Source organism: Oryza glaberrima, chromosome 6 (assembly GCF_000147395.1).
Source record: "Oryza glaberrima chromosome 6, OglaRS2, whole genome shotgun sequence".
NCBI classification, from domain to species: domain Eukaryota; kingdom Viridiplantae; phylum Streptophyta; class Magnoliopsida; order Poales; family Poaceae; genus Oryza; species Oryza glaberrima.
Window position 1 is genome coordinate 9,917,029 of NC_068331.1, and position 72,089 is coordinate 9,989,117.

General features: G+C 41.1%; 6 protein-coding genes and 4 pseudogenes across 6 annotated transcripts; 7 read left to right on the forward strand and 3 right to left on the reverse strand.

The window, feature by feature from the left end:
* Positions 1 to 14,116: 14,116 nt before the first annotated feature.
* LOC127776884 (uncharacterized) lies at positions 14,117 to 16,333 on the reverse strand. The gene has a single exon (XM_052303456.1). It carries the CDS (start codon positions 16,331 to 16,333, stop codon positions 14,117 to 14,119), a length of 2,217 nt encoding a protein of 738 aa, XP_052159416.1.
* A 10,279-nt stretch (positions 16,334 to 26,612) lies between these two features.
* LOC127775440 (disease resistance protein PIK6-NP-like) lies at positions 26,613 to 30,794 on the forward strand (annotated as a pseudogene).
* Positions 30,681 to 31,689, forward strand: LOC127776885 (disease resistance protein RPM1-like). The gene is made up of 2 exons (XM_052303457.1): positions 30,681 to 31,548; positions 31,643 to 31,689. The coding sequence occupies exons 1-2, from the start codon at positions 30,681 to 30,683 to the stop codon at positions 31,687 to 31,689; spliced, it is 915 nt and encodes a 304-aa protein (XP_052159417.1).
* Positions 31,690 to 32,094: 405 nt separating this feature from the next.
* On the forward strand, positions 32,095 to 38,673 carry LOC127775439 (uncharacterized). The gene is made up of 4 exons (XM_052301683.1): positions 32,095 to 33,653; positions 33,864 to 34,062; positions 34,147 to 34,247; positions 38,232 to 38,673. Exon 1 carries the CDS (start codon positions 32,212 to 32,214, stop codon positions 33,079 to 33,081), a length of 870 nt encoding a protein of 289 aa, XP_052157643.1. The 5' UTR covers positions 32,095 to 32,211; the 3' UTR covers positions 33,082 to 33,653; positions 33,864 to 34,062; positions 34,147 to 34,247; positions 38,232 to 38,673.
* A 2,771-nt stretch (positions 38,674 to 41,444) lies between these two features.
* Positions 41,445 to 44,296, forward strand: LOC127775438 (putative disease resistance RPP13-like protein 3; annotated as a pseudogene).
* A 350-nt stretch (positions 44,297 to 44,646) lies between these two features.
* On the forward strand, positions 44,647 to 46,137 carry LOC127776886 (disease resistance protein PIK6-NP-like). Its single transcript, XM_052303458.1, has one exon. It carries the CDS (start codon positions 44,647 to 44,649, stop codon positions 46,135 to 46,137), a length of 1,491 nt encoding a protein of 496 aa, XP_052159418.1.
* Positions 46,138 to 52,728: 6,591 nt separating this feature from the next.
* On the forward strand, positions 52,729 to 55,326 carry LOC127776887 (disease resistance protein RPM1-like; annotated as a pseudogene).
* Positions 55,327 to 55,463: 137 nt separating this feature from the next.
* Positions 55,464 to 58,310, forward strand: LOC127777979 (disease resistance protein PIK6-NP-like). Its single transcript, XM_052304600.1, has 2 exons — positions 55,464 to 56,933; positions 57,064 to 58,310. Exon 1 carries the CDS (start codon positions 55,464 to 55,466, stop codon positions 56,883 to 56,885), a length of 1,422 nt encoding a protein of 473 aa, XP_052160560.1. The 3' UTR covers positions 56,886 to 56,933; positions 57,064 to 58,310.
* Positions 58,311 to 61,589: 3,279 nt separating this feature from the next.
* LOC127776888 (uncharacterized) lies at positions 61,590 to 63,949 on the reverse strand (annotated as a pseudogene).
* Positions 63,950 to 70,149: 6,200 nt separating this feature from the next.
* Positions 70,150 to 72,068, reverse strand: LOC127775697 (leucine-rich repeat receptor-like serine/threonine/tyrosine-protein kinase SOBIR1). The gene has a single exon (XM_052301982.1). It carries the CDS (start codon positions 72,021 to 72,023, stop codon positions 70,494 to 70,496), a length of 1,530 nt encoding a protein of 509 aa, XP_052157942.1. The 5' UTR covers positions 72,024 to 72,068; the 3' UTR covers positions 70,150 to 70,493.
* Positions 72,069 to 72,089: the final 21 nt, after the last annotated feature.

The following is a 72,089-nucleotide window of genomic DNA, read 5'->3' on the forward strand; positions in this document are numbered from 1 at the left end:
ATGCTTACCATGGGGAGAAGCTAGTATTCAAAACGGGAGCATTCCCAAATCTTAGAACATTTTCGATTTACAATTTGGAGCAGCTAAGAGAGATTAGATTTGAGGACGGCAGCTCAATCTTGTTGGAAAAGATAGAAATATTCAGGTGCAGGTTGGAATCAGGGATTATTGGTATCATTCACCTTCCAAGGCTCAAGGAGATTTCACTTGGATACGGAAGTAAAGTGGCTAGGCTTGGTCAGCTGGAGGGAGGAGTGCGCACACACCCAAATCACCCCGTGCTGCGAATGAGGGAGGACCGAAGTGATCACGACCTTGCTTGTGACGCCGAAGGATCCCCTGTTGAAGTGGAAGCAACAGATCCTGTGAGAGCTCGCAGTTGCAGGTGATCACGCTGACAACGAACGACAGGTCAGTCACTCCCTACACGGCATCTTAATGAATTTGTTTTATCCTCTTGTGAGATCGATGATTTTAACTCACCCTTTCATCTCTCTCGTTTTCTTAACCTAACAGGGAAGAGATAAGCACAGTTTAAGCTGGTTTGATCAAGTGATGATCTCCTCCTCCATTGGCATCTCCGGTCGTCCCTGCTTCTGCGGCTGCTCACCTCGCTGCTCCGAGGAGGGGTGCTGATCTAAGGAGGCTTCCACTTTCTTCAATTGCGTCTCACGCTCTCGATTCTTCCCTCTCGGGTATGAATTGTTCAATCTGATATTTTCTCGCGATCTGCTACTGGTTCCAGCATGAGCATTTGAACCAGCAGCTTAGAATTATCGTTTGATCAGGTGTTTTTTTATCCCTTCTTACCTGGGAACTCTACTTTTCCAATTCATTCAGAACAGAAACCATGTTTATTACACTATAGAGGGGAACAACAGATCAGGCACCAGTTGTGGTTTTGTTATTTCCTTTTTGGTGTGCACACCAGGTGTTTGCTAGAATGTCTGAAAGAGCTTGTGTATACATGGTTGGCTCAACATTATGTGTTAGGTCATATTTTATATTGTTGCTGACCTATCACATATTGCAGGAGTAAAATTTTTGCTATGTTTATTGTTCCTTGCTGTTTATTTTCCTTTTCGTAAAGAATATTAGCTTTTTAGATAACGAAAGGAATATTATGTATCCTGCAAAAAGGTTTGATTTGGTGATCACTGGCTAGTACAAAAGTAACGAGAGATCAGAAAAAACAAAGTTTTGGTTACACTAGCTCATTACAATTTATTTGCTGAACATGTGAAAAATTAATAATTGTCGTACGTCATGTTGCTTTGGCATTCTGGCTGCAGGTGGTTATTATTTTCATATCCATTGTCTTGGTCTACCTTTTCCTACTAAACTAGGACTATGAGAAGAAAAAAGTAATTGTTGGTTCCAAGTTCAAAAGATAGGCAGATGTGAGCTATGGAACTTCAAGTTCTTGATCTCCTTCAGAGCTTCCGTCAGAGCTTCTCACCTCACATATATGGATCTCTGTTTATCCCAAAGCAACATTTTTTAACCTGCTAGTATATTGTTGAAATTATTTGTGCTAATTGTTAACGCTATTTACATGAGAACGGCATAATTACAAAAAGGATATAATGTGGTTCCGTATGACATTTCCGATTGTACGTATGTATATATATTTGTCCTAGTGAATAGTAATCTCTCATACACACTTACTTTTTCCTTTTTTGAACAAATATTCCTCTCATATGGGGTAGGGTGTGCATATATGTATTCATGGAGTGGGTATGTATACATTTATATGAGCGCCTATGATTGCCGTTACATTATTTAAAAAAATTACTTTCAAGAAAATTGGTGGGATGGCGTGAAGCGACGCCATAGTAGCATTGCTTCTTTGACAACATCGCTAGGAGCGGTTGCTACATACACGCACAATTTTAAGAAAACCTTAGGGCTATAAAAAAAGAAACAGAAAACTACTAAGATGGGATGTATCGTACGCACTCTTCTTTTTGATATCTCTTGTGTTCATACGTATATAAAGATAGATTAGCTGTTTTTAGGAGCGAGGGATTAGAATAGATCTAATCTAATGGTTGAAAATCATGGATTGATTGGTTTAAGTGTAAATTGATGACCAAATGTTTTGCCTTTTCTTATAGATTTCTCTTATTTATTAGTGTCACATAGCATCTTAGGAGTGTTTGTAGGAGTGTAGGAATGCTATTACTCATACTCACAATCTATTTGTAGTCAACTATTATTTGATGTGGCTTGGTGGCACACTCTATTTACATATCATTTGTTCATACTTGCCCTTAGGCTGAGTTCAGCACCGAGAGTTCCCAACTCTCCTCCCTCATTTACCACGCGCGTGTTTTTCAAACGGCTAAACGGTGTGTTATTTGTAAAAAGTTTCTATAGGAAAGCTGCTTTTAAAAAATCATGTTGATCCATTTTTCAAGTTTTTTTTGGCTAATACTTAATCACGCGCTAATGAACTGCTCCTTTTTCTGTGCCAGCAAGGAATGTTCCAAACTCTAGCGAATGAAAAGCAGCCTTAGTATCGCCCTTTATCCTCCGTGCTTCATGACAAACATGTTCATTGGATGTTAGTTAATTATTAGACGCGCTGTGCATGGATACCATGTAAGCAATATGACTTGGCAATTGGTGGATAGTGGTTTGTATATAGAACTTATATACATAGAGATAAATTAGTGGGGACATTTGGTTGATATATTAGGATATTCTTGATTGAGAAATTATATATTGTATACTACATATTAAGTGTTTTGGTACATAAGTAATAAATTTATGGTTAAGCTCTAAAATGCTTATCCAATTGGCTACTCACTTAGTTATCATGACTATGTTTACCGAATTGCTAAATGGTGTGTATTTGCAAAATATTTTCTATACAACTTTTTTTCAAAATAAAAAAAATCACTTTTGACTTTATAATATTCAATAATTAATTAATATTGTGCTAATGACCTACGTCGATTCATGTGCCCTGGACATGCTCAACCAATGAGCTAGATGGAACGAAGGCTAAGTAGGAGATAAAGAACATCAATATGGTTTCAAAAGAATATATTTGTTCTTTAACTTTCCAATAATATATGAATAGAGAAAACACAAAATACATGAAAAATACATTTATGATAAATTTAGAAGTGTCATTTTGATATATGTGTATTTTTTATTATTGGAGTTATTTTTATTTTCGAAAATATAAGTCTAGTTTAACTATTATATAATATACAATTTTCAATTCATTTATGTTTTTCGTGGATTTTTCGATGAAAATGCATCTAATTAGAATTCAACTTGAAATAACATATCCCCTCTATCCCAAAATATAATATTTTTTTTAGCTATGAAGCAAACTAATGCTTGTTCAGAATCATAGTTAAAATTTACTATATTTTGGAACGAATGTAGTACATGTTTACACTTAAAGCATAATACCCAACTTATATGTGTATTGTTATTTATTATGGTTTTAGTATATTTTTATTATCACACAAATAGCAAAAGACAGTAGTACATATACGTTTAAAGTTAGAAGAGTGTTTTCTTATATGTAGATTTAATGGTTTCACTGGTTCAATATTTTCTACTGATTTAAATGAAAATTAATGGGTAAATATTTCTTTAAAATATTAGCTAGAAAAAACAAAAAAAATATTAGCTAGAAAATAGGAAGGTGAGAGACAAGATATTGGAGGATGGAGGAGGTGTACGTACGTGCCTATGTGTGTGCACGGGGGTGTTCGGAGGGATTAGTCTGCTTTTCATCTAATCTAAATAAGAAAGAAACAAAAGATGTGCAACTGGGAGTACATAAGTACGTACATACGTTTTTTTTTCTTTTTTTTTTAGCAGGAATACTATGCACATACTTAATCGGTAGTTTTTGATAGATATTTCTGGAATACTTTACGTGTACATGTATAGATCTAATTTGTTGGTATAAAATAATGGGTCCACCAATTTAAGTGAAAATCAACGGAAGGTATAGATCTAATCTAACGGTGTATGAAATAATGGGTCCACCAATTTGAATGAAAATCGACGGTGAAATTAGATTGTGCCACGTGGCGGCTTAGGAGCGTTTGTAGGAGTGCCACATGGCTGCTTGGGAGCGTTTGTAGGAAGTTTAATGGACTTTTAGTATATAATAGAAGATAGATTTCTCTCCCTAAGGGAGTTTTCTAGGGTGGAGATGTGGATAATCGAATGCAGCTATGCTGTTCAAACCACTGTCAAAAGATGCAGGACAGGATGGGCAGATGCTTGTTCAGTGTTCTTGTTCAAATGAAACATATACTATTCTGGAAGAGGTTGGTTAATTTACTTTGTATATAACCCTTACCCTGTTACTATCCTCTTGCAAAATGCATGGATTGGTGAAATCATGGTTTTTGTCATGCAGAATTGTTTTCTGAAGCTCATAGTTGAAGCTGCAATCTTCACTGTTTCTGGCAGAACCCAAATTGGTGGCTTGGTGCTGCATACCTGCCGAGAACGCAACGGTCACTGCTTGTAGCCTTGAGGATGCTACATTATTGATCATCTCACTAATGCCCCCGATCAAACTTCTGTTCGAGTTCGCCACCGTTGTCGGCTTTGCATATGTTGATGGAGTGGTGCATATGAATCCAGGGGGCAGAGCCACTGCCTGGCGACCTTGGGGCTTGTCATTTGTCAACGAGCATACAATATAATATTTTGCTGTTATTTCAGTGAATAAAAATGAAAATTTTAAAGCAAACTTTGAATGTAATTAGATCTGCCCAGGTTCTCAAAATTTCTTTGGCTCCGCCACTGCTTGAATCGATATGTCATATGCTGCAAATTAAGTGGATTGGAGATGTACATGCGCTCGAATGTTCTCGGCTATATATTGTAATTGTGGGGTAGCAATTTTATCTTGGGTACAACCATGGAACAAGGGTGATGAATCAAACTATTTGCAGTCATTTGAAGAGCTCCCGCATACATATTTAACGAATTTTTTTGAGAATTAATATTATTTTAATGGAAAATCGCAAAAGTAGTGGCCAGCCGGGAAAAATCGCGAATATAGGTGCCTGTCAAGCGGGTGTAGTTCGATAGGCGCCCTATCGAACAGCCAGCGCGTGACTGAAAAAGAGATCGAACCGCTGCAGTTCGACGGGGCCTGTCGAACAGGGCAGTTCGACAGGCCCCTGTCGAATACCACCAGTTCGACTGGCTCAGTAGTCGACCAATCAAATGGCCATTGTTCGACTGGTCATCTCGCCCATTTTTTTTAATAATAAGTTATTTTTTTAATAATATGTAATTTATTGTAATATTTTAGTGTGTAAGAAAGGAAAATATTATTGTAATGTTTTATGTATATTGTTTAGGGTTTTGATAATGTTTGGTGGGAAATTGTAGTATTTATTTGTTGGTTAAAATATTTGGATTATTTAGTTTCATTATTTGTATATATTTTTGGTTTCATGGCTTTGTTGCAATTTATTTAGTAAGGATGGATAAGGAAGAGGAGGGGATCGAAGACATTGCAGCGGATGTAGAAATGAGCTTAATAGATGAAAAAGAGAATGAAACATTAGCTAACACATAGATAAACCTAATCTATTCATGACGCATACAACAAAAGGCCGAACTAGAGCGATTCGGGGTTAAGCTTCTCTATTGACCCCTTCTACGTCGTTGTGTACGTAATGCAACTTCGTGATCCTTCAATCTCTTATACTCTGTTTGCGTTTCAGCTTCAGTTACTCTTCTGCTTTCATACATCGGGCTGACCATGTCGATCCATGAAGTAAAAGCACACATCCTTGGATTCCCCTGAACAATCAATCAAATTAGATAATGGGAAATAAATGTTATGGGAGCACAAAGCAAAATTTAAATTAATAATTAAGCATGTGACATACAACGAAGTTGTCGTCTATGTTGGGACAGACGAAGTACCGCCTGCCATATGCATCTTGTGAGAAGGACGTTGCAACCTGGCAGCGATCTCTACAACCGCATTTGGGACGATCAGACCATTCAGGTATACCTAATGGATTTGATCTCCAGTGTAAGCTAGCGGACTGAACCTGGCGCTCGTACTCCATCCATGCTTGAATGAATTGTGTGGTCGTCTCAGGTTGAGTTATCGTCGAACCGACGGAAGTTCTTCGCACCGTATCGATCCACTTTACGTAGCTACATTTGCGGTCTTCTTCCTGTGTGCAAAAATTAATTACCGTAGACGGATGTAGGTATATGACAGAAGCAATAGGAGTGAATGAAAAATTAGTGGTACTTACGACGAAATCATCGTCGACAATGTTAGGACAGATGAAGCATCTCTGTCCTAGAGTTCGTTGTCGAACAGACCTTATCACCTGGCAACGGTCTCCACACCTACAATCTGGACACTCCCGCCAAGTGGGCAGTCCCAGTGGATTTACTTGCCATTGTAAGAATTCAGCAGTTTTTTGTTGTCCGTACTCATCCTTCCTCCTTAGGTAGTTTGATACTGGTTCACTACATGGATATGGGCGTGCCCTGTCACGTTATGGATTCGTCGTATCAACCCACTCAATGAAGTCGCACAAACTACGGTAAGTTTGAAAAATTCGAGATATTGTAGACATGTGGTTAGCGATATATGTATTAGACATGTGCAAATGCAGAGATTACAATGCATTGAACATATACCTGGTAAATGTTTGGGCATTGGAAAAATCTCCTACCGCGGATTTCAGTAGTAAGTGATGTCATGAGTATACATCGATCACCGCATGCGCAGATTGGACGGTCGCACCATGGTGGAAATAGACCTGCGAGTGGATCTCTCCACCAGTCTAAATGCTCGCGGAATGGAGCTTCCATTGTGTTGAACTGGAGGCTGAAGACAATGGGAAATGTAAAGAGGAAAGGACTTGATGAGCTCTTGTTTGGTCAAGGTATGTATTTATGGTATGTATTTATAGTGCTGTAACGACTGCAGAAAGCATAGTGCTGATGTGTGGATAGACTTGACGGGCACGAGCGAGCAGTCTGTACTGAAAGGTGGTCACGACTAGTCGAGCTCTCGCATGGTCGCTTTTATAACTCTGCAGTCGATAAAGTTGAAAATGGGGTGGACCACAAAGTGACATGTGCGCCGAAAGTAGATAGCACACCACGTGCATGCATTTATGCGCCTGTCTTATAGTGCGCTGCAAAGTTCGAAGCGAATCATTTGTCCTGATTCATTGGAAGGGTATGCGAAAAAAGAATTCATCCGAAAAAGATTATGAAATAGTACTGATAGTTACTAAGTTAATAATAAAGTGTTTCACAATAGTAGGGAGAAAACATAAATGCCTCAAATTTTAATACAAATAGATAAGTCAAGGACGATCAGTGCCCTTCGCACGCTTGCTAGGTCCCCCCTTCTTCCTATGCCTAATCTGCTCAGTGGGATATGTCAAATTATCAGGGGGTGCCTATCTCTTGCTGCCTGCTGTGGTGTCACCTCGGGTGCCTGAACGACCTCCATCTCCTGCGTCGGCTGTGTGACCGGAGGTGCTGCGTGCCAGTAATCCATCCCTGCTTCCCCTTGAGGAGGCTCAGTGGAAAAGAAGTCCTCAATGAATGCTGAGCGAGGGGAGTAAGCAGGCATTCCATGATGCGTCGACGCCGAACTGTACTCATCTTCTGTTTGCATAAGAGGGAGAAACCAAAAAATGGCGTACTTAGTAATGATACATATAATTAGACCCAAAAGTGTGTATTGTTTAAAATGACTTACATGTTTGCTGTGTGTGGCCTTGCTCTGGCGCACTAGGAGTGATATGAAGTCCCCATGCTGGTGTGTTCAACACGTTGTCCCCTATTGGCACATAAGGGAAGTGTGCTAACCCAAATGCTCCCTGGGTGGGGTGAATATAAGGCGGAGTTTGTAATACCTGTGGACGTGGTTGTGCCATGCTCGACGTGGGTACCCCTGATCCAGCTGAACCCCTGGTGTACTCTGGTGCTGGGGTGTGCTAAAAGGAAGGACGACTGTGAGATGTGCGTGCCGCTTTGTACCCGCGACGTGACGTGGATGGACCACAGGGATCCACGCTGGAACGTCGGGGTAGTGGTGGTGATGCCCTATGGGCCGACGGCTGCACCACATCTACCACGCTCCGACAGGAGACACGACGTAGTAGTGCGACAGCACGGGCACGGAAGTTGCGAAGGATGCTCGCCACGTCGTCAGGCCTGACGACTGGAGGTCTCGTCTCTAGTCTTTGCAGCAGGGTGTCGGACTCCACCTGAACGTGCTCAACAAATTCTGCCTGTTTGTCACGCCCTGATGTTTCCCCTTCTTTCTTGCTTTAAAAATTGTTAAATAAATCACCCGAAGAAATTGTTTAAATTAACCTAGAGCTAAATCCTAAATTAATAAATGCAATTAATAATTGGAAATGGCACTGTAGGACACATGTCACAATGCATTAACATGTTTTTTAGTGGAATTTTCAGAGCCTTAAAAGTAATTTTAACCAATTAAAATTCAGTAACCACAATATTTAAATCCCAGGAAATCTCCCACAATATTTAACCAAAGTAATTTTCAGAGCATAGTGTGGATGGTTAGGGGAGGGTTATGCGAAGGGTCTTGTCACGATTTCCCCCTCTGCAGTATCATGGTGATACTTGGGGCATGGCGACATGTGTGGAATCGTGTTTTGTGGGTACAGTTGTACACCTCTGGCCAGAGTAAAACTATTCGAATAGCCGTGCCCGCGGTTATGGGCGATCAACCAGATTCACCGTGATTAGTCTCACCCCTAGTTTAGCTTAATGAACTGGTGTAGTTCAGGTAGTTGGTTGAGCCAGTTGCAACGTGGTGTAGCGTTGGACAGTGATCGGTTAATACTGATTAATTACTAAAACTGTTTTACTGCTTTCAACTATTGTTTTTAAATGCCTGCTTTATTGTAAATGAACCCTTAGCCTCCTTTGGATATATCCTGCATCATACCTCCTCTTCCGGTATGACTTGCTGAGTACAGTGGGTAGTACTCAGTCTTGCTCTCTCTTCCCCACACCAGAGCTGAAGATCTTCCTAGTTGGAGCTGTCTCGTTGAAGTTGGTTTCGTCGATGCCGTCAAGGATGCCTGTGGAGTGGAGTCGCCCTGCTGCAGAAGTCAAGCTTCCAAGTTTAGCTCGCTTTTATATTTTCCGCTGCATTTGTAATCTTTCCTATTTTTGTAAGACGTGGATTTGTATGTCGACAATTGTCGTTTGTGTACCCTGGCTGGTCCTGGACAGGGGTTTAATGCACATTCAGCTTGGAAATTCTGGTTCGTGAATTTCTGGGCGCGACACTGTTCCACAAATAAGCAAGGCAATTAAAATTATTGAAGTAGTTGCACATTTATTAAGAGTATTGAACAAGTTGCACATTTATTAGAACTATTGAACCAGTTGCACATTTATTAGAAATACTGAAGTAGTTGCACAATTATTAGAAATACTGAACTAGTTGGACATTTATTAGAAATACTAAGAGCATCTCCAACAGTCTACTCTCCAAGTTAAAATTTGGCTATTTTGACAAAAAATCGTGCTCCAACAGACTAGAGAGTAGTGAGGATGGACTGTGCATTTCTAAGTGATATATTGGGTGAGGGTAACAATGTGAATGAACCTGAACAACCCATCATAATTCCGGATCAACAAGTTGCAACTGAAGTACCCCCAATGTCTATGAGAACAGCCACCAAAAGATCCAAAAATTTCTCAAAAGATGAAGACAAGGTGTTAGTTTCAGCTTGGCTTAATACTAGCATGGATCCAATCCAAGGCAATGAACAAGCACATGGCACCTATTGGGAGAGAATCCACACTTACTTCCATAAGCACGAAACGTTTGTTTCAGATCGCAAGCGTAGCTCTCTTATGCATCGTTGGAGTGATATATAGATGTATGTGAACAAGTTTGCAGCTTGTATGGATGATGTGGAGCGTAGGAGGCCAAGTGGGATGACAGAGAGAGATAAGGTTTGTTTCTTTCCGTACTTGTGCATTTTGACTAATGCTAGTAATGTACTGTTGTGAATTGATGGTGGTACTTTTTTTTGTTGCAGATTGTTCAAGCTTGTGAAATTTACGAGTGAATAGAGAAGAAAAAAAATCGCTTTATTGCACTGCTGGCCTCTTTTGCAGCATGCACCAAAATGGAATGATTGGTTGACTTCCAAAAAGACAAAGAACACACAGAAGGTAACAAATGGAAGGGAAGCTTCACCTGTTCCTATTAGTGTTGAGTCATGCTGCCCAGAAGATGATGATGATGAGGGCAATCCATCATATAGTATTTTGAAGAGGCCATGTGGTAGGAAGGAGGCGAAGAGAGCTAAAAGTAATCTTGGACAAGAAAATAGTGTTGAGTTGACTGATGTTGTTCAAATCATGTGGACAAAGAAGAATGAAAGTGATTCTTTGAAAGAGAAGAGGAAAGAAGAGTGGTATGAACGAGCAAGCCAACGTGAGCAAGAGATGATACAAATTGCAAGGGAGAAGGCTGCAGCTGTGAAGACCAAGGCTGAGGCAAAATGCAAAGAGCTAGAGTTGAAGAGAATAGTGGAAGAGGAGAGAATTATGGCCATTGACACAAGCTGCTTGACTGGACCAAGAAAAATGTACTATGACTCATTGCAAGCTGAAATCCTTGGTAAGCGGTTCAAGGATTCCGAGTGAGGGATCTTTATTTGCATCAAAATTAATCACCTCTAAACTTTTGTGTACTGCTATGAACTAAATGCAGTGCAATATGATGGACCTTTAAATTAGTGGACTAATTGCAATGCAATGTATGCAATGCAATGCATGGACCTTTTAATTAGTGGACTTCTGTAATGGAATGTATGGACCTTTAAATTAGTGGACTGATTGCAATGCAATGTATGCAGTGCTGCGTATGGATCTTTAAATTAGTGGACTTTTGTAATGCATTGTATGAACCTTTAATTTAGTGAACTGAATGCAATGCAACGTATGAACCTTTAATTTAGTTGATTGAATGCAATGCAATATTTGGATATGGTCTATGTGGACTGAATGCAATGGTCTGTGTGAACTAAATGAAATATATGGACATGGTCTATGTGGACTGAATGCTATATATGGACCTGATCTGTGTGAACTGCTATTGCTTTACTGTTAAGGGTTTTTATATGCTCTGATTTTTTTACTGTTATTGATTGCTATTTTCAAAATGTATTATGGACTGTAATTGATATAGAAGAACATGATAAGATAAATTTCTTGATAGTTGGTTACAGTGAACATAGAAGCACAGGAAAACATAAATAGATGACAAATCTAGCTATAATAGTTGGTTACATAGAAACACAAGAAAACATAAATAGATTATACTAGTGACCTCCATGACGATGCCAGATGTGCTCCATGAGATCTTCTCGTAGTTGATGGTGGACTTGTGGATTTCTAATAGCTGAAATATTTTGAATGTAGTCATGTAGTTCAGCTGGATGATCATGTGATGGTGTGACACGAGTCCCCATAAATTCATAATTATAGTCTACTTGGATATCTCTCTCATCTTCAATAATCATGTTGTGCATAATAATACATGCTAGCGTTATGTTACCAAGTGTTTTTTGATCCCATATACGAGCTGGCCCTCGAATAATAGCGAAACAAGATTGTAGAACTCCAAAGTCTCGCTCAACACACTTCCTATTTGCTTCCTAAAGTTGAGTAAATAACTTTCTCTTGTTTCCCTTGTGGAGATTTAATTGACTTAACAAGTGTGGCCCAATTAGGATAAATACCATCTGCAAGGTAATATCCCATTGTGTAATTGCGACCATTGATAGTATAATTTGCTTCTGGAGCTTGTCCCTCAGCTAACCTCGTGAATAGAGGGAAACGGTCAAGAACATTAATGTCATTGTGAGAACCAGGTAATCCAAAAAAAGCATGCCAAATCCAAAGATCTTCCGAAGCAACAGCTTCCAGTATTATAGTAGGCTCATGAACATGTCCTTGGTACATACCAGACCAAGCTATTGGATAGTTTTTCCACTTCCAATGCATGCAATCTATGCTCCCAAGCATACCTGGAAAGCCTTTTTGTTCTTCAATTGCAAGCAATCTGTTAGTATCATCTTGATTGGGAGACCTTAAATATTCATCCCCAAATATTTCAACAATAGCTCTCACAAACCTTCTAAGACTTGATAAAATGGTGCTCTCAGCCATACCAAGATAATCATCCAAAAAATCAGCGGGCACACCAAAAGCAAGTATTCGTAAAGCAGCAGTAATCTTTTGCAATGGATGTAATCCAAGTACTCCAGCAGCATTTCTCCTTTGAACAAAATAATAATCATGATTTTGTACTACATGCACAATGCGCATATACAAAGATTGAACCATTCTAAACCTACAAGTTAACAAATATAAAAAGTATCATTATAATAGGAACAACCGACAATGAAAACAAAATATTTAAAATGGTGTAAAATGATTATTGCGTACCTTCGACGAAACAAAACCGGACCATACATAGGATTATCGCAAAAATAGTCCCTCATTAATCTTGCGAGTCTTTCCGCTCTATCGCGATTAATCACTATATGCCCTAGAATAGAACCTCTTCTACCTCCTACATTGTGTTGGGCTCGTTGGTGATGATCTATCACGACTGTTGTTGCCATAATAAACACATCGTCATCATCCGACGATGATGACTCCGAAGCAATTTGCATAGCTACACTATGGCGCCTCATTGTGAAGTGGTGGTGGAGAAGCAAGCAAAGAAAATGAAGTGTAGAGTGGTAGAGAGGTAGTATGAGGGGTGACATATATATATATATATATATAGAGGTTTGAAAAACTAGCCATTGGAATATGGAGAGTCCAAAATTGAGAGTCTGTTCGAGTGGATGGAGAGTGCAGATTTTTTGGAGAGGGAACTAGCTATTAGGATTTGGAGAGTCTGAAATGGAGAGTCTGTTGGAGTGTGCAGCAGATTTGGAGAGGAATCTTTTTGGCTAGTTGGCTAAATAGACAAATGTAGTGCCAAAAATAGCCATGCTGTTGGAGATGCTCTAAGCTTTGCACATTTATTAGAAGTACTGAGCTAGTTGCACATTTATTAGAAATACTGAGCTAGTTGCACATTTATTAGAAATACTTAACTAGTTGCACATTTATCTAGATATAATGAACTAGTTGCACAGTTATTAATAATATTGAACTAGTTGCTCAAATTCCGCATGTTTCACAAATAAACACGTACCATTGAGTTGTAAGCTGATCGAGGCTGAGCGGCAAACGTGTCAGTAAATGCCTCCCGGTGGGGGACAGCGCTATCTCCTTGTGGCGGAAAGCGCCGCATCAGCATGGATTCGTTCGGGCCTTGCACGTGAAGGCTCGACCAACCGTGCAAAAGTTAACAACCCAACTGCTCTCAACCTACAACATGAGAGAGTGCAAGTTATTAATACATGAAAATGTCAAAATATGATATTTGTAAAAACAATATATTTTCACGCACCTTGGAACCCAACGAGGATCAATACGCCAATATTGATCCGGTCCTCACATTTTCAGCACATTGCAGAAAATTCCTCTACTAAGTCGTCGTGATAGATGATTCCTATCGATCTCCTGGTCGATCAGCTGCACATCATATTGATCAGCCATACCTGCAGATAGAAAACCATAATAGTACAATGCACATATGTTATAGTAAAGTAAATGCATGCAACATAATTCAGATAATAAAATTGCAGTACATTTCAATTTAAAATTACAATACCACCAGACATAGACTCAGATAATACAAGTGCAGTACTTTTCAATTTAAATTTACAAGCCAACTACACATACATTCGGATATTAAAAGTGCAGTGCAGTTCAAAATTTAAATTACAATCCCATTACAAATAGATTCGGATATTAAGATTACAAGCCCACAACACAGAGATTCGGATATGAAAAGTGCAGTGCAGTTCGTAATTAAAATTACAAGGCCATTACAAATAGATTCGAATATTAAAAGTGCAGGATAGTTGAAATTAAAATTACAGACGCACTAAACATAAATTCAAAGATAACTACTTCAAAGTACAAGCCCACCATGGCTAATAGCGAACTAAGGATTATTTTTCTTCTTCGACTTCCCCTTTGGAACACGACGAACATCAGCACCTGCAGTGTCTTTCCCTACATTGTACATGCTACAATCATTATGGGCATGGTTCTCCCTGCAAAGAATGCAAGCTTTCTTACGACGAGAACGATCTTTCGCTTCCGCTTCATCCATAAAGTACTTGATCCTGCGCGACTGGCGACGACCCTTAGTATCAACTAAGAAATTTGAGTCAGGAACCCAATTGGCTTGCCCTGGAGAAGGACGAGTGAAATCGCACACGACACGCCAACCACGCAATTCACCACGCCAAGTTGCCTCCCACGCTTCCTTTGTAAAGTACGGAGAAACAAAAAGGTTTGCATCAACACCTCCTTTTGCGGAAGCGGCAAGAACATGAGAACATGGCCGGTGTAACAGATAAGGCTTGTTGCAATTGCATTTGCAAGCACGATACTCTGGCCACAACATGCATTCCAATGTGATATTAGTAGTCCCAGTGCCGACACCACTCTTGTCACGAAGTCGTATCTCAAATAGCAACTCTCTATTCCCAGCAGGCCACACTCTGTGCATTCCTCCCTTCTTGCTTTTCTCATCCATGTACTGTGTAATAGCTGGGCTATACTTAACACTGGGTTTGCTGAGGTTAAGACTGGCCATGGAATACCTTATACAGAGATACTTCTGTGTACCCCTCGTGATTCCCTCCAGAATAGCAACAAGTGGTAGTGGTCGTGTATTTTTCATAACCCAGTTATACACTTTAGGAAGATTTGTTGTCATCACACCATACCTTGATCCATCTGTATCGTGCAACAACGACCATTTATCCCTTGGCTCAAATTCTACCCACTCCGTGAGGCACTTCGTGGCCCTTCCGCGCTTCCTACGCCGAGTAATACTTGGTGCTTCATTAGGAATGGGTTCAAGTCCCTCCGGCTCCTCCTGTCTGGCAACTACGGGCTTTTTCCTAACCTCTTCCATATGTGTAGTGGTCAAACGATCCAGTTGTTCCCATATAGCATCAAACTTTCTTTGTTGATTATGCTTGCATAACTTCTTGAACAGGTCCATCAATCTCTTACTCCTGAATTGTCTATAAAAATTAGCCCCAAGATGTCGCATGCACCATCTGCTATGCAAATCTGGCCATGGCACATCCTCCGTGACATCTTCTTGAAGCTTCTGTATCGCCAATAGCAAACCGGCGTGTCGATCATGTAGAACACAAACTTTTGGTCTGTTTAGAACAACACACATTTTAATGTGCCGCAAAAACCAAAGCCAGCTTGATGTGTTCTCGCTTTCAACAAATGCAAAAGCAACATGAATGACATGGCTATCCGCATCGACTCCGATCGCGGTTAGAATTGTTCCTCTGTACTTGCCTGTCATGAAAGTGCCATCAACACAGAGCAAAGGAATGCAATTTCTAAAGGCCTCTATCATGCACCCAAATGACCAGAAAGCCCGACGAAGAACATTCTCCCTATTTTCATTCACCTCGTCGAGAATAGCCATGTGTGTGCCCGGGTTTCTTGCATGCATCACCTCCAATAGTGGGGGAAGATTGTGATAAGAATCCTCATAAGTTCCAAACCTCATCTCCAGTGCTTTTTGTTTTGCCCTCCAAGTCTTGTCGTACGATATCTCATATCCGTACTCTTTCTCTACGTCATGCATTATTGTGAAAGGGGACAAAGATGTTTTTCTAACCACCTTTGAATATACCATTTGTGCCACAAATGCCGCTGTCATGTTCCTGTGTACCAGACGGGTATTCTCCAACAAACACGTATGTTGCTCAACCCTCGAAGCTATCCATAAAGTGTCATGTTGTGGCTTGTAACCATGCACTCTCCAAGGACATCCAGCCTGTGTGCACTTCACGTCGTACGTCGTCCTGTTTGAAACCTTCATCCTGAACTCACACTTCTGGTCAAATACCCACCTCTTCACCGCATCTTGTAAGTAACCTTTGTCATGAAACATATGTCTAACTTGCACCTGCTTACTATCATAACGCCAGTGGGCATCTAAACCATCGTTAACCATCATATGACTCATCGATATGGTCGTCCAATCTTCGGGTATGTTGGTTTCGTTGTCCCCCAGTGTTGTATCTTCTCCTTCCACTACAAGCGCTATGTATTTCTCGTTTTCCACTTCCATCTGATCCACTACCGCCTCATTCTCCTCCGCTGCGTCAACACGCATAGGAGAATCCGGTTCTTCGTTGTCCGAGTCGTTGGCCTCACGATTATTGTCACGAACAGTGACCTCTGCTTGTGTATTACCCTCTACTACTTCTTCCCCTCGACCTTGCTCAGTCTGCCAAACATTTTCTGCTTGTGCGCCTCCAACGGAGTTTCTTCCACCACGGCATGACTTGACTCCCCTGATCGATCAACACATGTTGTCTTCTGCACCAATATTGTCAGGCTATACCTTTTCTCCCTTACTTGACTAACAAACTTCCTCCAACTCCCAGTTGACATCTCCACTGCCATCCATGATGACCCCTCACTGGCCACACGACGTTTATCACAAATTTATCGAGCACTAGATCTACCCCAAACATATTATACAACCACCCTAACAGGTCGCTCAAACCCATATGCTCTGGTGCATTCAGACTAGTATTATGGAAGGCATATACAGTCAAATCCACCCCGCTATCACATATTTGTATAGGAGCATCGCCATAATACAGACGAATGGGCATATCACCTGACATCCTGATAAAACATGACAAATTGTCTAATGTTTAATCATTTAATCCTTCGATAATTACCCTATTACAACTTATAGTATTTTTTTTGACTGGAAACAACTTATAGTACATTGCCATGTACTAACTTACAACTATTATTAACAAACAACTAGTTTCATAATCCAAATAAAATATAGTACCTTCTACCTAATTTAACACACAACTAATTAATAACATATACTAACTAACAACTAATTTAACCATACGATTACTTAAATTCCTCTACTAACATTTAGCAATGACAAATGCTAACAAACCATACGTACTAACATTGAACAATGCGAAACAATTAACAAATCACAAACCATTTTTTATTAAACTTTCATATGCCTCATACTTAGGGATTAGTAATGTATACCTTAACTTCACTGGTGGAGGCCGTCGCCAACCCTTTCCTCCCGGCCGGCGCCTCCTCGCCCTCCTCTCCAGCCTGCTAGCCCCTCCCCTCACTCCCTCCGGCGCCTACGGCGACGCAATGGCGACTCTCGGCGGCGGCTGGCGATGTGGTCCAGAGCAAAGGAAGAAGAAGCACGCGGCCTGGGCGCATGGGGCTTTAAAAGGGCCTATCGAACGCCCATTGTTCGACAGGGGCGGTAGAGGGACCTGTCGAACGGCCCCGGTTCGACAGGCCACGCGGCGCCGGGTGGTGGGCCTGTTGAACTCCCTCCGTTTGATAGGTTCACCTGCCGAACAGCAGCCGTTCGACAGGCCCCAGTCGAATGCCCACCATTCGATAGCGGCCCTATCGAACTACACCAGTTCAACAGGCCCCTAAATTCGTGATTTCCCCCGGATGGCCTCTACTTTTGCGATTTTCCATTAAAATAATATTAATTCTCAAAAAAAAAATCCATATTTAACTAGATCAGTTTTTTTTCGGTAACTGAAGACTCGATCGGGATGAAATTGTACTAATTGTTATTTGTGTACAATTGATATATCTCGTTACATCTTGTATTCTGTTAGACATGTATTTCCATACATCGTTTACACCTGCTATGGTTGTTTGAGGATATGGCAAAACCTAAAAGATGATGTTAACATGGTCACATGGAGATGCAGAAACATGCAAATGCAGGGCACTCCATTTTCAGTTTTTCTCTCAATCTTATGTAGAGTTAATATATGGACAGTAGCAGTAGTTACATCTTTCTGTCAACTAGGCATACTACCCACGTGTTGCTCCGGGTCTTTTCGGCATGGTCTCTATTAAGATGTAAACTTATTTATTAAATCAATTCAATCGTGTTGCATTGGTTCATTTATTTACACTTGGTTATGATATGCTCCCTGTTGTAAAATTTAAGAACTTTTACTATTCTAGAACTATTTATAATATTTATAATAGTACTTGTCTCACCAATCATTTTCTATTCAGTTCTTTTCTATCTTACCCCTACATACCTTTCAACACTCATCCATTCCTCTGCTGAATAACTAAAAATGTTTATATTTATATTTCAGAGCAGAGGGAGCAAGTAAAGGCTGTTGAGTAGTCCCACATTGGTTGTGAAAGGGCAAAGGATCTAATATATAGGTGTGTGAGCCCTGCACCTTATTAGCTAGCTTTTTGGGTGAGAAAGACCCTTTTACGATCCTACAATTGGTATCAGAGCCAGGCTAGTTTAACATTTTTTACTCGAGGGCACTACTAAAAAAAGGGTTTTCGTTGTCGGCCAGAGGTGCAGCCAGCGATAAGAGGCCAACAAAAATAATGCACTTTCACTAGTGGTCGACCGACCATCAGCGAAAATCACTTTTCACTGGCGGCGACTCATTTTCACTAGTGGTGGGGCAGTCGCCAGCAAGACGGACCGCGAGAGGGAGGCGAGCATGAACGCGAGGATCCGCGAGGTGGACCGCGAGAGGGCAGGGACGTCATGGCCAGCTGGATCCATTGCCACCGCCCCTCATCTTCGCCGCCATCGAAATGGACCTGGTGATCCCGAGCGCCACTGCCGCCGCCGGATCTACCTCCTCCACCGCCAACGTGCCTCTCCTTCGTTGCCTCCGGATCCATGCCCTGCACTGTCGCTGCCTGTCTCCTTCGACGCTGTGAAGGAGGATCTGCCGAGGGGAAGTCACTGTTGTCGTCGCTGTCGCCGACGTCGTCGCCTTCTGCTTGCATTGCTTGCGGCCGACATTGAGTTGCAACCCTAGCCACCGGATCCATCCCCTACACTGTCGTCGCCTGTCTCCTTTGCCACCATGACCCACCGCCGCTAGATTGCATTCCCACTACCCGCAGCCGTCGGATCTGCACCCCCGCGACCCACCGCCGCAGGATCTGCGCCCCCTCCCCTCTAGCCAGATCTGGGAGAGGGAGGGGAGGGCCAGGTCGCCGTCGTCGCTCCCTGGAGCGCGGCCGTCCAGTCATCGAGGCAGCGCACGTGCTGCACTGGATCGTAACGCCGCCTCTCCTTCGCGCTTCCACCGAGCTCCGCCACTAAGATATGGGGAGCCGAGAAATAGAGAGAGAGAGAGAGAGAGAGAGAGAGAGAGAGAGAGAGGTCGTGCCACCGCAGAGATATCGAGAAAGAGAGGGAGAAGATATCGCTGAGAGGGAACCGAGAAAAAAAAAAGAGGAAGTGAAATTTTGCCTTCCACGTGCAGTCCCACGATTTTTGCTGGCGGTGGCTTAGGTGGGCCGCCAGTGAAAATTGATTTTCGCTGGTGGTGGCTTAGGAGGGCCGCCAACAAAAAGGGTGCATCTTCGCTGGCGACCCTCTTAATCCGGCTGTCAGCAAAGATCCATTTTCGCTGGCGGTCCTTAGACAATCACACCTTGTTATATTTTCTCTGGCAGTGATCGTGTATGGCCGCCACACCTTGTTATATTTTCTCTGGCAGTGATCGTGTATGGCCGCCAGAGAAAAAAATAGGTTGATGCCTTGAAAGTGTGTGAAAAGCCTACGGGGCCTGTATATTTGAGGGACTGTGGGGTACGGTAAAGGGGCAATGAACGGCTGAGGAATAGCAATGTGTGAAGGGGGAGTTGTTGAATACTCCAACATTGGTTATGGAAGGGCAAAAGACCTAATATGTAAGTAGGGGAGTCTCTCACCTCATTGGTAGCTTTTGGGGTGGGAAAGCCCTTTACGATCCTACAAAGGTGTGCAATATTTATGTGGCATAATTTTTTTTTCTTTTTATTATTTTTATTATAGTCCTTGGCTGATTTGACACACGATATGAAAGTTTGGCCATTAATTGTTCTAGAAAGTTAGTGCTAGTACCTACTCCCTCAGTTGCAGAGTATAAACATTTTTTGGTTGGACATGGGTATTAAGAAATTATGTAGAATTAAATCAGGAATGTTATGATTAGTTGAGAAGAGAAAATAAGTGAGAAAATTGAATGGCAGAGGGTTGTGATTGGTTGGAAAGATAACGATGGTGGAGAAGTTGTTATATTTTGAGACAAATCTTAAATGTTAGAAATTGTTATATTTTAGGACGAAGGGAGTAAAATATACCAACCTACCACTACGAATTTGAATGGAGGGTTACTAGAGTTTGTTCAGATTGATTGTACTAGGTTGTGTCTACTCTATTACTAGGTTTCTATATTTTAGGATGGAGAGAGTATCAAACAACTTGTTTAACTAATAGTGGTGTTAAGAGCCTCTTTGGGTAGCTTCTAGGAGATATAGTTTCTCCCGTAATATGTAGCTTCTCAAATAGATATAGATTCTGACCTACTCCCTCCGTTTCATATTATAAGATGCTCTAGCATTGTCCACATTCATATAGATGTTAATGAATCTAGACATCTATATGAGTGTAGACAATGCTAAAAGTCTTATAATATAAAACGGAAGAAGTACATTCGGAAACCTAGGTTGCCATACACTCAGAAGCTGGCTGATTTGTTAAGCTTTTGTTAGGCTTGTTAACACATTTGTATTTCCTTTATAATTTTAAATTTACCATTTTATCATATTAACATAATAATAACACTAAATATAAATAGCTTGGATATAACTAAAGACTAAATAATACAAAGTATATGTAGTTATGATGATCTCTTGTACTGCTAACAAGCTAATAGAGCAATTTGCAAGCTGCCTCGTTAAGCTCACAAGCTAAAAGCCTATCTCCGCCTGACTCATAATGATTACAAGTTCGAACAAAACTCACTACAAACCAAACAGAGCCACAATCAGCAGCGTGGTGTCAGGTAGGGCTGTCAACGAGCCGAGCTAGAGCGAGCTCGTCTGCCCAAGCTCAAGCTCGACACAAGCTCGAGCCTAGCTCGAGCCGAGCCTATTCCACCTTCGAGCTTTTAGGCAAGCTCGGTTCGAGCTCGAGCTCGGCTGCCGAGCTCGGCCATAAGTAGTATAATATATATTTTAATGATAATCTTTTGATAAGTATAATTATTTTCTAGTTAATCACGCTAATAAAAGAGTAGAAAATGATTAAAATAAATATATTGTGCTAACACATGCTAATTTATTGTGTAAATAGATACTAATATATATATTTATCTATTAGCTTATTATATTAATAAGGTGAACATGCAATGTAAACTATACACAGTCAAGCTCGGGCAGGCTCGGTAGAAGCTCGAGCTCGGCTCGGTAAAGCTCGCGAGCTTTTGCTCAGGCTTGGGTTCAGCATGTTTGAAGCTCGAGCCAAGCTCGAATCGAGCCTAGGACGAGCCAAGCTCGAGCTGTTCGCGAGCCTCGAGCTTTTTTTACAGCCCTAGTGTCAGGGGGTATCGCCCCTGATGTAAACTAAATAATTAGATAAAATATAGTATATACTACTATCATAAGATGATGGATGTGTGGAGGATACCGCCGAGGAATGAGTGGTCCGAGAATAATGACAAATCGTTTACATTTATATGTAATTGATAGCATAATCTGTCAGTTTTACAAAGACTTTTTTATTATGAATAATGATGAACACACCGATTAGAAGGAGAATATGTGCTTATTTGAATTTAAAATAAACAAATTAGACAAACCAAAATTTAAGCAGTCTTGGATGGTTTATAATTTTTTATTAATTCTGTGATGTAAATAATATTGAACTTATTGAACAAAACTATATTCATGATATAACCAGACTACATGATAGAAAACTTTACTACAAAGCACTTCAAAATTTATAAGTAAACTACCCATACTAATTAAATTTATATAATTATAGTTCTTCATAACTATGGAGAAAAAATGAATTTGTTGAACTTATATAGAGGGGGGAAATCCAAATTAAATTTACCCTTAATTTATTTGTCATATGCCTTCATAAGGTGATTCATTTTGAGTTCCTTGGTATTTGTTCAAGTGATATGCTTGATAATTAAGCTAGCAGTAGTTTAATATTTGCTCGATGCAAAAGTCGTATTACCTTAATTTCAAGAGTCTATGAATGTTTTCTGAGATACTTTAAAAAAATAGAACCTTTAAATCATTTTCAAAGGATATTGTTTGATCTATGAGACAATTTCTAAATAAACTATAATCTTATCTTCCCACAATATAAATGCCAACGCATACGCGTGGGCCACCTTCCTAGTTATATAGAAAATGTGCACATCAACAGTTGAGTTAAATTTAGGTGTACATATTATTTTTTCTATAATTTTTATTCACATACATATATCTATGGCTATAATAAGTTATACACATATATACTAATTTGGTACGGGCAGCAGATATTCTAATTATATTAACATTAGAAAATGACAAACTATTCTTGCTACTGTTGTTGTTATAACTATTGGTTTCCACGAAGGACAATACACAATAAAATAATCAAACCAAATAAGATCAATATTTAAGAAAAAATAACAGGAGAAATATGTGAGAAAGAAAATAGAAATTTACAATCACTAGAAAAAATGCCCGTGCGTTGCAATGGGAAAAAACATGAGAAATTTAAGAAAAGGTCAAGAAATATTTACATTATGTAATTAATTAAATTATAAAATCGCAACTATATATATATATATACGATGTTGAAGGAAAGAAAGGCTCATAAAAATCAAGATAAATGTGGAAAATAAAATTTTCCAATAAACTATGGCTGGATTTAATTTTTATTAAATTCTCCATGATTAATTACACTATGTGAAATTTTTTTGGTATTTTCAGAGCTCCATTACTAATTCTAATAATACAAACATCATTTTATCATTTATTTAAATAAAAATCTAAATGAAAACCCTCCTTTCTCCCTGGACCATTTGAGCCCATTCTTTCTTTAGCCTGTAGCCGAGCCGGCCTGTAAACCTCACTTCTCCTCCCTTCCACCTTAGCCTGCAAGCGCGCATCCGGCCCATCAAGCGAATGAGCAACCACAAAGTCTAATCAGTATCCCTTTCCTTCTCTCACTGTCACGTGGGTCCCAGTTTTACAGTGTCGTCTCCTACCTCCGTCCGACTCCGCAGGTTCCCAACGCCGCCAGAAACCACCGCCTCCGTGAAATCCGTCCGCATCACAGAGATAATCTGAAATTGATTGAGGGAATCGGAATCAAGCCAAATAGCAAACCTTAGAGTTGTCCGTTTCGCGGGAGGGAATTGGACTGCGCGACGTACGAAAATACTTTGGCAAAATCATTTTGAACTTTTATAATAGGTAAAGATATGTAGAAAAACGACATCAATGAAGGTTCTATAAACCCTTTGTAGCTATAGGCTCCACAATAGCAGAGCTAACGAGCTTACTTTTGGAGTAAATTACACCCACGATGCATCAACTTGGCAGGTGGGTGTAATTTGGTACAGGAAGTTGAGATATGAGCGTTCTAGTGTAAAAACCTAGCAAGTAGGTGCATTTTAGTACAATAACTTTATAAGTGATCGTATAAATGCAACAACTTGTAAGAATGTACGCTTTTGATACAATAAGATAAGAAGTTATGCGGCAACTTAATTATTTGGAGCACTTTTTTTTTTGTACATATTTAATTTTTAAGTACTTACTTTGACAATATACTAACGTGGATTTGTATATAATCATATTTATATTTTTATCCTAATAACTAATAATTGAAATTCAATTAAACTGGATGTAGAAATTATTATATTTCGGTTGAGATTTTGGAAGGTGAAGAAAACAAAATTTCTCAAAGGTAATTGGATATGCAGTATAATTCTGAAAGATTAAATTTAATATTATAAGGTAATATCCATATAATTGCTATGTAATGGCATATTGACATCATGAGAAAAATTCACCTAGCATATGCTTAGCTAACTTCTTATACTAAAACGCACCTACTTGTCAAGTTATTGCTTCAATTCTTGAGTTCTTGCACTGTATTGCACCCACCCGTCAAGTTATTGTACCGTGGGTGCAATTTACTGTTTCTTTTTTCCGTCCCTAGCAGTGATGCCTGTGTTGAGACGAATCAACATGACATTATGTCACACCCCTCCCTGGCACCACCTAATAGTGACACAAGAGGGAGTACGCCGTAGGAGATCAGTGTGAACCGACTCCAGGACCGGCCCTGACTTTTTGGTGGCCCGGTGCGAAAAAAATGTAGGCCCCTATTCACCATAAAAATATAAAATAATATTTTAAAACTCATTGTCATTAACGAATTTCACACTAATAAGTTTAAAATACAATCAAGCAGTCACGATATGCTCGATTGTCTATTGGTTTTCTGTCTTTCCTCTAAGTCTATCAGACCTGATACCATAATACATATATTTTGGAGGCCCCTAATTTTTGGAGAGCCAGTACGGTCGCACCGTCTGCACTACCCAGGGCCGGCCCTGACCGACTCCCACGGAACCGTTATGCTGGTACCAGCCCAGGACACAAGTGCTTCAAGTCGCCAAGGACGGACGCAGGCAGGGCCGGGGCAACAGAAAGCTAGGCGGCAGCCGGCGGGCATGGCGGTTCTGCGGAAAACGCGGAGGCAATCGAATAGCGATGACGTCGCCCCCCGGCCGTGCGATGCGCGCTCGTGTCACGCAGTTACCGCGTCAAGCAGCTGCGCGTAGAATCTCGTTAGCGGAAAGAATCGGATTGCTCCCTACGGGTGCACATAATTTACGTGTGTGAAATAGGAAAAGTCCGTGCAATTTAAGGATTGACGGATGAAAAAAAAATAGTTATGTTTTAAGTAGGTAAAGATAAATGTAAACAGATGCTCGGGGTCATTAATGCCGGTTAACCCAAGCCAAAATTAGAAATATTTCTACCAAAAGATCTAATATATTAGTGTTGGTTCTAACAACGAACCTGCACTGATATCAGTGCCGGTTTTTTCTACAAACCAACACTTATAAGACCCGTCATATTAAAACCATTTTATTTGTTGAGTTGGCATTGATACTGCAATTCTTTCTCCTAGGAGCGCGCATGGGTTCAAGTGAACGAGTGACCTCTACCAGTACAAGTTTTTGTCTAACTTGCACTTAAGGATCATGTTCTATCCCGAGATCTTTTGATTGTTTACACCTAGAGGCATCCGTCGCCACCTTTTGGTCGTCGCCGCCACCTCCATTGTCCTTATTATAAAATTGGACCCGGTAGCACATCGAGAAATAAACACAGAAAAAACGTCATAGGAGATCCAAAGCACGATATCACCGTTGAACCAAGATATTAGTAGAGGTCCTGAACCGGCTTTCTTCCGGCTGAATCGGCACTCGTAGCCACTGAACCAGCTTTCTGTTCCTGAAAACCATCAACAAAGGAGGGCCAGATCGATCCCCTTTCTCCCATCCTCGCTCCTCACGCTCACACGGCACTCCTCAGCACCAGCCACTGCTGCCGCCAACACAGGAGCCACCGCGCATCACTGCTCCTCTGTGCCCCTGAGGACGTCACCGCCGGTGGCCACTTCCGCCGCCGCCTCCTTGCCTCCTGAACGCTGCCGGTGAGAGTGCCGCCGCTGTGGGCTTCCCGCCGGTCGAGGACGCCGATGCCCACGAGTCGCTCCAACGCAGAGGAAGTCGCCGCCCTGCTGTCGGAACCCGCCGCTCCACCACCTGGAGCCGGCGCCGCCAAGTCGTCCGCCGCCTGCACCGCTGTTTGATCCGCTCGACGCCAAAACCATAGTCGCCAGCCGTTAATAATTCGGCAAATTTAGGAGGAAGTTTGAGGCTCTCGTGTCGCTCTCACGCGGGTGGCTCGGGGGCAGAACCGCCGCTGGAAACCGCGCGGCCGGCCCGGAAGGTAGCGGCGGGGAAAATGTGCCGGCGGTGGAGTTTTCTTCTCGGCGTGGGAGGAGAAACAGCGCGCGTACGGCGGGAGGCGGCGGCTGGCGGGGCGGATCCGCCTCCGGCAACATTCGCCATGCATCTTCATTTGTCTCCGCTTGATGCTGACCGAAGGGGTCCCTGACCTACCACCAACACAAATGATTGTTTTGTATTCGTGCCATGCATGACCCGGTCCAGTACTGCCTGCACGCGGAGAGTGCAACGAACCTCAGTACCCACCTAATAGGACTAGTAAACGAGAAGTCAAGGTATTTTATTGTTGCTCATGGCTTTGTGGACCGAATTGGGATATTGGATTGGTCAGGTACCTGAGTGAGTACTACGCTGTTAATATAGATTGACATGAAATGGAAAACAGAGTCCTCGGCGTCTAAACCCACCTAACCCATGATAGACTGCTGATAATTTAATTTCAAATGTCAGGGGAATATGATTGTCTGCATGATGCGCGAGTGATATAAACTCCATGGTAAGCATCCTCTCTGCTCAGACCTCAGAGAGCTCACTGCAAAAGCTACCATTTCTGATTCGATCGACAGACAGAAGAGCTGGTCGCCAAGTTCTCTCCCCTGTGCAGTCTTTGGCGAAGGTGAAGAATCCATTCAATCGATGGCGGAGACGGTGCTGAGCATGGCGAGGTCGCTGGTGGGCAGTGCCATCAGCAAGGCCACCTCTGCGGCGGCCCATGAGGCGAGCCTCCTACTCGGCGTCCAGAAGGACATCTGGTGCGTACTGCACGGAAACCTCACCCGTAGTTTCCATCTTCGCTTCCGTTTTATTGATTGCCAGTTTCAACCAAAATATGTCAGGCAAAACTATTGCTGAAATGCGCAAATATATTAGGGACTTAATATATATTTTTACTTTGCCTATGGGTGCGTTCCTTTTTCTTGAAACGGTTGCACCCCAGCTTTTAGTGGAAGCATATCTCTATCTCTACTAATATAAAAATTGAAGATATTTTTACCGGTACTTTGATACGTCCTCCGTGTACGAGTCTGTTTTAAGTTCGTTCGATTTTGGAAATACATATCCATATTTGAATCGGTTTTTAAGTTCGTTCCCTTTTGAAAATATAGAAGGAGTCGAATAAGAAATCTCTTTGAAAAACCCGCATGCTAACCTGAGATGATCGGACTCCTAATTGCAACTCATGATTTTCTAAAAATATATATATCCAAGCAAATTACCACAACGAATTTCACCTTAATTAAACTGTATAACAATAATAAGAAATAACCTTCATATGTTAACGCATGGGCATTTTTTCTAGTAAATTATAAAGTTATCTTAGTAGTGAATGGGACACCAATAATCTTTCTAAAACATCTCTTTAAGTGGAGGACGCAAATCTTTGCCTTTAATTTAGAAAAATATTTCTTCTTGTCAGTTAAGCAAAGAAAGTCCCTCGGTGGTCGAAATTAACCGTTCCATAAATCATGTGTGCTAAATCCACTGAACTGAAGTAGAACTGTTTAAAATACGAGAAATTTTTTATGCCTTGAGAGATACCAAGACGTACCTGTTGTCAAAAGACAAAACGTAGTTCACTCAGTGAATTAATGGAATAGTAAAAGTAATATATTAATTGGTAAGAAATTTTTTGGGATCTCCCATTATATGGTCTTAGAGGGCTATTTATAGCCTTAACACAAACTCATGCCTCCTAGGGTTTAATTTGTATAGGGGAATTTACATGGGTATCTTTATGATAGGGACTTTAGTGAGGGCACACAATATCATTTGTGTTTATGGGCTCTTACATGAACTCCTTGGGCCGGCCCATTACTGTTGAAAGGCCTCTATGGTGTCTCCCAAGCCCTCTGCCGAAGCCACTTCTAACAAGGGCGAAACCCTCCTACTTCGCTCTACGGCCTTTGCCCGAAGTGATGGCTCGTTAGGGTGATGGGCTTGGTGGCGAACCCCTCGGTCTTCATCATCTAACTTCGTCAGCTGCTTCGCCTCATGGACTCAGCTAACCTCAAGGTCCTCGTGGTTTCAGCAGGCCCGGCCGAAGGCCCTCGTGACATGCCTCCAACAGTACCATAAATTTTCATACCTCCTAGTACCGTAGATACCAAATTTTATATAGAAAATATGTTCGATACCTCCTCAAAGATTGTAAAATCACTCTTAAACTACACACATGTCCATAAACTTGGACCAATCAATCATGTCAGTGCGTGAACAAGTAAGATGTGTACCGATATCCTAACACTACTGGGAACCCATCTTTAGTCCCAGTTTGCAACCCTCTTTAGTCCCGGTTGCAAACCGAGACACCCAAAGCACATCTTTAGTCCCGATTGGTATTTGATTTCGAGCGGTGCCATGCCCCACATCGAGTTGCTCTCGACATCCCCAAATCCCCACATCAAATTGACATCATATATCCAATGAACATATTCAACAACAAAATCATCGATAAATTCACAAAAACATCTTAAAAAATCTACAACAAAATCATTCATCCACAAATTCTTTTCTTTATTCACTTCTCTCCTTGCTTCTCCTCGGGCAAGGCGGCTGGCAAGCCCGGTCGAGCTCCTCGTCGCCGCCTCGAGGGAGGGCCAACAGCCACGTGAGGAGATAAGGATGCGGCTCTCTCCCTCCACCGTGCGCCTCTTTTTAATTTTTAGTCCCGGTTGCTATAAACAATGGGGACTAAAGTGATGATCTTTACCAATCGGGACTAAAGATCGTTGGCCGCCTATAACAATTGAACCGTGGCTAAAAATAATCTTTAGTCATGATTAGTGTTACCAACCGGGAATATAAGATTATAAAGTGTCGTTGGGCTTTTCAACCGGGGCTAAAGGTATTTTATAGTCCCAGTTTCTATTTGAACCGGGACTAATGTGATTTTTGTCATCCGGGCAAAGATCAGTTCTCCATTAGTGTAATCTGGGCAAATTTTATTACATGACACCTGAAAAATGTGTAATTTGCTAATAGACATCGAAAAATGTGTCATGGATGAATGATATTTAAAAGATTGATAATTTGCAAGAGAACACTTTCAACTCAAATTGAAGGGATAAATTGTTAAGAAAGACATGAATGCCCCTATGACCACATGCTTCAAACATGACGTCAGAGTAAAAATTTTAAAATTATGCAACTCTAAAATTACCATCATCCCAAGTACATCACTACATACATTATATTCATCTTCACTCCAACCTCCGTTCAAAAGCTTTTGACCCTAGGGGTATTCTCATATTTTTGAAGAATTTTTCTCTTCAAATAAGCTGAAAGCGTCCTCCAGCAAATTATCAGTTTTTAAAGTGTCTTTTAGCCATGACATGTTTTTACGATTACTACCAGCAAACTACACAAATTTTGATTGTCCTATAGCAAAAATATGCCCCTAATCTTTGTATAATGTAGCATTAGAGAGGTCTAAAGTGCATATGACATGGTTCGACTGTTGATGTGGCCAAGAATTTTGCCTTTAGACCCTCGTGCTATAGTACGCATTCAAGTAGACCCTCACCACTCCCAAATATTTTTGTACATCACTTAAAATACAAAATTTCTAAATGTTGAGAAATGCATATTTGCTTATTTCGGGTGGTAAGAATCGATTTTAGAGGCAAACAGTTGTGAAGGGACCTAAGTGTAAAATTCTCGCCACCGTAGTCAGGCATGTCAGCATTTGAGTTACTAGCTGACTGCCCATGCATGCTTTGCATAGGAATTAAAAAAAAAACTATCGTGCGCTCTAAAGCCCCCCAAAAACATAATAAAAATATCCCATTGTATTCAATTTCACATTATTTTTTGTACATGCATGTGATGCTATGGAATTGGTCCCAAATGTCAGTGGTGGTGGGTAGTGACAGATTCACCATTCATCACCATTGCAGTCTTTTAAATAACCATCTACTGTTTAGACTTGAAATGATACATTAAACCAATATTAAATACCATATGTGCTTATAAGTTTATGTACCTAAATGACACCTTCAGTTTCAAATTCAAGGACGGGTCATGTATTTTACTCAAAAACTTATGATGTCTTTAAAGTATATATTGTATGAAAATTTAGTCATTTTATTATTTTTCTAATATAAGATTCGGATTTCTACTAGAGATATCCTAAATTACTTTCAAATGAATGATTGCAGGTATATCAAAGATGAGCTGAAAACAATGCAAGCGTTCCTACGAGCTGCTGAAGTTATGAAGAAGAAAGATGAGCTCTTAAAGGTTTGGGCAGAACAGATACGTGACTTGTCCTATGACATTGAAGATTGCCTTGACGAATTCAAGGTCCATATTGAGAGCCAAAATCTGTTTTATCAGATGGTGAAGCTCAGAAAGCGCCATCTGATAGCTACCCAAATCCGCAACCTCAAATCAAGAGTTGAAGAAGTGAGTAGCAGAAACTCACGCTACAATTTAGTCAAACCTATTTCATCCAGCAATGAGGATGACATGGATTGTTACGCAGAAGACATTCGTAATCAGTCAACTAGCAATGTGGATGAAACTGAGCTTGTGGGGTTCTCTGACTCTAAGATAAGGTTGCTCGAATTAATCAGTGCCAATGTCAATAATGGTCCAACCAAAGTAATATGTGTGGTTGGGATGGGTGGTTTAGGCAAGACAGCTCTTTCCAGGAAGATCTTTGAAAGCAAAGAGGACATCGGAAAGAACTTTCCATGTAATGCATGGATCACTGTGTCACAATCATTTAACAGGATTGAGCTACTCAAAGATATGATACGGCAATTTCTAGGTTCCAATTCATTGGATCAAGTCTTGCAAGAATTGCAGGGGAAAATGGTGGTGCAAATACCTCATCTTTCTGACTACTTGAGAAAAAAGCTCAAGGAAAAGAGGTATTTTGTTGTTCTTGATGATCTATGGTCTTTAGATGCATGGAACTGGATTAATGATATTGCATTTCCTAAGAATAACAATAAGGGCAGTCGGATTGTAGTAACCACACGAGATGTTGGTCTAGCCGAGAAGTGTACCACAACTTCCCTAGTCTACCATCTTGAACACTTGCAGATGAATGATGCCATAACTTTGCTACTGAGAAAAACAAATAGAACACATGAGGACATGGGAACAAACAAAAATATGCAAAAAATAGTTGAACAAATTGTAAATAAGTGTGGCCGTCTACCATTAGCGATACTTACAATAGGAGCTGTGTTGGCAACTAAACAAGTTTTAGAATGGGAGAAATTTTATAAACAGCTTCCTTCAGAACTTGAAAGCAACCCAAGCCTTCAAGCTTTGAGGAGAATGGTGACCCTTGGCTACAACCACCTGCCATCTCATCTGAAATCATGCTTTTTGTACCTAAGTATCTTCCCTGAGGATTTTGAGATCAAAAGGAGTCGCTTGGTAGACAGATGGATTGCAGAGGGGTTTGTTAGAGCCAAGGTTGGGATGACGACCAAGGATGTTGGGGATAGTTACTTTAATGAGCTAATCAACCGAAGTATGATTCAAAGATCAAGAGTGGGCATAGAAGGAAAAATTAAGAGTTGCCGAGTCCATGATATCATGCGTGATATCACAGTTTCAATCTCTAGAGAGGAGAACTTTGTATTCTTACCAGTGCATGATGGCTCCAATCTAGCACAGGAAAACACTCGCCACATAGCATTGCATGGGAGCATGTCCTGCAAAACAGGATTGGATTGGAGCATTATTCGATCCTTAGCTATTTTTGGTGACAGACCCAATAATCTAGCACACACTATTTGTTCAAATAAATTCAGGATGTTACGGGTGTTGGATCTTGAAGATGTGAAGTTTTTAATCACACAAAAAGATTTCAACAATATAGCATTGTTGCGTCACTTGAAGTACTTGAGCTTTGGAAGAATATTCTCGTCATGCATATATACTCTTCCCAGATCTATTGGTAAATTACATGGCTTACAGACCTTGAATATGTCAAGTACATACATTGCAACACTACCAACTGAGATCAGTAAACTCCAATGTCTGCGCACTCTTCGTTGTACAAGGGTATCAAATAATAACAATTTTAGTATAAATCACCCGGTGAAGTGCTTAACTAACACAATGTGTCTGCCTAATATACACACCTTCAGTTAGTAGCGACAATCGTGCCAAACAAATTGCTGAATTGCACATGGCCACCAAAAGTTGTTGGTCTGAATCATACAGTGTGAAGGTACCCAAAGGTATAGGCAAGTTGGGAGAATTACAGATACTAGAGCATGTGGATATCAGGAGGACTAGTACTAGTGCAATCCAAGAATTGGCGCAACTAAGCAAGCTGACTAAATTAAGTGTGACAACAAAGGGATCCACAGAGGAAAAATGTAAGATACTCTATACAGCCATCCAAAGGCTCTGTTCCCTGCAATCTCTCCGTGTGGATGCTGAGGGGTCCTCAGGAAATGGAACACTTAAATGTCTAGATTCTATTTCCTATCCTCCTCTGTTACTAAAGACACTCAAGTTGTATGGAGATCTTGAAGAGATGCCCAACTGGATTGAGCAGCTCTCGCACCTCATGAAGTTCTACTTATTAGGGAGTAAACTGAAGGAAGGAAAAACCATGCTGATACTTGGGGCATTGCCCAACCTCATGCTGCTTTGTCTTTCACTTGATGCTTACGTCGGGGAGAATCTAGTATTCAGAACAGGAGCATTCCAAAAGCTCAGGACACTTTGGTTTGACAAGCTGGATCAGCTAAGAGAGATTAGGTTTGAGAACGACAGCTCGCCCCTATTGGAAAAGATAGGAATCCGATACTGCAGGTTGGAAATAGGGATTATTGGTATCTCTAACCTTATGAGGCTAAAGGAAATTACACTTGGATACAGAGTTAAAGTTGGTTATCTTGGTCAGTTGGAAAGAGAAGTTGGCACACACCCAAATCGCCCCGTGCTACGTATGGAGGAGGACCGAAGCTGTCACGACCTGAGAAGGGATGGCAAAGGATCAGCTGTAGAAATGGACGCAACGGAGCCCCTCCCTGAGCCCGAGAGCTAGAACTCACAGGTGAGCACGTTGACAAGCCAATTCCCTGCATTGCAGCTCTACTAGATTTCTCTTCTGTTCAGTATTAGCCATCAGCTGTGATGATTCCAACCAACCTTTCATCTCTCCTGTTTTATTAACATAACAATGATCCAATAATGGAATGCTTTCTAAAAGGAAATCTATCACCGGCCAATGATGTGGATAATCCTAGAAAGACTTCGAGAGAAGAGATGAAAATGTTACAAATGTTAATCACCACTGATACTTCGTTGATGTCAACAAAAGAGGTAAATTTGAGTGAGCTGCCTTACGATCTATCCGAGAGGCATCCTGCTTTTCCTTTGGTTTACCAACTCCTGAAACTAGTATTGGTTTTGCCCGTTGCAACCGCATCAGTGGAGCGATGCTTTTCAGCAATGAAAATCATGAAGACAATATACTACAGAACAGATAAGTGATAAACTTATGAATGATTGTATTGTATGCTTCATGAGCCATGTTTTCTAGCTACAATTCGAAATGATGACATGAAAGCTCTCCTTGATCAAAAGGAGGGAACTTGCAAAGAGAAGATGTAATAGGTAATTAACTATTCCAACAGAGGTGTTGTATATTTATATCATACAGTGCTCTTAATTTATTTAGCCTATTATAATGCATGATATTAGTCTATTAAAGCAACCAGTTTATACTTATTCTACCGGTTTTGTTAGCATATATTTAATATTCGTAGTGACTAGTGACCTGACCCCAGCGACCATTAATTTTTTCCATCTTCCGCCCTGGTGAAGAGCTAGCACAGCTGTAGCTGGCTGATGGTCTCCTCCTCCTCTCCAGCGCCATCCTCTCCTTGCACACTGGCTCTCCGTCTCCGGGCGTCCCTCCTGCGTGCACCTCACCGCTCCGAGGACATGATGATCAACGAGGCTTCCTGCTTCCAGTTGCTAAATATAATATGTGCCTAACACTCTCAGTTGTTTCCATCCCAGGGTATGAAATTGATCTATCAGATTCGCTCCTTGCCACAAGGTGCAAACATTTGATGCTTAGTTTGATCAGGGTGTTCTGTTTCAGGGTTGTGGTTTGCACAATTACTCCCACTTTGTGCTTTGATATGCTTAGGCTGAGTTTGAGGAGAAGGGGACAGAGAAGATTGGGAAATTACGCAAAATGAGGTGAGCTATTACACTAGTACAGAACCTTTCATCTGTGAACATGCTTGGAATTAGCGGCCGTCACAAGAAATTCATCTCAATCGGGTCGAAAAAGCACCGGATTGAGATAACTTAGGCCCGTCACGGATCACACATATCAGTGACGGGCCGTAGTTTAGACCCGATTGAGATAACATTCCATATCTCGATCCCGTCACAGATGACACATATCAGTGACGGGCCGTAGTTTAGGCCCGATTGAGATAACATTCCATAGATGACACATATCAGTGACGGGCCTAAACTACGGCCCGTCACTGATATGTGTCATCTGTGACGGGCCTGAGTTATATTCCCATCTAATTAACATGTCTATGCGACCATATCTCAACAACTAGGCCCGTCACACATGACTCATCCGTGACGGGCTCTATACTAATGCCCGAGTGAGATGACTTGGTATTCTTTTTTTCCATTTTTCATATGAAATATTTATATCTGTGAGTTGACATGTAGCAAAATAATTAACTGAAGTATAATAATTCATTTTCTTAGTCAAAATAATTTTTCGGGTAGTAAATGATTTCAAATGGAAAAATTGTCAACAACAAAGTTGTATAACTTATCAATATTTACAACTTTTATTTTGGTCATTTTTCTATATAACTTTTTTTAACAGTTTGAATTTGAAATTGAAAATATAACAACTTCAAACAATATTTTCAAATACTAAATAATTTCAAATGGAAAAGTCATCAACAACAAAGTTGTATAACTCATCAAGACCTATAACTTTTATTTTAGTCATTTTTCTATATAACTTTTTTTGAACAGTTTGAATTTGATATAAAAATATGACAACTTCAAAACAATATTTTCAAATACTAAATGATTTCAACTAAAAACGTTATCAACAACAAAGTTGTATAACTCATCAAGATCTATAACTTTTATTTTGATCATTTTTCTATATAACTTTTTTTTGAACAGTTTAAATTTAAATTTGAAAACATGACAACTTCAAACAACATTTTTAAATACTAAATGATTTCAACTAAAAAAGTCATCAATAACAAAGTTGTATAACTCATCAATATCTATAACTTTTGCTTTTGTCATTTCTTTATCCGACGAAGTATTAGTAACATTGTTCACAAAATTGACATATCTGTGTTATAGTTTATAAAACCAGACGAGAGATATGTGAATTTTGTGAACAATGTTACTATCACTTTGTCAGATAAAGAAATGACCAAAATAAAAGTTATAGATCTTGATGAGTTATACAACTTTGTTGTTGTTGACTTTTTCAGTTGAAATCATTTAGTATTTGAAATTGTTGTTTGAAGTTGTCATATTTTCAAATTCAAATTCAAACTGTTCAATAAATGTTATATAGAGAAATGACCAAAATAAAAGTTGTAAATCTTGATAAGTTATACAACTTTGTTGTTGATGACTTTTCCATTTGAAATTATTTAGTATTTGAAAATATTGTTTGAAGTTGTTATATTTTCAAATTCAAATTCAAACTGTTCAAAAAATGTTATATATAAAAATGATCAAAATAAAAGTTATACATCTTGATTAGTTTTATTAGTTATATAACTTTATTGTTGACAATTTTTCCATTTGAAATCATTTACTACCCAAAAAATTATTTGAATTTCTTATATTTTAAACTCAAATTTTATATAGTTCAATCAAACCCGGATGGAGAAATGACAAAAATAAAATTGGTAGATCTCAATGAGTTCTACAACTTTGTTTTCGATAGTTTTTTCACATGAGTTCATTTAGTATCATAAAATTCAATTCTAAATTTATTTTCGACTAGAAGTCTGACTTGCATCCTCATCATGTTAATACTTACTAAATATATATTTGATCCAATTAACTCGGTTTTGCTGGTGAAATATGCGAATGGATGTGAAATATGTGATCAAAATAGATGTTATATGAATGTGGTTGTGTTAAATATATTAATGGTTGTGTATGTGTACAACTTCTTCTCTGGAAACCGATCCCCAAAGAACTCTAAGGTTAAGCATGCTTAGGGTGGAGAAATTTCGGGATGGGTGACCGATCGGTTGCATAAAAGACCGGCCCGCGGGCGTGCCTAGCAGAGGCCTGAGGGTAGCCAAAAAACAAAATTTATTTTTTTTATTATAATCATCCGTGACGGGCTATAATTTAGGCCCGATTGAGATGAGAGTCATCCGTGACGGGCTATAGTTTACGCCCGATTGATATGAGAGTCATCCATGACGGGCTATGTTTAGGCCTGTTGAGATGAGAGTCATCCGTGACGGGCTATAATGTTGGCCTGATTGAGATGTGTGCCATCTGTGACGGCCGAATATCCGATTGAGATATTTTCTCACATCAGGCTTAGTGACGGGGGCGCTACCCGATAGAGATGAGGCTTTAGGCTCGTTACTGACCGAACCTGTTCTAGTGTTAGTGCATGATTAATTGAGTATTAATTATTTTAAATTTCATTCAATGCATTAATATTATTTTTAAAGCAACTTTCATATAGAAAATTTTTGCAAAAAACTCACCGTTTAGTAGTTTGGGAAGCGTGCGTGCAAAAAACGAAAGCAATTTTCAATCCTTGAAACCACTTTTTCTATTGTAAATTTGATACCTCATAAGGTACCAAATTTTATATTAAATTTTTGGTACCTCATAATACCTCCTCAATTACTATAGAATTGCTCAAGTTTTTATTTCTGTTGATGAATGCACCAGATGTTTGTTCAGTCACTACTACGTGAATGGTTTTTCCGTGCGGGTGGCATGATTTTTGCGTGCGGGGATTCCACCCGTCTGGAAGGTCACATTTGCAAAAATCCCCATTTTTTTGTGCGGGTGACGCACCCGCACGCGAAAATCGATTTTCGCGTGCGGGCGCTTAGGCCGTCCGCACGGGAAAATAAAAAACCAAAACAAAAAAAAAAATCAAAATCCACCCACAAACCCTAACGTAGCCACCGTCGCCGCCGCCACCACCGCCGTCGTCGCTGCCTTGCCTGAGGCCCGTCGTCGATGTCGCTGCCACCACCGTCGTCGTCGCCGGCGACCACCGCCGTCGTCCCCGCGGTCGCCGGCGAAGGATCCGGCCTCCCCGCGGTGGCCGGCGACGGATCCGGCCTCCCCGTGGTGGCAGGCGACGGATCCGGCCTCCCCGCGGCGGCCGGCGACGGATCCGGCCTCCCCGGGGCGGCAGGCGACGGATCCGGCCTCCCCGCGGCGGTAGGCGACGGATCCGGCCTCCCCACGGCGGCCGGCGACGGATCCGGCCTTCCCACGGTGGCCGGCGACGGATCCGGCCTTCCCATGGTGGCCCGCGACGGATCTGACCTCCACGCGGCGGCCGGAGACGGATCTGCTCCGGCGCCGCCGCACCCATCGATGCCGTCCGCTGATGCCGCGCGCCGATGCAGCCAGGGTGCCCGCCGATGCCGCCGCCGCCGCGCCCGCCGATGCCGCCGCCACCATCGATGCCGCCGTCTTCGCCTCCCTTATCGAGGGCGCCGGCGTCGCTGAGGAGGAGGGAGAGGGAGATGGGAGGATGGGGAGGAGGAGAGGGAGAGGGAGAGGGAGGATGGATGGGGAGGTGGTGGGAAGTTAATGGTAGCGTGCGCCCGTGACGAGAGAGGATAAGGGTGAGCGCGTGGGGTGGGCTATTTTCGTGTGCGGGTCACTTAACAGGCCCGCACGCACAAAAATAGATTTTCCTATGCGGGCGATGCCCTGATGCCCGTTTTTCATTTTTCTGTGCGGTTGCACTAATGGGCCGCCTGGAAACAAATTAGTGTGGTGTTCAGGAAAATCTTTAGTGTAGTAGTGAGTATTCTTGTTCGAAGGAAGAAAAAAAAATCTTGATGGTAGGTCATTTCATTTTAACCCTTACCCTTATAGATTGTTTTGTCAAAACTACAATTTGGAGCCCCATGCAAAAATGCATGAATATGCTGATATTGTTTCTCTGCCATGCAGAATGCATATGGCTTGCTGAAGCTCAATGGTTGAAGCTACAATCTTGGCTATTTCTGGCAAAAATCCAAATTGGTGGCTTGGAGCTGTGTTGTATGCCATCAGAGATCGCAACTTTTGTGCCCATGAAGACGCTAATTCATATATACTTGAATCACGTGTCGCTAATAAGCATTATGATCAATCTCGCTGCAGCTAGAGTTCACCATCATTCTCAATTTTGCGAATGCTCTGGTGGTCACATGGATCGAAATGTCGTATGCTGCAAAGAAGAGGAGAACTAAATGCATTCCAATGTTCCTGGCAATATTGTAATTAGTAAACGTGGAGGAGCGATACTAATTATCTCGGGGATGTGGTAAACTGTTTGCTGTCATTTCAAGAGCTCAGGCAGATCATTTTAGATCAGCTACTTGTTTGTAATTCACGAGTGCAGAATGAGTAATTCGTACTTTTGTGCATTGTATTTATTTCCCTACATCTTTTTGCTGTGTTGGAAATAAGAGTGTTTTTTGCACGTACGGTACACTGGTGCTCCAATAATCTGTGTTTTGTCTAATTCTTAGGGAGATAAACATCGAATACTATAGCAGCGTACTTATGCAACACCGCTACGTTAGTGTACTGGTGCAGCCTTTTCTGTTGTTATGCAATTATCTTCTGAGATGTTCTATATATATATTTCAAGTTTCTCTCTATTGCAATTTTGTGATCGCAGTTTCTTCTTTTCAGCCGGATTTGAAGATTGCTGTGATGCTGCTGCTATAGCTTGTACTCACTGATTCCTCACTCTTTCTACTTCATCTTTCTTGTTCAGTTTTTATTTTATTTTTTTTAGTGTGTGACCACACATTTGAATTGAATATGGTCTGTGTATTGTAAGCGTACAGTTAATTGGGAGTGTGCATCTATTCTTAAGTGTGCTCGGCACTTTTGAACTTAGATGGGAATTATTGGAATGTGCAACTATATTCGTTTACAACACTTACATATACTATTCGTACTCAGTCGTGTGCTGCTATTTAAACTTGAAGAAGTTCTTTTTTTTGGATAACAGGTATACAACATAATTGAAGTATGGTGCAACACAATAAAACCATTAACGTAAGTCCATAAGCAAACAATTTAAAAGTTATGGGTGATATGTATTTTGAAAGAGATGAAATGTATTAGCCTATTTAAGTCATCTTCAAATTGCAACGATCCATGTTGCAATAGATTTTCAGGCTTGCTGCCTTCCGGGAACCGGACAAAACTAACATGTGGGGGTGAGCTGGAGCTTGACTTTGATGTTGTTGTCAAAGACCGGAATGGTTTGGTCATCCCATCTTTACTCGTGTTAATTAGTTTATAAGTATTATGTTGTAGCGTGGGCATCTTATTATCGATCTCAATGAGTATTACTTAATTTTATATTTATTAGTTACCTCACAGGGGCTGTACTCATCTTAAATCTTACATCTTCCGTTTCACAATGTAAGTCATTCAAGCATTTCTCATATTCATATTGATGTTAATGAATCTAGACATGAATCTAGATAGATATATGTGTCTAGATTCATTAATATCAATATGAATGTAGAAAATTCTAGAATGACTTATATTGTGAAACGGAAAAAATACCATCCATTTCAACCCCCAATTTCAGGCTTAGTTTGATTTAAATTATCGAGCGGATTGTTGTGACGGATTTCCTGCAATAGGGAAAAATTAAATATTTTGAGAAATCAGCTTAATAAATAGCTTAAAATAATCTTAGAAATGCAGTAGAAGAATTACTTTTTTAATAACGTATATTTCCATGTGTGGAGAAAATAATCCACTAAATAATTAATCTGAAAAAACTGAGCCCAACGACCTGTTCATATGCCTTTGTCCGGGGTAAATATATGATGGGAACAAAGAGTATAGAAGTTCCTTAAAAAATTTGGAAAATAATTAAGCTCACATATAGATAAGGTGTTATATTGGATGAACCTGCAAAGCCTAAAGATAAACTCAAATTTGTCTGTGGAAAAACTACAAATTGGACGCCCAATTTTTTTCTAAAAGATCGAGCGTTGTTTCACCACCTTATCTAAAAATGTTTCAGTGCCTAACAAAATGATGTTTCGGCTACAGAAATAATGCAACACAATTAAATCACTCTTGGAACATTTTTCTACAACATATAAAACATCGGTTTCAAAGGTGTTGAACAACAGCAAATCTGAATTCATCAAAGAACTCACTGCAACATTTTGATTCAATAAATTAAACATTTGGATACAAAGCTAAAACATGACAAATCCAAAAAATATAATGAAACACTACCGAGAACTGACAGCAACACCTTGATTAATCTAATGAAACATTTAAATACACAGGCTGAAACATCGAAAATCCAAAAAAAAAAAAAATCAGGCTAGATCTACCTCTTCCTCCACTTTGGTGCTATCCTCCGGTCTTCGTTGGGGCCGTCGATGTTGCGTGAGAAGAGGATGTGGCCGTCAAGGATGTCGCGGCGGCGCCAGGCATTCAGGACGATGAGGAAAAATGGTCGGTGAAGTCAATGACGTCGTAGGTGATGGCATAGCATTGGTAGTGCGCCTCCACGGGGATGAGGCTGCTGTCGACGTCGAGGAAACCGAAAAGCTGCGGCGGATGTTGACGACGTGGATCCGGTGGAGGAGGTGGCACAAGCGAGGTTGGCGGAAGAGAGGAGTCGGCGTGGGCGAAGGAGCGCGGGGGAGAGGAGGTGGCGCAGACGAGAGAGGCGGGGGAGAGGAGATGATGCGGAATGAGGTGATGCGAAAGAAGCCCGATACTTTTGTTCGACGTCGGTCGCCTGAGGCAGAACATTATCGATATGAGTTAACTAAAATTGCAACAAATCTACGAGAGCTTGTTTGAGGAGCTTATAGCAGCTTTTTCTCTCCTAATTTCCAGTTCCATAAATCATGTAAATTCTCACCAATAATCTATAGTTATAGTAGAATTTACAACATCAAAATAATCAAGTATATATAATCTATAAGTAAAATTCATAGCTAAGAAATCTAGCTTTCCGATATTCTCAAGAGCTGACTACCAACCTTTTTTATAATTTTAAAAATCCTCTAGACATGACCTAAAATTGTATGGAATGTAAAAAAATACGGGATTTTCACATGTTCAATTCCCCTAAAAATGTTGGGCGCATGACCAAATTGCAAAATGTACCAGGCCCGAGATCGATCGATCTGAACGGACGCACGAAGGAAGAAAAAGTGTAGGAGTTGCGGCACATCACCGCCGCCGCTCCTACACCGTCCGCCATAGCGATTCCCTTCCATCTCGCAGCCATCCAAAGTGAGTCCTTCTTCGCCGTCTCCGATCTGGAACTTCACCGCCGCCGCCGCCGCCGCCGCCGCATCTCCTCCTTCCTCTCTTGGCAACTGTCGGCGGCAGCCAACGGCTCTCTTCCCCCCTTGTTCCTCCCGCTATCGCGAGTCAACGGGATGCTCGATTCGTTACATTTTTTTTAAGTACTAGTATTGCTAATTTGTTGGAGCAAGCTAACTGCATTGATCGCTCACGTGGTACTGCTTCGATCTTCACAATCACCCGATAAAAATAGTTGCGACAGAGAAAAAAAAAAAAGAAAGTGTGGGACGGAAGGGAAAGGGGGGAATTCGCTATAAAAGCACTCGGAATTGGCCTGCTCGATGCGCCGAGGCTGACTGATCTCCTGCAGTTCCAAGACTGAACAGCGAGATCTCTGCAGGTATGTGCCCGTTAGCTGACTCCACGAGTTCTTTTTTTCCTGGTTCAATGTTTCCACTGCTCTCTCTCTTTTAAAATTCGGCAAGAGCTGAACACTTCGGCTGTGAATCTATGATGTCTTCAGCAGATCTGGGTGCAGTGATTTGATTCGCAGGTGTAAGCTTGATTAGCCATTACTTGAGGAGTTAGGTTTCATGCTTGGATAATAATCAGGCCTACAAAGTTTTGGTATTGTCGTACTAAGGTGATTATTGCCGCGTCCCCCCCCCCCCCCCCCCCCCCCCTTTTTTTTTTTCATTTACATTTGAACTTTGGCATGTGTATTGGATCATGCTTATGGTTCAAAACAATTACGGTACTAAAGTTTACTTGCATTAGTATTAACTTTTACAGTATATATGTAGTTATGTACAAACTACAAACAATCGCATGCTTGTTAACTGTAATTAGGCTTTGCCAGCATCTACGAATTTTCTAGCTTTGTAATTATTTTGAGACAAATTTTGAATGATAAAAGTTGCTATATTTTGGGACGGAAGGGTAGATATCCACGAGGTGACTTAACTCTTTCCGCTGGCTTTTGGACGTTGCTACATTCTGATAAAAATAACCGCATCTAGTCACTCTGTACATATTCCAACCTTGCAAGGAAATAGATACTACCTCCGTTTCAGGTTATAAGACTTTCTAGCATTGTCCACATTTATATAGATATTAATGAATTTAAGCATACATATATGTTTAGATTCATTAATATATATATGAATGTGGGCAATGCTAGAAAGTCTTTTAATATTAAACGGAGGAAGTACAATTTAACGGAATAGGCTTCGATTCTGAGATCCATTGTTCTAACAGGACTGATCTGGTGGTAATGGCGGAGACGGTGTTGAGCATGGCAAGGTCACTGGTGGGGAATGCCATCACGAAGGCCGGAGAGGCAGCTGCTGCAGAGATAAGCTTACTGATTGGTGTGAACAAGGAGATCTGGTAGGTTTTCTTTAATTACTTACGCAAACAAAATATTGGTTTAGGAAAACGTTAACCCTAAACTTTCCAAACTGGTTATTTTCAAACACCCACCCCCACCCCCCCCCCCCCCCACACCCCCCAAAAAAAGAAACAAAACTCCTGGTACCAAGTGGTAAAACCATTTTAAGTGATTATTCGAATTGATTTTCATACTTTAGGTGATAGAATAAATTTAAGCCATGTAATGTCCTAAAATTGTCCTTTCATTGTTAGGTTTATCAAAGACGAGCTGAAAACGATGCAAGCATTCCTGATGACAGCTGAAGAGATGGAGAAAAAACCCAGGCTGTTGAAAGCGTGGGTGGAGCAAGTAAGGGATTTATCTTTTGACATTGAAGATTGCCTCGCTGAGTTTATGGTTCACGTGGGGAGCAAAAGCTTGTCACAACAGTTGATGAAGCTCAAACATCGCCATCGCATTGCCATCCAGATTCGTGACCTCAAATCAAGAGTTGAAGAAGTGAGCGATAGGAATTCACGGTACTCATTAATCAGCCCTAACACTGATGAGCATGACACCTTGAGGGATGAATTTCGCTACTGGTCAGCTAAGAACATTGATGAGGCTGAACTTGTGGGTTTTGATGATGCAAAGGAAAGTATACTTAATTTGATCGATGTCCATGCTAACCATGGTCTTGCTAAAGTGATCTTTGTAGTTGGCATGGGCGGTCTAGGGAAGACAAGTCTTGTTAAAAAGGTTTACCATAGTATTAATATTGTTAATAATTTCTCATGCCGTGCTTGGGTCACTGTGTCACAGTCATTTGTCAGGACAGAGCTCCTGAGAGGACTAATCAAGCAACTTTTGGGTGGTGATTCGGAAAATGAACACTTCAAAGGTCTTCAGAGCATGCAAAGGAATGAGAAAGTGGAAGACCTCGTGGAAGACTTGAAGCAAGGTCTAAAAGAGAAAAGGTACTTCGTTGTTCTAGATGACATGTGGAGCATAGATGCATTGAATTGGCTTAATGAATCTGTTTTTCCTGACTCTAATAATGGAGGAAGTCGCATAATAGTAACCACGAGAGATGCCAGCATAATTCAAAACTGTGCTTATCCTTCTTATCTGTACCGCCTTGAACCCTTAAAAACAGATGATGCTAAACAATTGCTGCTGAGAAAATCAAATAAAAGTTATGAGGACATAAAAAGAGGCAAGGCTGAGAAGGTGTTTGATAGGATACTAGAAAGATGTGGAGGCTTACCACTAGCTCTTGTTGCGATAGGAGCTGTCCTTCGCACGAAATGCATAGAAGATTGGGAAAAACTGTCTCTGCAGCTATCTTCAGGGCTCAAAACAAAGTCAAGTCTCGAAGAAATGACTAGAGTAATTACACTTAGTTATACACACTTGCCATCTCATCTCAAGCCATGTTTTCTGTACCTTAGCATTTTCCCAGAGGATTTTCCAATAAAAAGGAGGTGTATGGTAAATAGATGGATAGCCGAGGGTTTTGTGGATGCAAAGTTTGGAATGGCTATGGAGGATGTTGGAAATAGTTATTTCGATGAACTCATCAATAGAAGCATGATTCAACCATGTAGGTTTTATAGTCATGGAGTAGTACAGTCCTGTGTACTCCATGATATCATGCGTGATATCGCAATTTCTATTTCTGCAGAGGAGAATTTCGTATTCATGACGAAAGGGTTTGTCTCTGGTATTCCACCTGAAAACATCCGTCACCTTTCTATTGATGGGAGACAGGATTCATACCTAAGCTTTGATCTAAGCCATGTCCGGTCATTAAGTTTCTTTTACAATCCTAAAGAGCAACTAGCTTCACTGTGTTCACCACAGCTAAGGATGCTCCGAGTGTTGGATCTAGAGTTTAGTCTATGTCGTGTAACACAGAACGACATCAGTAACATAGGATCATTTTGCCACTTAAGGTATCTATCTGTGAAGAAAGGTTCATACATTTACCATATTCCAAGGTCCATCAGGAAATTGCAAGGATTGCAAACTTTAAACCTGAAAAGATCATTAATTACTAAAGTGCCCGCAGAAGTCACTGAACTTCGTAGTCTCCGCAGTCTCCGGTGTAGCACCCTTGGAGTTTACAGTCACTTCGAATTTACTACCCGTGACCCCAGAAAATCCTTAGTAACTACAATGAAATTGCCCTTGATATTGCCACATTTGATTAGCGGAGACAAATCCTCGGAGGTGGTGGCGGAGTTCCGCAAGGGCTTGTCCAGCTGTTGGACTCATTCAAATGGTGTGAGCGTACCAAAAGGAATAGGGAGCCTGAAGGAGTTACAGATTCTTGAGCTTGTGGATATCGCACGAAGCAACAAGAAAGCAGTCCACGAGTTGGGGGAACTTACTCAGCTGAAAAAATTAGGCGTGGCAGGGGTCACCGAGAGGAATGTCAATTATCTCTGTGAAGCCCTTCAGAAGCTTTCTTCGCTCTGTTCCCTTCGTGTGGAGGCCAAACCCTTCCGAGGCCTCCACATGCTTGAGCAGCTTGCTTCCCCACCTCCCTTCCTCCACACCCTCAAATTGAAAGGCTCCCTTCATGAAATCCCCAGTTGGGTCGGAAAGCTCGAGAAGTTGGTAAAGGTTCAGCTAGTTTTCACCAAACTGAAGGATACTGAATCCATACAAGTGCTCGGGGAATTGCCCGGCCTCAAATGCCTCCGTCTTATTTTAAATGCCTACATTGGAAAAGAGCTAGTTCTTTGCCATGGGAAGTTCCGAGGGCTAAAGACTCTTCGACTTGACTCTTTGGAGGAGCTGAGAAAGGTTACATTCGAGGAGAGGACCTCGCCCAAGCTGGAAACAATAACCATTCAGGATTGCAGCTCGGAGTTAGCAGTCTGCGGCACGGCTAACCTCCAAAGCCTCGAGAAAATTAAGTATTTTGCAAAAGGGAAACTGGTGAAGGAGGACATGCATGGCGAGCGTCCTGTGGTGCAAGCGGGTCAGAGCCAAAGTGCGCATCATCGGGAGGACATCAAAGCTCCAGAGACAATAGAGAAATCTCAAACATCATCACTAGAGAAAGGCGAGAGTTCACAATCAAGACCTAGGCCTGATGTCCTTCGTACTCTTCAACCCATCTCTGCAACAACCAAGCTGAAGAGAAGTCTGTCCTGCCCAGCATCAACATTGATTGTCAAGTGAACTATAGATTGCAGGGACCAAGAAATATATGGAGTATGCTAAAACTTACACAAGATCAAAGACTCTCAACATCAAGTAAGTTTTATCTACTTGGTATACATACAGCCTTTCTTTATTCCATTTTGTCTTTTTGCTGTTCTTGTAACAATCTTTATTTGTTAAAAAACGTTTCATGTGTGTAGGTGTTGATGACACCATCTTGTAAAACTCATGACGCATCAGAGAGCTGTGATAATTGTAGAACTCATGACGCATCAAAGAGCTGTGATAATTGTAGAAAGCTATTTTGAGGAACTCAACTTACCTCCATGGTGGTAACTGGTAAGAGCTGTGATAAACCTTGACTCTTGATTTTATTTACCTTTACAATTGAAAATAGTTTTAGTTCTCTCATCATTATTGCTTTTACTAGCATTAACGAGTAATTGACTATCCTTTTTAACATAAGTAGGAAGGTAGCCTGCGGAATGTGCGGGCATGTATCGTAGGCGGCTTCATTTGAGAAACTTATATGGACGGAATATCAGCCAGATGGCATGTGCCACGTTTCAAAAGTATTATTTCTTCATAAATGTTTTTTTCATCAGCATTGCTTAGATATATTTTCCAAGCTATTTGTTAGCGTTAAATTATATATTAATTCATTCATCGTGAAGCAGTTATCTATAATCTTCTTTATTATCTAGAAAAATGTAGACTTAGTTTGTTTAGAACACATGTATATCATAAGTGTAAATAAAAGCAAGGTGGTTTACCAAATAAAAAAACTGTTGTTGGTAATAAATGTGTTTTATTTATACCATCAAGTTAACCCTCCCTCAATTGGTTCACATACATTGACAAAATTTGTTACATTACATACTTACATATGAATCAATAAAGATAGAGTAGATATCATATGCTAGACATCGCTTCCCTACGATATACATGAGTGTTTTTTCAATAAAAAAAACTAGTTAATATGAGTCAAAAAATTTAAATTTAACACATATAACTTTTAACGAGTTATATACTGCTACCTTAGCATGACTTTATATATACAGCATATGTGGAAAAACGCATGATGCCACATTATAGGAGAGATGGAAGGCTATTAATTTGTAATCGCTTAAAAATGGTTATGGCAATGAAATATGTAATGGTTGTTCCAATTTGAGTGTAAAGGAAGAATCGTCTTCTGAACAAATTTATTATATATTTTCCAATTGGTTCCATTAAGTCCCAATTGATATTTTCTATTTTCTATTTTATTTCGTACAAGTCATATTTATGTTTAAAATATAGACTTTATGTATCTTAAATTGTTGGTTTAACTATGACTAGATAGAAATCAGATCTGTGGCTAATAAATTATGGTTGTTTCAATATTAATGAATATTTCTCTTTTATTTTTGTCACTACTCCAAAAGATAGGAGAGGGAGATGAGTGGAGGGCGGAGAGCCCTAGCAGATATGGGAAGGGGTGGGAATGTTTTGAGAACATGTGAGAGGAAGTTTTTCTAATATTTCTAAACGATTTAAGTAAAGACCGATGATTAGATGTTTTGTGTTTTGTCTTAGATTTTTTTTTACTATTGAGACATGACACTTGGCCTCTTAAGATTTTCTAAAAGTAGAACTAATAGTTGAAAATCATAGGTCCACCGATTCAAGTGGAAAACGATTGTCAGATTTTTTTCCTTAAAATTTTTAAGATTTTTTCTAATTTTAAGACCTGACATGTGGCGACTTATGTCACATATTTGTACTGTCTGTGACTTGCAAAGCATGTTCTGTTATATGTTGGAGAGTAGTTTGACAAAATAGGCGTGCAGCCCTGATTGTATTGGATTTTACTGCTTGGGTTGGAGCTAAAGTGATGAGGACAACTAGCTCGGATATAACCATGACTATCTTATGTATTAATCAACTAAAGGTGCATATGTTTTATATTAGATTTACTTGTTATATATTTGAACAAACGTTGTTACATAATGAGTTTCGTGTGTTTTTGTTTGCAGAGGTACTTGCCTGGGCGAAAGAAAAGAGACCGAGCGTAAAAAATGCGTGGATGATTAAAGAAGTTGATTGGGGACCAAACCAAGACTTTTTCCAAGTCCACTTCCATCTTACCACGTCACTTATGGTCCATAGAAGACAAGAGATAAAGTTCTACACGTTTTAGATTCAGATTCGGGCCTCCTGACAGCATCAACTTCAAACGGACCTAGCCGCTGATCTAGAAGGAATTTCGGGGCCCATGAGTACTTGTTGGAAAGCTTATGTAGTCTACTTTCAGATGGTTTTGGTCCCACGTCAAAATTTCTACCGAGCTGCCGGGAATCTGCAAAGCAAGCCACATATCTCATCCAGTCTGAATCTGCCTTGTAATTGTGTCGTGGGCTTAGCCCAAGGTGGTGTGCGCCCTAGGGCAACCCTAGGATATCCCTAATCATATTTAGTCAGTAGCCGTCATCGTTTAGAGGCGGGTTTTGCTTAGATTAATCTATCAAAAACAGTTTCACCGCTAGATCGGTTTGTGGAACCCCAAATTCGAGTGCTTAATCATTCATATGCAATTGCGTTGCAATCTATCTTGTTCTTGCTTGTGTTCTTCGATTCACATGCTGGGATTAGCCTTCTCGGTGAGGTCAACCGGGTTTCGGTACGGTTGATAACCAGAAGAGACGTGGTGCTGCGGTTGCGGTACTCAGGAGCGTATTCGTTCAGAAGCCGGATCGAGTTCTATCGTGATTCCGCCCAAATCAATTGTTTATCAGGATCTATCGGAAGATCGGACCTAATATCCTCATCATAAAGGAAGGTAAAACCATAGAGGCATTTTCATTCTCAGCAATCTCTGTCGAGCACGAGAAAGAAAATCATCATCAACAAATGGTGGTGAGCATACCAAGATTACAAACCATGATGTCAAGGGCCCTAATCGATTTTCTTTTCGCGAACTAAACAAGGCCTAAATCAACTTCAGAATTTAAACACTGTCCTAAAATAAATCAACTTCTACCTTCATATCCACCCTCGGTTCATAAATCGAAAAATTTTATTCTTTCAATACCTCTTACCTATCTACCTACCAATACCAATTTACTATTAATAAGGGTATTTTGGTCTTTTATCCTTGTTCTTTATGCAACAGACGGAGTAGTGACGAACATCGATGGCAACTGGCTGATGAAGTGATTGATCTCCTCCTCTATTGGCGTCTCCCTCTCTTTGCGCGCTGGCTCTCCGTCTCCGGGTGTCCCTGCATCTGTGCGCACCTCACCGCCCTGAGGACATGATGATCAACGAAGCTTATGGTTGCCAAACGCGCGCCCAACACACTCAGTTGTTCCCATCATCCAAGGTAGGAATTGATCTATCTGATCCGTTCCTTTCCGTCAGGTGCAAACATTTGATTCAAAACAGGGTGTTCTGTTACGGGTTGTTGACTTGTGGTTTGCACAATTACTTCCAGTTCGTGCTTCGATGCTTAGTTTTTATTTCTCTTCTTACCGCCCGCACTCTTCATTTTTCATGCAAAACAAAAACCATGTTGATTGCATTGTGGAGGGGAATATGAGATCAGAAATCAGATTGTTAGTTGTGGTTTTCTTATTTCGTTTCCTATGCACACCAAGCGTTTGCTAGAACGCCTGAAAGAGCTTGTGTACATATGGTGGACTCAACATTACGTATTGTCATATTTTATATTGTTGCTAACCGATCACATATTCCAGTAGTAAGATTTCCGCTAAGTTTGTAGTTACTGAATGAATATGTTGTTTGGCCTGCAGTTGTCATTTCAAAAGTATATTAGGTAGTCTCAAGTACAAAAAGAATGGCAGATCAGAAAAGTTTTGTTCTTCATTTATTTTCTCTCTGCAAGAGAGTTTGCTAGGGCGGAGATGTGGTCATGTGAATAATCAAATGGACTACATAAGACGCATTGCACTGCTACTCAACCCATTGCTCACAAATGCAGTGCAGGTCCTTAACCAGGCCAGATATTTGTTCAGTGCTCTTATTTGAAAAAAAAAACATTTTGGATGGAAGGTTATTTCATTATGACCTTTACCCTTATAGACTGCTTAGTATAAACTATAAATAAGGTCTCCTGCAAAATTCATGTATGCTGATATCTGTGTTTTTTGCCATGCAGAATGACTTGCTCTAAATGGTTTAAGCTGCAATCTTACAGACTCATTTATGGCTGAATCCAAATTGGTTGCTTGGAGTCTGGAGCTCCATGAGATCACAATGGCCACATTTTGTTGCCATCAGTGGTACATGGATCATGCTGCTAAGCCTTTACTCTGAGCTAACGGAAAACTGGCTGGCTCTATATCGAGTTCGCAATCACCATCAACTTTGTCAGTGTGATGGTGGTCATGGATAGATGTATGTCATATAGCGCAAAGTGGAGCCTCCAATGTTCGCAACCGTATTGTAAACGTTGGAGGAGAAAATTTCTCGAGGGACAACCATGGAACAGAGGTGATGGAGCAAACTACTTGCTAGCATTTCAGAGCTCAGGCTGATCTCTAGCTCAGATAGGAGTACTAGTTTTTATTTGTCTGTAATTGATCTATGGTATATTTTAAGAGTTGAACCAGATGACTGCTTGATCATTACATGATGATATGTAAAAAAATGGTATTGACAAGGAGACGTAGGAGCAGAGTGGTTCATTGCTCTGTTTAATCTTAGAGCAATTTTACAGTTCTTGATGAAGCATCGAGAGGTATAAAAAATTTAGTACTATAAGGTACCAAATTTATATTAGAAAAAGTGGTACTTCCTGTACATTCTCAATAACTATAAAATTTCTCTCTTAATCATAATCTTGGAGTACTAGGATGGTAAACTGAGTTGGTGGTTATATCTCTACTACTTTTGATGTTGTACGAAACTAATTTGTTTCTACTCATGTAAGTAAAAAGGAAAAAAAAAATTAGTGATTATTAACCTTATTTTTCTCTTTAATCAGATTATTTATTAGTGGGGTTTATCTTCTTTTTAGTTCTGTACAAAAATATTTTTATTGTCAATCTTGCCAAAAATTTATGATATCAACAATTTTCTTTTGTTTTACTAGAATGGACTGCTTTGGTGCTTCTTGCTAGTTGCTTGGACTTGCTGATTCCTCCCTCTTTCCTATTTACTCCTTTTTCTTCATTTTTTTTCTGTATTTTGGTTTTCTATCCTCTATGTGACTACACATTTGAATCGAACATGGTCTGTCTCTGCTTGGAATAATTATTATTCGGCCAACTTAAAAGCATAGGGCCATTTGGAATGTGCACTTAACATTTGTTTGAACATTTCCATGGAATTCTTCCTCAGTTGTTGGGAACAAATCTCCTGCGCACACAAAACGGTGCTGTCCATTAGCACGTGATTAAATAAATATTAGCTTTTTTAAAAAATAGATTGATATTATTTTTTTAAGTAACTTTCGTATATAAAATTTTTGTAAAAAATACTAAGTTTAGCAGTTTCTAACACAATGCTTTCCATGTCAGTCCGAATCCATCTCAACAATAACCTGCCACTGGTAGCCAAGCCTACCGCACGACCATGCCCCTGCACGAAGTACAACGCGAGGCGCAACCACAGCGCATGGGCGGCATGGCCATGCCCATGCTGCGACGACGACGAAGACTTGCGTCGGAGACTTGGAGTCAAGTCACGGCCGGCACAGCGCATGCCACAATATGCTGCGCAGCTGCGACGACAATGACGACGATTCCGCCAGCCACGGCGCGCCTGAGGGCCAATGTTGCCAGCCGACGCCGTCCACCCATTCCTTTACTTCCCCCTTGTTGGTTCCTCAGCCACTAGCGTCCACTTCTCCTGCCTCTAGTACCCTATCTTCACCTTTCCCGAGATTAGAGAGGAAGAGGAAGGACGCCGAACCCGTTGCATCAAGCCCAGGACAACCGTCGAATACCTGCTGTGCGCACCGCCCTGCTATCCTTTGCTTCACCACCGTGTGTGCACAGATCCCAGGGTGTGCACAGCAGCATAGGTAAGTAAACCCCGAATTTCTGCAGTTTCTTTTTAAAAGATAAAGCAGGAGCTCTGCTATTCAATTAAGCAGGGAAGATTATTTGGGTATTTTCCGCAGTTTTCTGGAAACCATTTTTTTCCCCAACCATTTTCAGGTTTGGCTATTTTTCTTGCCTGTCTGTTAAGCTAAACTTGCAGAACTTAGCATAAAGTTGTAATACAAGCATAGTTTCACCAATATGCAACCTTTTGTTTTAAGCTACAGCATTCACCTCAAGGAAGAAAAAGTAAACTTATGAACTGTTGGACTTGGGCTGATATCACTCGGATGGCGGTCCCCTCATTTTTATTTGCATCTCCTTACGATTTTTTTTTTCAGCTGGCATATTTGTCAACTTCCTGTAATCTTTTTGAAGTATAACTCATGGAATTCCTTTGTGTATATTCTGTTAACCCAGTGGTTTTATGACACTAATTAAGAAAGTTAACTAGTTAAGAGATTATACCGTTTGAGTTTGGGCTTTGGAGATGTCACTAGCTAGTGGTCGACGGTAGGAAAGCCCTTTCTGCTTTGCTATGAAGAACCTCCGAGCTCAGTCAATGTCCAGAAAAAAGTTGGATAACTATAAGTGGAAGCCATTTTTGGTTGGTTTTCTGCATGTTCTCTTTGTCCCTGTTTTATTATGTCATGTAAACTTTTCATTCCCCAGTTTGATTTATACATGTCTATTTGACATTGCAGATAAATACAGTTGTAGCCTGAAAGATAGAACTTATAATCTATTGCTTAAAAGTTTAAAGAAAGTTGTTCAGAGAAGGAATATAAGACGACGGATACAGTACTCAGCATTGCAAAGTCTCTGGTGGGAAGTGCTGTAAGCAAGGTTGCTTCGGTTGCCGCAGAAAAGATGGTCTTGCTGCTGGGAGTGCAGAAAGAGATATGGTGAGCATCTGAATTGCAGCCTAATTAATTTTATTTGTCATTTGCATTAGATTTATTGGGACCACACTTATGCAGAGTGGTATGGTACTCAGTTTATTTTTAATGATTTATTTATATTTTTTATTACATATCCTGGAGGAACGCATATGCAGTTTTTTTTATAAGTATATTATTTGCAACATCTTCGGGAGATACATGTAGAGGAAAGTGAAAGTAGGATGTACTGGAAGTCCCTCTATATGCCCAAACACAAGTGGACACAGTTTCCTCATGGTAACCATGTTCAATGAAGGAATACAAACGACGCAGCTATTATGGACCTGGTGATAATCTAATTTAGACAGAAACATGGTTGCCTTCGAGAGTAAACAATGTAGCATGGCATGCTTAAGTCAAATGCATGTACAATTTGACATGGAACTATTACGTTCAGTGCTGTGCAATTTTGCTTTTGACCATGGAATCAAAGATTTAATGCAAATTAAGCTTCACGTTCCTAGTTTGAGCTTCCAATTTGTTCATATTTGTGATTTATAATGCTATATATGCATGTATACATACAAGCAACGCAGTCCACGTGGGATGTTGGCCACGCCTGGATGAGCTGAGAAAGATTTAGACCTGTTTAGATGAGACTAAAACTTTTAAGTCCCTATCACATCCGATGTTTGGACACTAATTATAAATATTAAACGTAGACTATTAATAAAACCCATCCATAATCTTGGATTAATTCGCGAGACGAATCTATTGAGCCTAATTAATCCATGATTAGCCTATGTGATGCTACAGTAAACATTCTCTAATTATGGATTAATTAGGCTTAAAAAAATTGTCTCGTGAATTAGTTTTCATTTATGTAATTAGTTTTGTAAGTTGTCTATATTTAATACTCTAAATTAGTGTCTAAATATAGGGACTAAAGTTAAGTCCCTGTATCCAAACACCACCTTTAGACCTGTGAAAATAATGTCTTGAATTCCGTTGAACATTTTGTCTACAGGTTCATCAAGGACGAGCTACAAACGATACAAGCATTTTTGATGGCTGCTGAACCATCAAAGAAAAGCATACTATTGAAGGTTTGGGTGCAGCAAGGGATCTATCCTATGACATTGAAGATTGCCTTGATGAATTTACAGTTCATGTGAGCAGCCAAACCTTGTCGAGGCAGTTGATGAAGCTAAAGGATCGCCATCGGATTGCCATCCAGGTCCGCAATCTCAGGACAAGAATTGAAGAAGTAAGCACTAGGAACATACGCTACAACTTAATAGAGAATGACCTCACCTGCACCACTACTGATGAGAGGAATTTATTTATGGAAGACATTCGCAACCAATAAGCTAACAACATTGAGGAAGCTGATCTTGTGGGTTTTTCTGGACCCAAAAGAGAGTTGCTTGATCTTATAGATGTCCATGCCAATATCGGACCTACAAAAGTCGTATGTGTTGTCGGTATGGGTGGTTTGGGTAAGACTACTATTGCAAGGAAAATTTATGAAAGCAAAGAGGACATTGCAAAGAATTTTTCTTGCTGTGCTTGGATTACTGTTTCACAGTCCTTTGTTAGGTTGGAACTACTAAAGGATTTGATGATGAAACTTTTTGGAGAGGAAGTACTGAAGAAGCAGATGAGAGAACTCGAAGGGAAGGTTCCACAAGTAGATGACCTCGCCAGCTACCTCAGGACAGAGTTAAATGAAAGGAGGTACTTTGTTGTGCTTGATGACGTGTGGAGTACAGATTCATGGAAATGGATTAATAGTATTGCCTTCCCTAGAAATAACAATAAAGGGAGCCGGGTGATAGTAACAACAAGAGATGTTGGCTTAACTAAGGAGTGTACTTCTGAATTGCTTATCTACCAGCTTAAACCCCTAGAAATAAACTATGCAAAAGAGTTGCTTCTACGGAAAGCAAATAAAGCAATAGGAGATATGGAAAGTGATAAAAAGATGAGTGGCATTATAACTAAAATAATAAAGAAGTGTGGCTATTTACCGCTGGCTATACTCACAATAGGGGGCGTGCTTGCCACCAAAGAGATAAGAGAGTGGGAAACCTTTTATAGTCAGATACCTTCAGAGCTTGAGAACAACCCAAACCTTGAAGCAATGAGAAGGATAGTGACCCTAAGTTACAACTACTTGCCATCTCATCTTAAGCAATGCTTTTTGTATCTAAGCATATTCCCTGAGGACTTTGAAATTAATAGGAACCGTCTGGTAAATAGATGAATGGCAGAGGGGTTTATTAAAGCTAGGGCTAATATGACTATTGAAGATGTTGGGAAAAGTTACTTTAAAGAACTCATCAACCGTAGCATGATTCAGCCATCAAGAGCGGGTGTACGAGGAGAGTTTTAGAGTTGTCGAGTCCATGATATAATGCGTGATATTACAATTTCGATTTCTAGAGAGGAAAATTTTGTATTCTTACCTAGGGGCACTGACTATGAAGCAGTACAGGGGAACACTCGGCACATAGCATTTCAGGGGAGTAAGTATTGCTCTAAGATAAGCTTTAACTGGAGCATTATACGGTCATTAACTATGTTTGCCGAGAGGCCCGTAGAACTAGAGCATTCAGTTTGTTCATCTCAGTTGAGGATGTTACGGGTCTTGGATCTAAGAGATGCACAATTTACTATCACACAAAATGATGTCAACAATATAGTGCTCTTGTGCCACTTGAAATACCTACGCATTGCAAGATACAATAATGCATCATATATTTACTCACTTCCAAAATCCATAGGAAGACTGGATGGTCGGCAGACATTGGACTTGGATTCGACGAACATTTCAACACTGCCAACTCAGATTACTAAGCTTCGGAGTCTCCGGAGCCTTAGATGCATGAAGCAATATGATTTTTCTTCTTTCACAACATGTTTAACTGACACGTTGTGCCTGCCCATGATATTCACACCTTCCGTTAGTACCTCTGATCGTGCTGAAAAAATTGCTAACTTGCACTTGGCCACCAAAAGCTTCCGTTCAAAATCAAATGGCGTCAAGGTACCAAAAGGAATATGTAGGTTGAGAGACTTACAAATATTGGGGGTAGTGGATATTAGAAGGACTAGCAGTAGAGTAATAAAAGAGTTGGGGCAGTTAAGCAAGCTGAGGAAACTATATGTGGTAACAAAGGGATCTACAAAGTTAAAATGTGAGATACTCTATACAGCCATCCAGAAGCTCTATTCCCTACAATCTCTCCATATGGATGCTGTGGGATGCACTGGTATTGGAACACTTGAGTGCCTAGATTCTGTTTCATCGCCTCCTCCCCTATTGAGGACACTCAGGTTGAATGGAAGTCTTGAAGAGTTGCCTAACTGGATTGAGCGGCTCACTCACCTGAGGAAATTCTACTTATTGAGGACCAAACTAAAGGAAGGTAAAACCATGCTGATACTTGGGGCATTGCCCAACCTCATGCTTCTTCATTTTTGTCACAATGCTTACCTTGGGGAGAAGTTAGTATTCAAAACAGGAGCATTCCCAAATCTTAGAACACTTGTGACTTTCAATTTGGATCAGCAAAGAGATATTAGATTTGAGGACGGCAGCTCACCCCAATTGGAAAAGATAGAAATAGGCAGGTGCAGATTGGAATCAGGGATTATTGGTATCATTCACCTTCCAAGGCTCAAGGAGATTTCAGTTGAATACAAAGGTAAAGTGGCGATGCTTGCTCAGCTGGAGGGAGAAGTGAACGCACACCCAAATCGTCCCGTGCTGCGAATGGCAATGGACCGAAGTGATCACGACCTTGCTGGCAACGCCAAAGGATCTCCTCCCTGAGCAGGAGGGAGAGAGCTCGCAAGTAATCATGTTGACAACAAACGACAGGTCAGTCACTCTCACTCCCTACATGGCAGCTTAATTAACTTGTTTCCTCCTCTTGTTCAGTATTAGCCATCTGGTGACATCGATGATTTCAACTCACCCTTTCATCTCTCTTGTTTTCTTAACCTAACAGAGAACAGATATGCATAGCTCAAGGTGGTTTGATCAAGTGATCATCTCCTCCATTGGCATCTCCAGTCGTCCCTGCTTCTGCGGCTGCGCACACCTCGCTGTTCCAAGGAGGGGTGCTGACATAAGGTTAGGGTTTGAAGTTTCGGTTCGAAATTTCACCCCCCACCGAAATGCTCACATCTCGCCCGAAATTTTCGGTTTTTGCCATTTTTTTGTGAATTTGGTCAAGTTTTATTCAAATTCATTCAAAATCAGTCAAAATTTCAAATAATTTCGTACGAAAAATTCTGAAATTTCCAAAATTTCGGTTCTTTCGCTCACCTCCGGTAGAAAACCAAGTTTCGAAATTTAAAACCCTGCATAAGGTGGCTTCCACTTTCTTCCATCGCGTCTCACTCTCTCGATTCTTCCCTCTCGGGTATGAATGGTTCAATCTGATCTTTTCTCGCGATATGCTACTGGTTCCAGCTTGAGCATTTGAACCAGCAGCTTAGAATTTTTCATTTGATCAGGTGTTTTATTTCCGCTTCTTACCTGGGCAGTCTACTTTTCCAATTCATCCAGAACAGAAACCATGTTTATTACACTATAGAGGGGAACAACATTTCAGGCACGATTGTGGTTTTGTTATTTCCTTTTTGGTGTGCACACGAGGTGTTTGCTATAATGTCTGAAAGAGCTTGTGTATACATGGTTGGTTCAACATTATGTGTTAGTCATATTTTATATCGTTGCTGACCTATCACATAGTGCAGGAGTAAAATTTTTGCTATCTTTATTGTTACCTGCTGTTTATTTTCCTTTTCGTAAAGAATATTAGCTTTTTGGATAACGAAAAGAATATTATGTATCCTGCAAAAAGGTTTGATTTGATGGTCACTGGCTAGTACAAAAGCAAAGAGAGATCAGACAAAACAAAGTTGTGGTTACATTAGCTCATTGCAATCTATTTGCTGAACATGTGAAAAATTAATAATTTGTCGTACGTCATGTTTGCTCTGGCAGTTTGGCTGCAGGTGGTTAGTTTTTTCATATCCATTGTCTTGGTCTACCTTTTCCTACTAAACTAGGACTAGGAGTAGAAAAAAGTAATTGTTGCTTCCAAGTTCAAAAGATAGGCAGATGTGAGCTATGGAACTTGCAGTTCTTGATCTCCTTCAGAGCTTCTCACCTCACATATATGGATCTCTGTTTATCCCAAAGCAACATTTTTTAACCTGCTAGTTTCGAATTGATCATCTTTGTTATTCTTCATTTATTCTATTTCTCTCCCTAAGGGAGTTTTCTAGGGTGGATATGTGGAAAATCGAATGCAGCTACTGTTCAAACCACTGTCAAAAGATGCAGGACAGGATGGGCAGATGTTTATTCAGTGTTCTTGTTCAAATGAAACATATACTATTCTGGAAGAGGTTGGTTAACTTACATTGTATATAACCCTTACCTTGTTACTATCCTCTTGCAAAATGCATGGATTGGTGAAATCATGTTTTTTGTCATGCAGAATCTATTATATTATCCTTGAAAGAAGGCACCACGTTCACTGTGGAGGCTAGAAATTCCCACATTAATCGAAGAAAAGGAAAAATATTTTAATCATTGGATCATAATAGATCTAGATTTTAACGGTTAAGATCTAATACGTATATAGTTAGAAACTAGAGTTGTATTGCTAACGTAGGAATACAAAGTGGTCTGCTCAGTTGCCATCAAATTCAAAAAAAAAATTACGGTTTGGATTCCGATTGAAGGAATAAAGGCAGGAACTAATATACATGCTATATTAGCAATCCTAATCAAGCACGTACCACCAAGCGCAAGGTAATAGTTGGTGTTGATGGTGTCCTAGATAATTAGTTAAGGACTTTCCATGTATTGATCTCTAATAATAACATCATCAACTAATTAATTAATTAATAGATTAGTTCTACAATTACACCATGCATGCATGTGTATGTGACAGTCTTCCATGCTTGGGCAGTATGGCTGAATATTTGTAACTGATGTAAGGTGAAGAGTCAGGATTATCTAAATAAGATACGAGTAGCTTGAAGAAAAATCCACACTTTTATTTTAGAGGCCAAAAACTACCATGTTAATCGAAAAAATATATTATAAAGATGGCTAAAAAAGTGCTATCTTTTATTCGGGTGGCCTAAAAATTATCGTCTTTATGAAAAAAATCTACACCATTAGATAAACCTATATTTTAACCAATAAGATCAATTGATAAGTATACCTAACGGCACATTAAGTAGACAAATACTACTCAAACTTTGGAAAAACAAAAGTACCGTACAACTAAACAATAATCATGTTCGGACTCTCACACTACTAAATAAACTATTTTCCAGACGATGGCATTTTTTTTCAGGCGGGTAGGCATCTCGGAGCTAATTAAATGGCCACCTACAAAAATAAAAACCGTGGGACGAGATTGTTGTCCACCCGCGAAAATATATTTTTGCAACCGGACATGGGATAAACACGAATGAAAAAAGAGTAGTTTTCAGAGAAGTTTTCGGTCATCCCAAAAGAATATAATCAATCCCCTGCTTGGCACTCTGTCCGCTCTAGGCAATAATATTGCATACGACTGAAAAAAGAGTAGTGGAGCCAATAAAATTTTAAATACCGACAAATATATCTATATTAAGCATTTGCTAAACAAAACATATTCGCTCGCGAGGGTTCCCTTTTGATTACCGACACATGAAAAATATAAGATTACCAATTAAAAATATTCTATAGAAGGAGCTGTGAGAAGGACCCAAGGGATGACAAAGTAGTAAGATAGTGGTTACCACGGGAACACGGCATGAGGGAAGGAAAATGAGTAAGGTGACGGAAACGGTTTCTAAATACTATGTAAAAAAGAACCCTAATCAATTAAGAATATAATTTAAAAATAACTAAAATTGCGAATAAAAATAAGGAATATAGAAAGAAGAGTCTATCTAGATCAACACAACATGAGATTAATTAAAATTCAGAATACAAATAAAGTAATTTTGAAATTGTATTTTCAAAATTAGTCCAAAAGCACATCAAAAAAGTGCACCAAGCTTTACAAATAAAAGGTTTCGATAGGTTAGTCCTACTAGGGTTGTGGGAGGGAGAGCTATTCAAGTGACAAATAGTAGGAGTTGTGAGAGGGCGACCCTTTGGATGAAAAAGAGCAAAGCAAGGAATGCAAGGACGACAACATTTAGAGGGACTTCAAACATGATCACAATCATGATAAGTTTCAATATTATTAGGCGTCGACAACAATAAAGAAGAGATGCGGTGTAAGCTAACAAGGGGATAAGTGATAAAGGAGCGGGAAGCAGTGGTTGCCATGGGAGAGCGAGCTGAGGAGCAAAAAAAAAAAGAAGTAATGTGGCAGCGATGACTTCTAAAAATAATAAAAAGGAACTCCAACTAGGATAAGGTTTGATTTTATAAGGTGCTGATGACAACAAAATGAGAGATGGCGGGACAGGTTGACAACTAGACAGGTGGAAAATAAGTAAGAAGATGATAGTTGCTATCGGAGAGTGAGCAGAGGGGTGGCAAATGAATAAGGTAGTGGTGACAACTTCGACAAACTATGAAAATAAAACCTTGACGCGATTTTGTAAGGTACCTATAATGAATAAGAGTAGCAGTGGACATGCGAGCGGAGGGTGCAAAGAAGTATAGAGGTGTCAGTTAACATGGGAGAGCGAGCTGAGAGACAACAAATATGTAAGTTGGTAATGGCATCTAAAAACTTTAAAAACAGATCAATGATGACGATGAGATTCAAGTGCATAAGTAACAACTGTTATTGGAGGGTGACAAATATGAAGAGGAGGGACAAGATGCAAATGAGCAAAGGGATAGTGGCAGCTGACATGACTTCGAAAACCTATTAAAATATAGATGCCTGATTATTTTTAAGTCAAAGCAGAAAAACATGTTATAATCACTTTATTTAATTTCCCTTAAAAATCATATCATTCAATCATATAAGCTCTCTCTATTTCAAATATATGCAATACGATAGATTAATCATAGACATAGTCAACAAGTCAGCTATTCTAATTTTTATGGAGATTCAAATTAAAAAAATATAGATAATTTTGTATCATAATATATATATATATAATATTTGCTAGCCGCGCAATTGCGCGGCCCACCCTGCTAGTTGTTTTCTGAAGCTCAAAGTTGAAGCTGCAGTCTTCACTGTTTCTGGCAGAACCCAAATTGGTGGCTTGGTGCTGCATACCTGCAGAGAACGCAACGGCCACTGCTTGTAGCCTTCAAGGATGCTACATTATTGATCATCTCACTACGGTCCCGATCAAACTTCTGATCGAGTTCGCCACCGCTGTGGACTTTGCATATGTTGATGGAGTGGTGTGTATGAATCCAGGGGGCAGAGCCACTGCCCTGCGACCTTGGGGCTTGTCAACGAGCATACAGTATACTCTCTCCGTTTCTTTTCATTTGACGCTACACTGCAAATCAGAATCGTTTTTTTTTTTTGTTTGACGCTACCAGTTCATCCGTCCTAGTCACGTTTGTTAATTTCCATCGTAGCCCTCCATCTCAACATCGACACGGCGCTGCCTCGTCCTCATCGCGACCGGACTCGCTCGCCACTGTCTCCTCCTCCCACGCGCCGCTGCCGTTCATGCCTCCCGTGCGCCGCCGCCGCACCCCAATTTGGCGGCAACCCACCCCGAGCTGTGGCCTGTGGGGCAAGCGAGCCGGACGTCGGGCTTGCTGCTGCCGCCACTGTTGTTCTTGCCACTCGGCTGAAACCAAGCAGAACGTACTGCATCTGCAGATGACATCGTCGTTATTGCCGTTCGGCTGGAGATCAACCAGAACCAGGGCTTCTCCTCTCCTTCTGCTTAAATTGTAAATTGGGCAAAACCAGGCAATTAGGCAATGAAAATTGGAGGAAATGAGAAAAAAAAAATTAAACAAGCTGGAAGTTGGAGAAGGCGAGATCGAGGAGCTCACTTACAGAGAGGGTGACGAGTGAGGAGCCAAGGTCCGGGGAGGACATGCTGCTTGGAGACGAGAAAGGAGGACTGAATCGAGAAGGACCCGCTTGATCTCAGGCTCCAACGCCGCTTTCACCGGGAAGGTCGGAGAAGAAAGGGCGACGCGGCGTCCGGGAAGAGCGTTGTGCAGCGGGTTCCTCCTCCTGTGGTCGCGAGCAGCGGCGTTTGGGAGACGACGAGCGAACCGGCGTCGAGGCAGCGCGGGGGAGATGGCAAGGGAGCCGGCGTTGAGGGAGACGGCCGGGCCGCGCGCACTGTGCTCCTCCCTGTCGTCCAAAAGGGATGAAGGGCAAAATAGTAAAATCGCTCTATCCTTAATTTTGTCGATGCTGTCGGAAGCGTCGTATATATCGAAACGGAGAGAGTAATATTTTGCTGTTATTTCAGTGATTAAAAACGAAAATTTTAAAGAAAACATTGAATGCAATTAGATCTGTCCAGGTTCTCAAAATTTCTTTCGCTCTGCCACTGCTTGAATCGATATGTCATATGCTACAAATTAAGTGGATTGGAGATATACATGCGCTCGAATGTTCTCGGTTATATTGTAATTGTGGAGTAGCAACTTTATATTGGGTATAACCATGGAACAAGGGTGACGATGAATCAAACTATTTGCTGTCATTTGAAGAGCTCCAGCATACATATTTCACTATATCAGTTTTTTATTTTTGGGTTACTGAAGACTGAGTGGGATGAAATTGTACTAATTCTTATTTGTGTACAATTGATATATTTCATTACATCTTGTATTCTGTTAGACATATGTATTTCCCTACGGGCCCCCCGCCCAGAAGCCCATCGGCCTTTTTTTTCGATTTTTTCTTTTAGCTTTTTTTTCTTTTTTTCTGATTACTTTTTTTAAAATCTTTAGAACACGTATTTTTTTCAAAATATTTTGAATTGAAAGTTTTTAAAACTTAACTTGAAAATTTTTAAATCTGATTTGAAAGTTCTCGAATCTGAGTTGAAAGTTTTTGAATCTGAGTTGAAAGTTTTCGAATCTCAAGTTGAAAGTTTTCAAATCTGATTTGAAACTTTTCAAATCTTGACTTGAAAGTTTTCGAATCTGAGTTGAAAGTTTTCGAATCTCGAGTTGAAAATTTTTGAATCTCGAGTTGAAAGTTTTTAAATGGAGTTTAAAGTTTTCAAAATTTTTCTTGCAAATTGAAATTTTCAAATTTTGAGTTGAGAGTTGTCAAAATTTAAATCGAAAGTCAAAAAGTTTTCAAATATAACTTAAAAATTTTCAATCTGTTAGTAAAAAAAATTCTCCAAAAAAATAAAAAAATCTTTCTTTAATTACCCCCATTATCCTTAACTAATTGAAATAGTTATGTTAACCCCAACACGTGCGCGTCCGCATACGCGGCAGCTAGTCTTCTCGTTTCCATACATCGTTTACACCTGCTAGTGCTATGGCTGCTTGAGGATATGGCAAAGCTTAAAAGATGATGTTAACACGGTCACATGGAGATGCAGGAACATGCATATACAGGGCACTCCATTTTCTGTTTTGTCTCAATCTTATGTAGAGCTAATATGGACAATACCAGTAGTTACATCTTTCTGTCAACTAGGCATCCTACCCACGTGTTGCTCAATCGATGTAAACTTATTTATTTATTAAATCAATGCAATCACGTCGCGTTGGTTCATCTATTTACACTTGGTTATAATATGCTTCCTGTGGTAAAATATAAGAACTTCTACGATACTAGTAAAAAGTGGTATCTCATAGTGCCTACTTAAGGATCGTAAAATTACTCATTTATAATAGTACTTGTCTCACCGATCATTTTCGATTCAATTCTTTTCTATCTTACATTCCCTTCCACGCTCATCCATTCCTTCTTTATAAAGAGAAAATAAAATTAACTTTAATATATCTGGGGAATAACTTATATTTCAGCGGAGTTAGTAAGAAAATACAAACAACCAACTAAAGTACTTGAGTAAAGGGGTGCAATATTTATGTGGCATAAAAAACACTTATCTTTTTATTATTTTTATTATAGTTCGTGGCTGACCATTAATTGTTCTAGAAGGCTAGTGCTAGTACCTCCGTCCTTTTAGGGTTAGACATGGGTTTTAAAAATTAGGTGATTCCCCGCGCTTTAATGTAGAAATTCCTAAGTAACTTTTAATATTTTTCTAACAATCGAGCTAAAAGTAAAAATTATATTAGTTATGAACAACAAATAAAACTGAATTGTCAAACTATGTTCAGAGATAAATACATTTAAGTAGATTCTGTATGAGATTGTAGATGAAATATGATATACCGCACATTGATTATATGGATGAATATATGTTAAGTATTATAAAAATGATGGATATATATGTGTGTGTTAAAAATACTCTGAAAAATAATGTGAACGAATATGATTGGATGTTGATTTGTAGAATTCAGTGAATTATAGATGATATTGCATGCTTGCATAAGTTTTGTATGTAATTATTGCTAGTGGTTGATGAGGTGGCATGTTTGCATATTGAGCTTTAGAATTAGTGGACTATAATTATTGTAAGATAGGATTAAGTACAATTAAATGAGGAATATAATGATTAATTGAGAAGTAGAGATAGGTGAGGGAAATTGAATGGTGTAGGGTTGTGATTGGTTGGGAAGATAATGTTGATGAAAAAAGTTATATTTTGGGACAAATCTTGAATGCTAAAAACTGTTATATTTTAGGACGGATGTAGTAAAATATATTGATCTATCACTACGAATCTGAATGGAGGATTACTAGGGTTTAGATTGATTGTACTAGGTTGTGTCTATTCTATTACTAGGTTGTTATATTTTAAAATGGAGAGTATCAAACTACTTGTTGAACCAATAGCGGTGTTAAGAGCCTCTTTCGAGAGCTTCTCATACAATATCTAACTTCCCAAACAATGTAAATTCTGACATACATTCTAAGAAGCTAGTACGAAAATCAGGTTTGCAAATACTCAGAAACTGGTTACCAAATAGTAGCTTCTCAAAATCTGATTTTAAGCTCTCCAAATAGAACCTAAATCTCCTAATCTCTTTCTCCACCCAATGGCTTCTACATGTATGTGTGGTGGTGACAATTTCCCGAAACCCCATGGCCTCTCGCGTATAGTAATCGGTCATGCCTTCATTGACGAGCAAGCTCGTCTCATTAAGTCTCGATTCGTTTGGACTCATTATCTTAAGGAACCATTCCAGCCTAGCTTAGCTCCTTAATCTTAACGATATAAAAGTTTAGCTTGGCTTGGCTCGCGAGCTGATTTGTTAAGCTTTTGTTAGGCTTGTTAACACATTTATATATCCTTTATAATTTTAAATTTACCATTTTATCATATATTACCATAGTAATAACACTAAATATAAATAGCTTGGATATAAATGAAAGACTAAATAATACAAAGTATATGTAGTTATGATAATCTCTTGTACTACTAACAAGCTAAACAAGCAATTGGCGAGTTGCCTTGTTAAGCTCACAAGCTAAAAGCCTATCTCCGCTTGATTCATAATGACTACAAGTTCGAACAAAACTCACTACAAACCAATCCGGGGCACGGTCTTTGAGCTTTCTTTCCGCCCCAGTGACACTTGTGTTGAGATGAATCAACGTGACACTAGCTACCGTGAGATGTAGTGAAGAGACATGTCAGTACACTACAATAGATCTAGGCTTCCTTGATTTATTCCCTTGTGACGAATAGGGAGCTCGTCATTCATTTATGACCAATTCGTAAAAAATATTTGTTGTAAACTTCACCCTCGGCCGATTCTAGTGATAACTGGAATTCTTGGTCATATTTCAATTACGGGTGGACAAGAAGGTTATGGCTCGTTAGCTCGCTCGACTCGGCTCGTTTAAATTTCATAACAAGCCGAGCTGGCGCTAAAAGCTCGTTAGAGATAACAAGCTAGCTTGTGAGCTGCTCGCGAGCCTTAACGAGCTAGCACTCTAAGGCCCAAGCCCAACAGACAATGACACAACACAAGTTACACACCGGCCCAAGCCCAACCGAGAGGAAAACCCTAGACTACTCCCGGTCTCCCACTCTCCCCGTCTCCCACATCCAGCGCCGCATCCCGCATGCCCACATCATGCGTCGCCGATCCCCTTTCACACCGCCATGCGCTGCGCCGTACCGCAACCAACCGCCAGCCCGCTGATGAGCTCCTCCTCCTCCTCCTCCGCCGCCAGCCGCCAGCCCGCTGATAAGCTCCTCCTTCTCCTCCTCCTCCACCGCCGCCGCCGCCTCACGCTACTGGGAGGAGGAGAAGCTCGAAGCAGAGCTCGCCAAGGTGCACGGCCTCATCGCCGTCGAGATGGCGGCCGGGTGGAGCCGGCGACGCGCGGCGGCACATCAGCGCCGAGCTTGCCGCCGTCGTGCCAGAGTCCCTGACGGAGGAGGCCGCGGCAGTTGATGCTGCCGTGGAGCAACGTACTGTTGCTCGCTCGCCGCCCGCATCCACCCCTAGCTGCGTCGCATCCCACTGAGAATAAGAGAGGCCTGGCCGCCTGGATGGTTTGGCTCGCGAGCCTAACGAGCTAGCTCAAGCTTTCATATGAGCTGAGCCGAGCCAGCTCGTTATCCTAACAAGCTTGACCAAGCCGAGCCGAGCTAGCTCCCTATCCACTCCTATGTTCAATGTGATAAATTAATGGGCTCGTCACAAATGCTAGGAATTTTGTCGTTGGCAGTTGGGCTATCACACGGTGACGAAGAATTTTATCGTAGAACTTAGTTAAAACAACTGTCTCTGTTCCTTTGATGAAAGAATTGATATAGGCCATGCTGTATGATCTAAAGAACTTTAAGAAGTTAAACTGTAACATCTGATGGTTTCTAGTTTGTTGCTGATATATATAGCTCAACAGGTGGTTCGTTTTGTTGTTTTTTTTTTAAAAAAAAAAGTAGTGAACAGCCAATACCCAATACGGTCATTTAAGTTTTACTCTGGATCAATTTAGTACTTGACATTTCTTATTATCCAAATTAGTCCTTAAAATTGGTCATGCCTTTGGAAAAAAAAATGCCACATGAGGATGCCATATCATACTTGAATGCAAGGTGTTTAAATGTCCAATATACCCTTATATACACCATTTAAAAAATAAAGAGAAAATAAAACAAATAAAAAAATAAAACACAACAACGTTGGGCCACACTTTATTTTTCCATTTTGTTTTTTTTTCTTTGCTTTTGTTTCTTTGTTAGGATAAATGTAAGAGTACTTTGGACATTAATTTAAATATTGACCTTGCATGCTCAAATGATATATCATGCACCTGTGATATTATCTAGGTCCATAGACTATACCGAGCCAAATCTAAATTTGTAGGACTAGTTTGAACAATACAAAATGACAAGGACTAAAATGACAGAGTAAAACGTAATTGGGGAACCATATTAGCTCTTCTCCCTTGAGAGAGAGAGGATTATTAAAGTAAATTAGAAAAATGGCAAATTTGGTGAATAGTAGCTTTATTATGTTCTTTTCTAAAAATTCTTATTGCTGGGATTTTATTTTCTGATTTTCTATAAATTTGTTGCCATATATTTTATGGAAAAATAGTTAACATGTATTTACATTGTAAATCCCTGAATATATGTAATTATACTAATTCACATATATAATTACACTACATATGTAATTGCACTAATTTATATATTTAGTTACACTAGATTTATACTATATTTTATATTTGATATATTTTTATCTAAAAATCTATCGCCGTATTTTTAGATAGACCTTTTTATTTTGAAGTAAGCCTAAAACAAATACAGTTTGTTAGTCAATGCTGTCGACATTGTCAGGATTGTCCATAAACATTTCCATGATATTCAAAAGAAGATAAACACGGTAAAACTAAAGGTGAGATGTATACGGACCAGATATTTTTCCCACATGATCTTATCACATCCGTCCTTGTCCTTGTAGTCAATTTTCTCTGCTACAACTTGTTCCGCGTCAAGCATGGTGCGACCCAATCCACATGATTATTTAGCTTAAATACTCCCTCCAGTTATGAAACCATGCTAGCAAGGTCATTATGGCAGAACTTAGCCCGTCCACAACTTTTGAAATACTCATTCCATCCCTTTTTTTTATGTTGGTTAATTCAAACGTCATATGTTAGGAAACGGGGTAGTATTTAGATTGGAATGCAAAACTTGTGCACCTTATTTACCTCTATAAACACTTTCAAATATTATAATTCACTATAAAAAACAGATTTTACAAATGGCTAAAACGGATTTTTTTTCAGACGGTCATCCACCCCTCATGCACTTCAAAGCCTACGAAAATACACCATTTTTGCCGGCGGCCATCTGTCCGCCTGCGAAAATAATTTTCACAAGTGACCACTCCATCTTCGCAGGTGTTACAACCACCTGCCTGCAAAAACATTCTCAGTGAACAAAAAAAATCCCCCACGCCACCACCCCTACCCGACGTTGCACTTCCCCTCCTCCTCCAGCCGGATCTAGGGTTAGGGTTTGAGGAGGGAGAAGAGGGAGGGGAGGGCCGTGCCGCCGCCCTACCTCCTTCGGTCGAATCTAGGAGGAAAGGAAGGGAAGGGAAGGGAGGGGAGCAGCGGCGACACCCTCTCCCCTTTGGCTGGATATGGGAGGGAGGGAGGGGAGGAGAGCCAGCCGTTGCCACTGCCGCTGGCCTACTCCCGCCGGCCGGATCTAGGAAGGAGGAAGAGAGGAAGGGGAGTGAGGGGAGTGAGGGGAGCGTCGCCTCCGCTGCCGCCTGCGGTGGCGGCCACCACCGTCACTCCCCTCCTCTGGCCGGATATGGGAAGAGAGCCACCGCTATCGTCGCTCCCCTCCTCCGGTCAGATCTACGAGCAAGGAGGGAGGGAGGGGAGGTGTCACATCCAGAAATTCACAAACTAGAATAAGAGAGTTAAGGCTAGGAAAAAAATGAAAAAAATTCAGGGTGTGACAGGAGGTAGAGGTGGGCAGAAAAACATCAACCGAACCAAAAAGATCGAAAAATTCGATCATCAATTCAGTCCTAGACAGTGAAAGACTGAATTTTGTTTGGTCAATTTGGTTAGTCTCCTCGGTTAACCGAATAGACAAAAGAGACTGAATTAACAAAAAATATCTAAATGTAACCTACAATCCACTAAGATCAATAGGATTAAACTCTAATTTTTACATCCCTACTTCTTTTAGGCATGCAACCTAATAAGAGTCTTTACTCATACGTGCTTACGATTTTTTTTTTGTGATTTTTGTGTTGACAATTTCCATTATTTCTTTGCATATATGAAAATGTTGTTGAATTTCGATCAGGACCGAGACCGAGACCGAGACCGAATTTATCGGTCCTGATATTTTTGCGTTGAAATTCGGTCTTCACTTTTCAAACACCGAAATAACCGAAAGACCGAAGACCGAGATCGAAATTTTCGGTCAGATCGAATGCCCACACCTAACAGGAGGGGAGTGTTGCGGCCTGCTATGGCTGCCGCCGCCCTCCCCTCCTCTGCTCAGATCTGAGAGGAAGTGAAGGGGATGGTGAGGTGAGGAGAGGGGTGGAGGGTGAGGTGAGGGAGTGAAGGGAGAGATGGGTGGAGAAGAGAGGAATTAGTGGGTGGAGGGCCGAGTGGGTGACGGATTTTATTGAGCCTAACTTTTTGCAGGCGGTATCGCCTGCATCGATTTTTGCAGGGGTGATCTTAAGAGGTCCGCCTGTAAAAATAACCATATTTTTATAGGCAAACGTCTTAAGATCCCGCTAGTAAAAATCTACTAGATTTATAGATTTATGATATCTGTAGTTATTTTATAAACGGTGATTTTATAGTAGTCTGTCTGAAAAAATAAAATTGTGGTGTTGGAAAAATTCGTTTTTCTAGTAGTGATTTGACCGGGTTTTTATAAATACACTGTAATGTATTTGATAGGGTCTAAAGTTGTATTTTTTGGGATCGTCACTTTTCTGTTGATGAAGTGGACAATATGTTCCCCAAACTCGTGGCATTTGATGATTTGAGCGATGATTCGAGGATTCTTCTCACAAAGCAGAGGCATCTTTGGAATAAGTCATGATAATCATATTAAGAACCGTCAACACACCAAACACATTCATTAGTCTAATCCGGTGTATATACTAATCACTTAATTAACAAGCGCAGCACTTGTGTAAACACGGCAAGCACAGCGTTCACTGACTTCCCTTTCCCGCATATAAATAATTGTGCCATGGCCCCTATCAACTGGGCCCCACCCACCTTTGACCTGATCGACGACGACCCAGCAAGTCCAGCACTAAGCACTACTGCTAGTTTTCCACACTGAAGAATCCGTGGACACGCTTGCTGCCTAATTCACGACGTCTCGCGCACGCACGCGAAGCACGAGCACATTTTGCTTGCTAGTTCTTGATCTGGGAGAGCATGCAGCGGACGTCCTTGGCGGTGGGGCGGTCCTTGGGGTCGTCGGCGGTGCAGAAGACGGCGATGCGGAGGACGAGGAGGATCTGCTCGTCGTGGCCCGCGCCGGCGATGGCGGCGTCGATGACCCCGGCCTGCGCGGCGGGGTCCCCTTCCTGCATCACCCGCCGCAGCCACCGCACGATCCCGACGTCGTCCACCACCTGCTGCGCGAAGAACTTGTCCGTCGGCTCCTTCCCGGTGCCCAGCACCGCCAGGATGACGCCGAAGCTGTACACGTCGCACTTGGCCGTGAACTTGAGCGTCTGGTGGTACTCCGGCGCGATGTACCCCAGCGTCCCGGCCACGTTCGAGGTCGTCATGTGGGTGTGCGCGTCGGGCATCGCCTTGGCGAGGCCGAAGTCGGCGATCCGCGCCTCCATGTCGTCGTCCAGGAGGATGTTCGCCGGCTTCAGGTCGCGGTGGATGATCTGCGGCCGCTGCGACACGTGCAGGTACTCCAGCCCCGCCGCGATCCCCACCGCGATCCGCAGCCGCGCCGGCCACGGCAGCGCCGGCGACGGCGGCGGATGCTCGCCGCTGTTGTTGTCGTTGTAGTCGTTCGTCGTGGTGTCGGTGGTGGTGGCCTTGAGCGCGTTGTGGAGGCTGCCGTTCTTCATGAACTCGTAGACGAGGTAGTGGCAGTCGGGGCGCGGGACGTGGGCGGCGAGCGGGAGGAGGTTGCGGTGGCGGATGTGGCCCACGGTGCGGATCTCCGACTGGATCTGCCGCGTCCACTTGTCAAGCTGCCGGCTCTCCTCGTCGCTCAGGTTGTTGTTCTGGCCGCCGGAGCCGTCGCCGGAGCGCTTCTTGATCTTCTTGATGGCGATGAACCGCGGCGCGTCGCCTTCCCGCTCCGGCGGGAGCTGCGCCTTGTACACCTCGCCGCAGCCGCCGCGCCCGATCACGGCGAGCGACGCCAGCCCGTCCTGGTCCTTCTCCAGGAACGCCAGGTGCTCCTTGCTCTTGATCAGCTTCGGGATGAAGATCACCGTGTCGGACTTGCTCCGGTACCGCCCCCGAACGCAGTTGAGCGCCATCCGGAACAGCACCGACATCGCCAGCCCGGAGACGACGCCGGCGAGGGACCCGACCACGAACCCGATGATCCAGTTCCTCACGCGGTGCTTGTGGCTGCGGTGGTGCTTCCCCGCCGCCGGCGCCTCCGTCGTCGTCGCTGACGGCGTCGAGTTCGACGCCGCCGGCGAGGTGTGGTTAGCGCGAGTCGAGTTGCTGCCCTTCTCGGCGAGCATGTACCTGTGCGGAACGTCCACGGCGCCGCCGGTCAGGCGGTGGCGCACGTACTGCCGCCGGCTCCCGACGCCGGAGCGCCGCGCCACGGCCGACCGCGTCACATCGTGGCGGCCGCCGCCGTAGCACTCGACGGCGGAGGCGAGGAGCAGGAACGCGACGCCGGAGACGAGGAGGATGAGAAGGGGAGACTTGCTCGGCTTGGTCGCCGCGAACGCCATTGCTGTCTCTAGTCCAGTGTGAGAGGTGGGGTGGAACCGAGCTTAGCGCTAGCTATTTAACAATGG

Coding starts and splice junctions, on each gene's coding strand:
- LOC127776884 (XM_052303456.1), bottom strand. CDS start 16,333: ATGCGTGTTGACGCAGCGGAGGAGAATGAGGCGGTAGTGGATCAGATG.
- LOC127776885 (XM_052303457.1), top strand. CDS start 30,681: ATGGGTGGTTTAGGCAAGACAGCTCTTTCCAGGAAGATCTTTGAAAGC. Junction 31,549..31,642: donor TAATGAGCTAATCAACCGAA/GTATGATTCAAA, acceptor TTCAATCTCTAG/AGAGGAGAACTTTGTATTCT.
- LOC127775439 (XM_052301683.1), top strand. CDS start 32,212: ATGGCCACCAAAAGTTGTTGGTCTGAATCATACAGTGTGAAGGTACCC.
- LOC127776886 (XM_052303458.1), top strand. CDS start 44,647: ATGACGAAAGGGTTTGTCTCTGGTATTCCACCTGAAAACATCCGTCAC.
- LOC127777979 (XM_052304600.1), top strand. CDS start 55,464: ATGCGTGATATTACAATTTCGATTTCTAGAGAGGAAAATTTTGTATTC.
- LOC127775697 (XM_052301982.1), bottom strand. CDS start 72,023: ATGGCGTTCGCGGCGACCAAGCCGAGCAAGTCTCCCCTTCTCATCCTC.